At 49.0% G+C, this 60,948-nt stretch overlaps 1 protein-coding gene and 1 long non-coding RNA gene across 3 annotated transcripts; one reads left to right on the plus strand and one right to left on the minus strand.

Moving 5' to 3' along the window:
• Nucleotides 1-4,693: 4,693 nt before the first annotated feature.
• MAPKAPK2 (MAPK activated protein kinase 2) lies at nt 4,694-49,970 on the minus strand. The gene is made up of 10 exons (XM_067729166.1): nt 49,443-49,970; nt 10,031-10,170; nt 9,780-9,844; nt 9,407-9,486; nt 8,773-8,899; nt 8,084-8,159; nt 7,593-7,717; nt 7,172-7,257; nt 6,992-7,072; nt 4,694-6,411 (listed from the first exon to the last, which is right to left on the minus strand). The coding sequence occupies exons 1-10, from the start codon at nt 49,761-49,763 to the stop codon at nt 6,268-6,270; spliced, it is 1,245 nt and encodes a 414-aa protein (XP_067585267.1). The 5' UTR covers nt 49,764-49,970; the 3' UTR covers nt 4,694-6,267.
• LOC137219905 (uncharacterized) lies at nt 48,366-60,676 on the plus strand. 2 transcript variants are annotated; one of them, XR_010941307.1, is made up of 4 exons: nt 48,366-48,703; nt 50,399-50,510; nt 56,674-56,772; nt 58,650-60,676. It is a non-coding gene; the product is annotated as an uncharacterized lncRNA (long non-coding RNA). The 2 variants fall into 2 exon arrangements; XR_010941306.1 differs by lacking the exon at nt 58,650-60,676 and having other exon boundaries at nt 48,548-48,703; nt 56,674-57,538.
• Nucleotides 60,677-60,948: the final 272 nt, after the last annotated feature.

Consider the following 60,948-nt stretch of genomic DNA (forward strand, 5'->3'; position numbering starts at 1 on the left):
GCACGGGTTTGATCCCTGGTTGAGGAACTAAGATCCCGCATGCCTCATGGCACAGCCAAAAAAAAAAAAAAAAAAGAATAGGCGGAGGTGAAGAGAAGGAAGGAGCAAAGGGCAAGATGGAGGGATTAGGAGGTGCAAGCTATCATGTATAAAATAATCTATAGAGCAGCTATTGGGAATAATCTATAGAGCAGCACAGGGAATATAGCCTACATTATATAACTATAAATGGAGTGTAAGCTTTAAAAATTGTGAATCACTATGTTGTACACCTGAAACTTATGTGATATTGTCAATCACCTATACCTCAATTTTTTAAAAAAAAGAATATGTGGGGAAATCCCTGATAGGCTAAGTTTTGGTTTTGGGGGAACAAACATGGCAAAAGAGGGGAATCCAGGTTGAAGGGGCTGAAAAGAGAAAATGAACAGAAAATACCGAGGACCCCCCACTGAGGAGAAGTCAGGTTTCCCATGGACAGAACTGATGGCCAAAGGTCCAGCTGAAGTGATGAGCAGACAGCAGTTCAGACCAGAAGACAGAGGGGTGAAACTAGAAAGAGCTGACTCTTACTCCGCAGAAACCGGAGCAGAAATCTGACGGCAACACCTCCACCATGCTGCTCCCTCATTTTCTACCATCAAATTTGTCGAATTTGCCAGCTTGAAGGCCTCCTGAGTCTCCGCCAGAAAAGCTCTACCCTCCCCACTGAGGCCCCCTGCTCTGTCCCTGTCCCATGAAAGCGTTGATCCTCCCTGCCTTCCATCATACTAACCCCCACCTATGCCTCTGCGTCCCAGGAGAGCTGGACCCACTTCTAACTCAGCTGTGTCTCCCCGAAGTCCCAAGCGCTGGGTGTGGCACATGGCAGGTGCTCGAGACGAGCTGGATCGGAACGTGCCATTTCTGTTCCTGGAGGGAGTCTCAAAGAACAGCTCGGGCCCAGGAGGCCAAGGCACTGACACTGCAAAGGGCGGCCTGTTTGGGGGAGGGGCCGTAGCCCTGCACACCCGGACAGCGCTTCCCTCCTCTTGAAGTCCTGGCATGGCCACGTGTCATCCTCCTGTGCCTGGGTCAGGGAGGACCGACCCTTGTTGTCCTGAGCAAGGCATGCATGGAGGGCTTCGTCCAACAGGAGATGAGGATCCAGGATCCAGGATCTTCTGACTTCACTCATCCCTCCAGTCTCAAACCCTCTAGGACCCTAAGAGGCCACTTGGGCTGGGGCAGTTTTGAATGGATCGACTCAGACCACAAAGTATGTGTCCAGGCCTCCGGATACAGAGAAAGAAAAGACAAGGCCTCTGATGGTTGCACGCAGATTTTGTATCTCGCTGGGCAGCAACTGGGTCTTACACTTGGTTTTTCCCGAAGCATAGCACATATAGTAAGTGCCTGGGTATTTATTTGGTGATTTAGTATGTTGGGTCCGACTGAGTGCAGGGAAAGGAAAATGAGTCCACCAAAAGGCCCCACCAGAGCCTGGTGTCCCTTCCAAAGAATGGCTACTCCCCAACTCAGCCAGCCTCCCCCTGGGGTGGCCCCTAAACATGGGCTTCAAGAGACAGAGCCAGAGAGAGGCTGTATCCCTGGGGCTGATCAGAGGCTGGCTCCCAAAGCCTCCTCCAGCCCCCTCTGGCCCCCTGGAGAGCACCCAGCAGTTTTACATTCACCAGGGGTGGGTGAGACAGCCACTTTCCCCAGCCTCTCCAACTCCATCCTCCTCCCTTGAATAACGGAATTTCCTTCGCACCCTGAGTAGGCCAACCTACCCACTCTACCCACTGTCATTCCCAGCCCTCCGTGTTTCCTGTCTCCAACCCAGTCAAAGGAAAACCCCAGGGCTTCCCTGGTGGCGCAGTGGTTGAGAGTCCGCCTGCCGATGCAGGGGACACGGGTTCGTGCCCCGGTCTGGGAAGATCCCACATGCCGCAGAGCGGCTGGGCCCGTGAGCCATGGCCGCTGGGCCTGCGCGTCCGGAGCCTGTGCTCCGCAGAGGGAGAGGCCACAACAGTGAGAGGCCCGCGTACCGCAAAAAAAAAAAAAAAAGGAAAACCCCCCAAATTTTCTGTTATTGTTTACCAACCCAACTGCCTCCTCACCCCAAGGCACAGGTGATGCCCTCAAGCTGACAGGAACATGGACTCAGCCTAGACCACCAACCCTGCTCCAAACCTGGGCTTCCCTGTGTCCTCTGGGCAGGGCAGCCCACCAGAGGGTAGGACACCAATAGTGATAAAGGCCACCTGGCCCCTGACCAAACATTTAAATCCATCATCTTGCTGCATTCCTCAACAGTCACAGGGCCTAGGAGTGCCACCCCCATTCCCTAGAAAAGGAAATTCACCTCTACTCAGTGGAGAAGAATCCAGCTGTCTCCCTGCTTGGCCTCCCTTCCCCGCTCCCTCATCAAGAGGACTTTGGTGGTGGTGGTGTTTTTTAAGAAACTCTAAACTTGGAAGCAGGAGACCCAAGTCAGATTGACCTCTGCTTAGTCATGAGGCCTTGGGAGAGTCACTTTACTTCTCTGATGCTGAGTTTTCTTACAGGTAAACTGGAGGCTAGACTGACTCTGTCAGAGGGCTTTTATGATGGTGATGAGATCAAGGGAAAGAGCCCAGCACAGCACCAGTGCTTCCTAGGTACCTGCAAGTGTCCATAAGCCCTCCTTACATCTCACACCGCTGAAGGGTGTTCAAGAACCATCTCCTGTTGCCCCCTGGAACCATGCAAGCCAGCATCTGCCTTTAGGCACAAAAGTTCCACTGCCATCCCACCTGGGAGTTTAGCAGAAGGAGCTTAAGTTCTTCCTAGAGACAAAGAATCACAGGGCCACACCAGTGTGGAAGGTCAGGGGCGTGGAGAGAGTAGAAAGTCATGGCAAGACCCCACTCACCAAGCCAGGCCCCTCCTGCCCTTCATCCCAGCCACCTTCCCTGAATGTCAGATCCAGTTTTGTGAACTGGGCTGACCTAGATGGAGGAGGAAGGAAAACACAAGTGTTAACGTGTGGGGCAAGAGGATGAGAGGGCTGTGAGATGGGCCTCTGTGGCAGAGCAGCGGCCCTACAGATGTTCACATCCCAATCCCTGGACCGGGGAACATGTGGCCTTACATGGCAAAGGGACTCTACGGGTGGGACTGAGGTGAAGGACCTCCTGCATTATCTGGGTAGGCCCAGTCTAATCACACAGGTTCTTAAAAGTGGAGGCTCCTTCCTGCCTAGGTTAGAGAGATGCGACGACAGAAGGTCAGAGAGATGCGATGTTGCTGCCCTTGAAGATGGATGAAGGGGGCCGTGAGCCAAGGAATGGGGAAAACTCTGGAAGCTGGAAACGCAAGGCAAGAGAATCTGCTAGAGCCTCCAGAACACAGCTCTGCTGAGACCTTAGATTTTAGACCAGGGAGACTATATCAGACTTCTGACCTCATAAATCTAACATATTACATTTGTGTTTTAAGCCACGAAATGTATTACAACAGCAACAGAAAACTAACATGGCCTCCAAAGACAGCAGAGCACTGATAACGCCCTTCCCCTGTACCCCAATTCCCGCCCTACCACCCCTTATCCCCTCTTCCCCCGAGTTCTTATCAATCACCTCTGATACCCACATAAGCACAGACAACATGACTGGATTTCTCTGAAAGCAAAACCTCATGCTGGTTCGTTCGAATGGTGGTTTCTAGAGTGATGGGCAGAGTTTCAAGGTAGGAGCCAGCCACATTCAGGAGTTGTGAGGGGGAGGCCACGGGGCCCCAGGCATGCCCTGCCTCTGCCACAAACCCGAGCAGGGGGGATGCGATCCCACTGATGACGGGGGGGATGAGCAGGCTCTCCTCCAGGCAGGAGACCAGGTCTGAGGATGAGACCACCCCAGGCCTTGGGATCCTGAGTTCTAGTCCAAACCCATTAGCTCTGGGATCCCCAGCACATCCCTTCACTCCCTTGGTCGGTTTCCTCGCTCATAAAACAGGGATAACCATCCTGCCTTGCCTTTCTCCCTGACGGCTCTGAGGATCCAGTGAGAAAATGCAGTTGAACTTATCGACGACCATTTTTCCATCTGACTGGGAGGGAGAGCAGTGGGGTCAATAGACCGATTTCTACCTTGGGCCCCACCGCGAACCAATTCACTGTGTGTCTCAGATACCCCACCTCTGAGCCTCAGCCTTCTCATCTGTGAATCGAGGGGAGTGGGTCATAGGAGCCCTGAGGCCTCTTCCAGGTCTGAGGTATTCTGGCTTCTGCCTGACCCCTATCACCTCCTCCTGGAACTTTCAGGAACTACACCAACCTGCTCCTCCGGACTCTTTCCCAGGATCTGAACCAGTTCACCACCAGCAACTTCTTCACAATCCTCACACCAGCCAGCCCCCCAGGCTGAGGGTGTCAGCGCCTGACTGTGGCTAAACAAGTCGAGGAACTGGGCTGAGAAGCAGCTTGGCTCCTGATTCAATGCTTGGCAAAAGAGCGTGGGCTCCCCACACCGTGGTGGGCACCGGCCCTGCTCTCCGTGTCCCCATACCAGGTCCCGGCCAGGCCCTCAGCCTCTTGCCCGGGAGCCCTCCCCTCCTCTCCCAGGACACACGGACTCTGCCCTCCCAACTCACAGAACCGCTCTCCACGTGCGGAAAGAGGACAGGCGGGGGGTCAAGGGGCTGAGCCCCACGAAGGAAGAGAAAGAAAACCTTTCAACTATTAAATCTGTTTAGTAAAGACAATTTTGCTCATACAAAACAACAAGAGTTTACAACAATCTGAGTGCTGGACACGCCATCAGAGACGGGAGGTGCCGCGGGCACTCGGAGCCCTTCCCTCACACCCAGAGAAGACCCTGGGTGCGCCCCCCAACCCTGCCCCTGAGGGAGATGAAAGCTGAAGCATTACTGTCACCCCTGCCCCAAGGGACCATGGCACAGAGGACCTCTCCCCACACTGCTGCAAATTAATACTGGGGAGGGAGGGCCCTACCCCCCTCCCCCCTCCCCCCCACTGGCCTGCACATATGACGCTGAGTTGTTTGGGGTCGGGGGGAAGGGGCTGATGGGGAGGGGGCAGGATCGGGACATCTTTGGTGTGAAGCCTCCCCCGCCCACCCGCTAGGCCGCACGATGGCGATCTGCAGGAGGGCCGCAAGAGTGGTGCTGTCTTTGCCCACCAGGAGGTGCTGCCGATGCCCCAGAGCCCGGGAGGCACAGGAAACGCAGCAGCTCTGTGTCACTCATCGACTGCCCAGGCTCACCCACGCGGGCTGAGAGTGGGCCTGTTGAGAAACAGCAAAAATGTAAGAAAATAAACACGAACGGGTTAATAGTGGCAGGAAGGGGAAGCAGAGAGATGACGTGGCAGATGAGCGCCTCGGAGGACCAGGACCAGCACTCAGCGCGGAGTGGGGTCCTGGGCGGGGCTCCAGCCTTCCTGGTCGCTGTGCCAGTGCTAAGTCACTCCTCTCCACCTCCCAGGACCCGCTCACAGAGGCAGGCACGGACGGCCTGGCTCAGAATCTGGACACGCTTCCCAGGCACTTTGGCAAAGCCAGCGCGGGCAGGGCAGGCCTGAGGAGGGAGACAGTTCCTGAGCCCCAACGGAGGCCCTCCCTCTGCAGCCCTGCCTGCCCCTGGCCCCTCAAATGCACAGGCCCAGGCACTGATCCAGGCACACGGGCACGGGCACACACGCGCACACACAACCACACTCACTCCTATCCGTCTGGCACACCGGTGACGTCTGAGGGCTCAGCAGAGGAGGTGGGTGGCCTCCTGGCCCCAGCCCTCCACGGCCTGCAGCTCCCGGAAGGCCTCAGCCAGCGGGGACCTGGGGCTGTAGTGGGGAAATTAGAGGGCTGGTGGCACGACACAGGGACGCCCCCTATAAGAGTTTCCACAAATATCCTTTAACAAACCCCAAACCCTTGTAGTATCCAGACAGGAAAGGGTCTGGGGGGAAGGAGCAGGAATGAGGGCAAGAACAATAAAAGAAGTTTCATAAAAATTCTAAGTCAAATTATTGATAAAACTGCAAAATGAGCACAGGTTCAAGAGCACCTTGCTCCTTCTCTCCACACCCTCCCAGCCTTCCAGGCTCTCCCTCTCAGGGGTGGCCAGAACCAAAGGCAGAATTCAGCCTATGACGAGGTCCGGGCTCCATGAGGCTGAGGAGGAGGGGAGGTGGGAGTGAACAGTTCTGTGTCTCTTCATTTAAAAAATAGATTCAGGTCACGAGTTATTGCTTGTCCTCCAGTGGAGCAGGACGGGCCCAGCGGCTCAGTGAGCGAGGGCCGCGGCCTCCAGGGCCCGAGCTTTCTTCCGCCTCTTCAGAAGCAGAGGGTTGGATGCGTCTTCAATCTTTTTTATCTTGATCTGCTCATAGTCGACCCGCATCGTGGCCAAGGCACTGGTCATCTCCTCCTGGGGGGGCAGTGACCGAGAGAGCCGTGAGAGGCGACAGGCAAAGCAAGGGCAGGATGCGGGTGACGGGCGGGAGCAGAGGAGACAGAGGGCAGGCTGGGTGATGGGCCCAGGGCTGGGTCAACAGAGCCTGGCCACCGTGCTGCCAGCGCTCTCCTAGAGCCCTCCAGCGGCCCCACAGGAAGGCAGAAAGAGCGCCGACCAGGAGTCAGGAGACCTGGGTTCATGTCTGCCCCAGCCAATCACTAGCTGCGTGACCTTGACCAGGTCACCCCCCCTCTGGGCGTCAATTTCCTCATCTGCAAAGTGAGGAGATGGTACCAGATGACCTTTCAGGTCCCTTTAGAGACCCAGACAGTAGAGGGCTTGTAGAAAACAGCCACGGCCAACTTTAGACCAAACACACAACCTCTGCCCACAACCCAGCAGGGAAGTGGCTCAGAGCCGCTGTTCCTGTTGTAACAGAGCCCCCCTGGGGTGAGCGAGTACAGAAGCAACCCCTCTGGGCCAGCACCGCCTCTCACACCCAAGCACCTCGGCACGCACCCTCTGAGCCCCTCTTGGCCCGTGGTGCCCTCACCTTGACGTCCTCCCACCTCTCCTTGTCCTCCTTCAGGACCCGGCTGGTGTGCAGTGGGGTCTGAGGGACCTTTGTTGATTGCTGGGGACAAAGAAAAGGGTCAGGGTGAAAGCCTGGGTGGGGTGGAGCCCCAAGGGACAGTCCGCGTGAACCCAGGCCCCTCCAGCCTGCCAGGCTTACCATGATCCAGGGGTGGTTCATGAACTCGGTGATGGTCATCCTCTGGGTGGGCTCTGTCTTCAGCAGGTTCCGGATGAGCATCTTCACTGTGGGGGAAAGCGAGGTGCAGGGAGGGGACAGAGATGGCTAAGGGGCCACCCCCCTTCTGCTTCTCCTTCCCACAGTTTTCAGGGAAAAAACAGATTCAAAGGGGCATGGACACAGTCCACCCAAGGAGCTAGCCTTGAAGACCATTACGGCACCAGCCCTGACAGCCCCACGCGCCCCATACCCCAGCTCTGCCACAGGCCCTTCACACAGACAGGACGTACACAGCAGCTGTGGGCCAGGTGCAGATCCACAGCCACGCCACCCATGTGAGACCGCCCCTGCACACGCACGCACACCTGCACACACGCACATGTACACGTGGGTTCTCTACCTTCCTCTGATACTTCTGACCATTCTGGGTTGGGGAATTCATACTGGCCCATTCGGATGCGACTCTTCATGCCCGGAGAGATGGCAAGGCCATGGTTGGAATAGAAGGGGGGATACCCACACAGCCTGAGCCGAGAGGAAGTGGGAAGAGAGGGACAGAGTTGATGTTATTTAGGGTCCTGCACCAGGACTAGAGCGCGACACAGGCTTCTTCTTGCAAAGGTCACAGAGAAATTGGGACTCACTGACTCAGGTACAATATACAAAGTCAAGGACAGGGCCCGGGAATGCAACAGTATCTAAACCACACATTTTCCTGCCCATAGGCTAATTTATAGCATTTAGCTGTCAGAATCCACTAAACACAGAGAGACGGGGACATGCAGGGGATTCTCAGGCCATCTCCCATCCAGAAGGGGAACGCTAATCTTTGCCTCTTCTTCTCATCCCAGCCCTGCCCCACTTCCCCCAGGCCCCTCCCCACGCACTCACAGGATGTACATGATGACACCCAAGGACCACATGTCACAGGACTTGTCATACTTCTCTGGGCCCAGCACTTCTGGAGCTGCAAACCAAAGGTCAGCGTGGGTGGGCCTGGCCCTCAGAACACTGGGATCCACCGCAGTTCCTCGGTGGCTGGTGCTCCCCATCCAACCCTTCAGCCCATCTGGATGGGACCTTAGCTGGGCTGGGAAGGGGAACAGTCATAGCCCAGACCCAGGGCTGGACAAAGGAGAGCAGAAGATCCTTCTCCAAGAGAGCCCTAGGGCTAGAATCTCAAGATAAAACAAGTCTTAAACTGCAAGAGCATTTCAGACTGCCACTTAATTTGACAAACACGTTTTGAGAGTTTATTCTGTGCCAGTCAGCTGGGGCTCCCGAACCAAATCTGCATCCCAGACTCCACTGGGAATCTGATGGGAATGACAGCGCTACTCAGGAAAAGCGTGCGTGTGTGCAAAATCCCACCCATAACCTCAGGCAGATAATTTCCTGTAATGCTTCAGTCCCAGCTGAGTTCTGACGAGCCCTACTTTGGGTCAGGCCACATCGGAGCCAGTGCTAGAAAGGGCCTGAGGATTCAACTCTCCTAGGACCTGTGGCCCTGAGACCGGCAAGAGGAGGGCTTGAGAAAAGCTCTGGGGAAGACAAGCTCCCCAGGCCTCCTCTGGACTTACCCACATAGTATGGCGTGTAACAAGGAGTGGTCAGAGAGTTGTGGCTGGTGGTTTCCTTGGCAAAGCCAAAATCAGTGAGTTTGAGAATGGCGTTGGGCCTTTTGGAGGTGTATAAGAGATTCTCAGGCTAGAGAGAGAGAGATAAATAGAACCTCTGCTGAACCTGTGAGGGGCTATCACTCCCTCCCTCCCTTCCTCCCTTCCTTCCTTTCTGCCTCCATTCAACAACATTTGTCCAGCCCCTGTGATCTGCACAGCTGACGGTGAGGACCCTCAGCTCCCTGCCTCCCAAGAGCTTACAGCGTGCATGGGAGTCGGACACTGATGCAGAGAACCGCAGTGAACACTGCAGTGACACAGAGACCGAAGGTGCGGTGGTGAGGTGTGGCTGAGGAGCACCGCAGGGTGAGGGTGGCCTCACAAGGCTTCATGACTGGGGTGGGGGTTTGCCCAGCGAGGGCAGGGCCTGCGGGGTAGAGAGTGGCACTCCGCCCCACTCTCGCTCAGGAACCAGGCAGCGGGGATGCAGGATGACTCTGGGGACCCTCCCTAGGGTCACCACGACCCTGACCCCTATGGCCTCCATGGCACCTGAGTTGGGGGGACTGGGGGGGGCAAAAAGAACAGCTGGTACCTTGACATCCCGATGCGCAATGTTGATTGAGTGTAAGTACTGGATCGCCTCGCCGATGCTCTTCATGATCTCTGATGCCTCTGCAGAGAAGAGGGAATGGGGGAGCGGGAAGTCACAAGCGGGAGTCACAAGATGTGTCATTAGGTTTGAACACCCAATACACCAATCCCCCCCACAAAGCCTAAGGCTCCCTACGTCCACCCCCGCCCCCCAGAAACCAGGGAATGAGGAGCAGCCCTGGCTCAGCTGAGGAAGAAGGCCCCAGCGGCGAGCCGGAGAAGGCAGCAGGCCTCCGCACCTCTCACAAGAGCCCCTTCAGACACCCCGTGCCCCTGCCTGCCCGAGCCCAGGCCCCACAACAGACCCTTTCTACCTCTTTCTGTGAATGCCTGGTCTCCTCGGTCCTGGATTCGGCTGAAGAGTTCTCCACCATCCAAACTGAAACAAAGCCACAGTCAGATCTGAGAACATAGCATCCCACTAGCACTCTCCCCACCGCCCCTCCAAAAATCAGGCGTCTACATTTTAAGCTTCAGAGTCCCCACCCGGCAGTCCTCAGAAGGTGGGGCCTGGGTGGGGAGTGGGATGAGGCTGGGCCAGGAGTAAAGCGGGAGGGCTGCTCACCACTCCATGACAATCAGCAGGCACTTCCTCCCCGCGTACAGGTTCTCATAGACGTCCACGATCCGCACAATGTGTGGGCACTGGGAGGCCCGCCAGTGCAGCTCCACCTCCCGGCGGGCCTTGGGGCAGTCCTGCAGCATCTGCAAGCCAAGTGCCTCCTGAGTAACCTCAGCGGGGCAGCCGGCTGCTGCACCACCTGCACCTACCACAAGGCCTGGCCCACGCACTCGCCCGCATCCCCACCGACACACCACCGACTCTCCCTACCCAGGTCCAACACCAGCCCTTAGCACTTTCCCTGCACTTCCTTCTCCTAAGCCCCAACTCAGAGCTCTGCAGCTCCCTCATCTGCTCTAAAAGGAACCTCAAGATGACCCCTCGTGGGGTCTCGACAGCTACTCTGAGACCACCCTTGACCATTCAGGGGAAAGGCCCAGCTGTGGGCATGAAGTCTATTCCAGAAGGCGAGCAGAGTTGAGCATTGGGAGACAGAGGGTAAAGGACACCTGGGCAGAAAGACAGACCGAGAAAAACCCAAACAACAATGGAAAGGGGCCTAGAGACAGGGGAGACTCCAGATCAGTTAGAAAAGGTACCTCCAAGATCCCTAAAGCCAGCGTATCAAATCCCGAGCAATGTCCTTTCAACCAACAGATAGCCGCAGGAGTCAGCCCGGTGTGGTTTGAATCCTGGTTCTTACTAGATCTGCAATCTTGAGCAAGTTACGTAACTCACGGGCCTCGTCCTTGTCCCCTCTTCTTCCATGGACCAGGTGGCCAGGGGTATTAAAGCAGCCTGGCGCCCTCACCTGCCTCAAGGGCTGAATCTTTTTTTTTTTTTAACATCTTTATTGGTGTACAACTGCTTTACAATGGTGTGTTAGTTTCTGCTTTATAACAAAGTGAATCAGCCATACATATACATATGTTCCCATATCTCCTCCCTCTTGCGTCTCCCTCCCTCCCACCCTATCCCATCCCTCTAGGTGGTCACAAAGCACCTAGCTGATCTCCCTGTGCTATGCGGCTGCTTCCCACTAGTATCTATTTTACATTTGGGAGTGTATATATATGTCCATGTCACTCTCTCACTTCGTCCCAGCCCACCCTTCCCCCTTCCCATGTCCTCAAGTCCATTCTCTACGTCTGCGTCTTTATTCCTGTCCTGAAGGGCTGAATCTTGACTAGTCTAAGCCAGGCCCTTTACTAAGACCTGACACTGGTCAAGAAGAACTTTATAGGAAGTCTGCTGAGAGGCCTCTTAAAAGGAGCACAAGGAATGCACACCATCTCTCCTGCATATGACACCTGGTGCCACGGCAGTCATCTTGGTACCGAGAGGTACCCTGGGGTGGTGGGTGATGCATCAGGAGCACTAAGAGACCTTCTGGAAAGTGCACGAAGCTTGGTGAGTAAGATCAGATGGCCAGGACGGAGCCAGATTACAGAGGGCAGGGAAAAGCAAACACAGGAATTTCCAAAAATAAAACTAACATTCAGTTATGCTATGGTCTATGATACGCTGGTCCTTTTCTAATTGTACAACGGCTGCCCATTTTACAGGATGTGGAAACTGAGGCTCAGAGAAGTAGTGTGTCCCAGGCTCAGGTCCTGGGGAAAGGCAGAGCCCGGGGTTGGAAACCAGGCCTGGTGGATTCCAAAGCGTAAACCTTTTCCACGATAACACGCAACTTTCAGAGGAGGGGCAGAGACCGAGACTTGTCAGTCTCAGATCACCAAATGCAAACTGGCTTTGCAGAGGCAATCCCCCAACAGGGGCCAAGATAATTCAGTCTCCTAGGGAGCGGGCAGAAGACAAGGTCGCCATGGGGTCACACTGCCACCTGGTGGCCATCTAAGGACACTGCACAGGTCCTGAGTTTTGCCACCTTCAACTTCATTTATTTGGATGGACCAAGGAAAAAGGTTATTTTCCTTTCCCATGCACTATGAGAAGGAGGAGGAGACGCTGGCCAATTTCATTTGCATGTGTTTCAATTCAACAAGCATTTATTGAGCTCCTACTAGGCCACACACTGTGCTAGATGTCAAGATCAAATAGAAGAGTCCCAATCTGAAAGAACTCAAACTGGGGGGTGAGGGCATGAGGGGAGGTAGACACACAGAAAATGCTTCTAATCCTGAGATAATGTGCTGTAAGACTGATAAGTTCAAAGGGTTCAAGAGAAAAAGTTCTCAGAGCACCCAAAATAGAAAGACCTCTATCGCCCCCTACAGGCACATAGGAACTGAAGCCCAGAGAGGAAGAATTGAAGTTGTCAAATTTACTCAGAGGCAACATGAGGTCATTGGATTTACAATCATGAGAGACTTGGGCTTGGTCTGGAATTTGTCAATTTCTGGTTGCATAGCCTTGGAGAGGCTATTACCTTTCTGAGCCTGTTCCACATTTGTAAGTTGGGGGTTAAAATACCTGCCTGGCCCCCTCCCTCACAGAGCCATTGCAAGCATCTAATGAAAGAATACCTCTAAGTGTGCTTGTTATCAGGAAGGCACTCACCACTGTAAACCATCAGCATAACTGCAACTGCACAGGGGCCCTCTCCATCACCTCTGAGTTGAGGCTGGAACATCCTGATACAACCAAGAAACCCTGATATATACAAGTCACCAGCAAGACTATAGGCTGGGTTTCAGTCTGCAGCCCTGTGACCACCGCCTGGAAACCAGCTCTGTGCTGTAACCAACCACAGCTGTGCTAAATGAGGACACACCAAGGCCCAAACCCAAGTGCATGCCCCTCGGCCCCTCCTAAACTCAGAGCACGCACCGCAGGTTCTGCTTGCTCTCTTTGCTATAGACACGTTAGCGTGTGTGGCATTAGGTAAAAGAGAATCTACAGCCAGAACGCCTGGGTTCACATTCCACCTCCAGGTTTACACACAATTCCCTACCTGGCAGAGGAGCTGGATTGGCCTAGCACAACAAACCTGGTCTTGGGAATCGCACACAATTTGCATCCCAGTTCTGCACTTCCCAGCTTGTGTCAGGCAAGCCAATCTACCTTTCTGAAATGGGTTTCCTCATCTGTAAAACTGGATTCAATGTGGCAAAATAAGAAAATTGGAAAGAGCAAGTATTTTTAAATTCTAAGAGAAACATAGTAAGAATTTCCCATGAAGACTGGTAATTGACAGCCAGGTATGTATTTATCAGAAATCCTTGAATGGATATAAGAACCAGTCCACGCAATGAAGGCTAGACCTTCAATCCAGTCAGGAGGACAGGCTGGCTGACGTCACAGGGGCAAAGCCATTAAGAGCCAAAGAGACTTTGTAGACAGCTGTGGGGTACAGAAGCCTGGAGAGAGGAAAGGAAGAATGTGCTAATCTGGAGTACCGGGCTAAGTAAAGATCAACAAGGGGGCTGCTGAGCTCTGAGCCAGAGAAGAGTCAGGGAAAGAAAACAGGATTCCCCGGGTGCTGCCAGGGGCCACCAGCAGAGGAACACAGCAGGTTCAACCAGAAGCCAAGAGTCACGTGGGAAAGGCTCCTATCTCTTTGGCCTGGACAAGGACAGTGGAGGCGAAAGGGCCCAGAACCACAGCCTTGAGGGCTCACGTCTGAAGGAAAGAAGGGTCTTCCCACCAAAAAGCCACAGGCCCTGAGACAAGGAATGCCTGAAAGGGATTATAAAATATTTTAAGCCCATGCTAAGCCTGGAATGGATACTGCAACTTGCCTCGGCCCCCTTTTAGTTTGCATCTGAAATTCCCTTGCTCTGTAGAGAAGGTCAACTGTTGCATGTGCTAGATTGCAATGCAATAGGCAAGGTCACCTACCTACCAAGTGTGGCGGAGGGCCAGGGACCAGGCCACAGAGCCCATTGCCTGGGGAGGAACCTCTAGGGTAATGGCGGCAATGAGGGAGCTGTGGGAGCTCTCCCAAAATACTGTTCCATTACCATGCAATCCAGCAATCCCAATCCTGGGCATATATCCAGAAAAGAGGAAAATTCTAATTCAAAAGATACATGCACCCCAATGTTCACAGCAGCGCTATTTACAATAGCCAAGATATGTAAGCAACCTAAATGCCTGCCAACAGATGAATGGATAAAGAAGACGTGGTATATATATGCAATGGAATACTACTCATCCATTAAAAAGAATGAAATAATGCCACTTGCAGCAACATGGATGGACCCAGAGAATGTCATATTAAGTGAAGTAAGTCAGAAAGAGAAAGACAAATATCATATGATATCATCTACACATGGAATCTTAAAAAAATGATACAGATGAACTTATCTATGAAACAGAAACAGACTCACAGAGAAGAGACTTGTGGTTGTCAAGAGGGAACGGGGTGGGGGAGGGATGGAGTGGGAATTTGGGATGCAAACTAGTATACACAGAATGGATAAACAGCAGGGACAGCACAGGGAACTCTATTCAATATTCTGTGATTACCTAAATGAGAAAAGAATCTAAAAAAGAATGAATACATGTAGATGTATAATTGAATCCCTTTGCTGTACACCTGAAACTAACACAACATTGTAAATCAACAATACACCAATAAAATTAAAAAAAAAAAAATACTGTTCCATGCCTGTATTTGCCGGGACGTGGAGGGAAGAGGATGGTGCCCCTTATATCCCCCACCAAATCTTCCATCATGGGGCCACATGAAAAGACTCAGGAGTAATCAGCATCCTAAGCCTAGGTGAGCCGGAGAAAAGGAGAGAAACAGAGGCTGGGGCCTGAAGCGCAGCTCACCAGCAAGGAGATCTGAGGACAAGACAGGAAGGAACAAACCCCAGGTCCCAAGGCATCATGCCCTTCACAAGCTCCACCGCTTACCAAGTGTGTGAACTTGGGGAAGTTTTTAATCCCTTTGTGCCGCCATAGTTTCCCTATCTCTTAAATAGGATAATAATAGTACCTATCTATATTAAATGAATTAATACATATGCATTATGTAAATTACTAAGAACGGTGCTTGGCACATAGTAAGCACTGCATCAGTGTTTGCTAATATATTGTTCTGCCCCCCAAACCACCCCCCACAGTGTGCCAGAGTCCCACTGGGGTGGGCAGCTGGGATCTCACTCACACCCATCTCATTTAAGGTGCTATTAATAGCTCCAGGCGCTGGGTGGAGGGGGACCCAGAACACTGGGAGAGAAGCGGGCTTAGGCATCCTAGCCCTGAGTCTCCCTCTCCCTCCCACACCACCTAGCTAGATAGCCGGGGGTGGGGCGCACATGTCCTGAGAGAATGAAGCCATCCATCCCTTCCCAAGACTGATTTGGTGCCAAGAGTGATGCAAAAGTCTGAATCAGGCAAAGCGTGGTGCCGGGCGTGTGGTGCACCTTGGTAAATAAGACCTCCTCTGCACTCCCAGCAGGAGGGCACCAACCCTGCTGTGGGCCAGGCTCACCCACTCCCCTCCCTACCACAAGGAGGGGGCTGACCTGGGCACTCTGCAGGCCAGAAGAAACGAGGAGGACTTGGGAAGGAGAGGTGCTGCTGTGGGCTGAGTCCTAGCAAGCTCCTTAGCACAGAGCTGGCAGCAAGCAAGGAGCAGCCGAAAAGGCGCAGGGAGAAGGGAGCCCCTGCTTCCAGGGAGGGCTCTGAGTTAAAACGTGTGCTAAGCACTTCCAACGGGGAACCCTCAGACCCGCCCCAGGAGGACGCATCCTATTTTATAAATGAGAAAACATAGGCTCAGAGAGCTACGCGATCACTTCAAGGTCTGAGCTGGCTGTCCCCAGCAGGGCTGGAATCTGAACCCCATTCTCACCGCTCCCAAAGCCTCTTTCCCACCACCCCGTGGTAAGGCAAAGGGTACAACATCTGCCCAAGACTGTCCATGACACCAACAGCCAAAATGGGGGCTGAAAATGTACATAGGCCTTAAAGTACAAACCAACCTTTAACTTTGAAATTCCAGAATTCAAGAACTGTAGAATTTTAGAATTTACCCTATGGCACTAATCATAGGTGGAGCTTTAAGGCTATGTATATTCTAAGAGTTGTTTACCTTAACTAGAAATGGCTAGCAAACCGAATGCCCAGCAACAAGCAATAGAGGTTGCTTTTTCAAAAGGAGTTTATCTATACACTCTTCAATCATTAAAATGATGTTTCGGAAGAATATTTAATGCGAAACGGATTCCTAAGTGTCTCAGTCACCTTGTCGCTATCAGCAGTAGCACTTTATTTTTTTTCTTTTGCAGCACAATTCCCAGTCTGAAATTTCCTTAAATTTATCTGACAGTATGTGAAAAAGCAACCTACAAAGCTTTACGTACAGTACAGTTCTATATGTATATCTGTCTATATTCGTGTGTGTACGTGTATGTACACAGATGTATATAGTATGTGTATGTGTGTATATATATACATATATATGGAAGCGCATTCACAGTACAATGTTAATATTGGTAATTATATATCTGAAAGATAGGATTACAGGTGCCTTAATTTTCTTTATTATAACTTAATTTTCTAAGTGACTTACAATTAGCACATATACTTTTAAAGAGGCAAAGCAGCTTCTCTCCCAATTTTAATTGGAGGCTGTCACCCATACCCCCAGGCCCTGTGGCCAGGGAACAGCAGCTATGGGCTTCCAGGCAGTTCTGCCAGGTGGCTTAGCCACAGACCAGGGGCTGCCCAGTCGAGTCTTGAGCAAGAAAGCAGCTCATGCCCAGTGCGCGCTGGATGCTGCACAGCCCTCCTCTAAGGAGAGGAGAAGAGCAGAACTGTAGTGCAACCTACACAGTCACTCTCTGTCCTGCTCCAGCTCCACCTGGCCCTTGACCTAGCCTCCCCAGCTCTCCAGCTAGGAGTGGGGCATCCATGTCTGGCTCAAAAATCCCTCGACCTCTCCTTTCAACCTGAAACCTACAACACTGGGCCCCCAGAGCCCTGAACAGTGAACAAGGAGGTTATGAGGAGTCACAAGGCTGCGGGACCAGGACATGCTGTCCTGGCATCATGTGTTATCTCTCTAAAGAGCCAGGTCCCTCCAAAGCCCCCATCCCTGGCTCTGCAGCCATCAAGGGGATGGGGAGACATGTGGCACTCACAGCACTTGACCTCACCTACCCAGATTGCCATCACTCGGCAAACCCGGAGTGCCTGGCACGTGCCACACGCTGGTTTGGAAGGTGCTGGGAAACAACAGAGAACACAACAAATAAGGCCTACACCCCCATGGAGCTTACATTTTAGTGCAGGAAGTACACAACAAACAAGATTTTTAAAAAAATTTTTTAATTACATATCATGATGTGTGCTATAAAGGACATAAATTGTGTGCTGCCACAATATCTCCCAAATTTCAGAGAGACGAAAGGCTGGAGAGAGGTGTCACACATCTCTTTTCATCTAGCCCAACTCGGGAGCATAAGACATGACAAACAGATAAGTCTTGGTTGAAATGATGGTTTTCCTCTAATCTATAGGGGCAGAAAGAGTATGTCCCTCTTCTAGAACCTCTGCACAGCTCAGAGAGGAGCAACTGATGGGCCTCCCCTAGGAAGTGATCTAAACAAACAAATCTAACAGCAGATTTTTTTTTGATCTTAGAAGGTCACTGAAAAAAAAGACACACAGAAGTACATCACCGGGTCCTTCATGTTAGCACACACATTCCCAAACATTTGGTTGGGAGGTAAAAGCGGTTTTCTATTTTGCTAACTGATTTTCATTAATGTGATGGGGGGAAATCCCGACCTAAAACAAAGCTAAAACTTAAAATGGGGAAGGAACCCAGTACAAAAAGCCTTTAAAAGCACTGAGCCACACTGCCCAGAAGATGAGCGTGACCTTCCCTGTGGTCCCCACCCTCGCCCTCGCTCTTACTCTCCAGGACCTTCCCTGGGGAGCCACAAAGGACCAACCTTCAACCAAAAGACAAAAGGCTTGGAAGTTACACTGTAAATGACAAAGTTTTTTAAATACTTGCAACACATGACATATAAAAGGTTAACTTAACTCTGGCAAATCAATGGTAAAAGATTAACAATCCAATATAAAAATGGCCAAAGAATAAGAACAGGCAGTTCAAAGCAAAAGAAACACAAACCAAAGATGCTCGATGCAACTCATTAAAAGAGAAATGTTTATAAAAAACAGTAACAATAACTTCACCAGAATGGCGAATTTTTTTTTAATGTTTGACCAAAAACGAAACAAAAGAGGAACTTCCCTGGCTGTCCAGTGGTTAGGACTCCGAGCTTCCACTGCAGGGGACACGGGTTCGATCCCTGGTCGGGGAACTAAGATCCTGCAAGCCGTGAGGCCAAAAAACAAACAAACAAACAAACTCCTGAGTTTATGCAAAGATTGCTGAGGAAAAGGCACTCTCTCATACACTCAACAGGGATATAAACTAGTATATTTTTGGCTATATCTATCAAAATTGTAAATGTTCAAACCTTAGGCCCAATAATTACTTAGCTAGGAAATCATCCTACAAATACGTTCCTAAAGTATCTTAATGGCAAAAAAATTGGTCAGAACCTGAATGTCTACCACTGAGGAGATGGTCAGATAAATGGCAGCATCTCCACATAACAGAGTGTGGCACAGCCTGCTGAAAGAGCGCGGCAGGGCTGCATCCGCCACTGTGAGGGGAACTGGGTGTTAATAAATGGAAAAGCAGACGAAGAACATGATGATACTTTGGCTTTTTTGTTTCTGTTCTAATTTTTTTTTTAATGGAGCTGCATTCACATTACTTAAGTAACTTTTTTTTTTTTTTTACTTAAGTAACTTTTAAAGTATGTTCACATAGACAAGAAGCAAACACACCAAAAGGTTCATTAGTGGTTATTCATAAATGGTGGTAATATAGGTAGCATTTTCTTTTTTGTGTTTCTTAAATTTCCAAAAATAAAAATGTACTAAACAGAATGTAAAATATACCACTTGGGTGGTTTTGTTGTTTTGTTTTTTTTTTTTTAAGGCAGAGGGAGAAGATATACAGACACGTCGATGCTTAACATTTTTCTGGAGGTATTTACCCCCTAAAACATCGACAGAGTTGACCCCAGGGGAGTAGGCACTAGAGAGAAGCTAGTACCATTTTCCATTTTTTCCCCTTTTCATTTTATATCTTTCTGTATTGTATGGATTTCTACCATCTGCGTGTATTTCTTCTTAAAAATTAAGTCTAGGGATTCTCAGGGGCAGTATGCTTTGGTCCTATATTTGACCCCCAGCCTGAGCGCCCCAGAAGCAAGCTGACCTGCTTGTTAGAGCAGGAGGTGGGTGGAGATGGGGATACCATGCTGACCTCGGAGGGGGAAAGAGGACCTGCTGGAACTCAGAGTATGAGGGGAACCCAGGTGACAGAAAGACCTGGCATCTTCCTGGAGAGTATAGCCCAAATATGAGAAAGAGCAGGCTGAGGCCCCAAACCGCTACTGCTGACCACTTCTGACTTATTTGGAAATGAATCCTGCGCACAGCAGGGATGTCAACCACGGTGGAGTCTTGGAAAGGAAAGTGAAAGGCTACAGGACACAGATATTTCTGTTTCTTCCAGCCAACTTCGAAAGAGAAAGAAGAATATTCGTGTATACCGCACCAACCATGCGTCAGGTGCACTTTATATATAGAAAATATGCTATATTTAAGCCTCCTAACAGGCCTCTGGAATAGAGCCAATGCCTGACTCCATTTACAGGTGTGGCAACCAGGGCTGGCGAGGTAACTTGCCCAAGGTCACACAGCTAGTGACTGACAGAGCCAGGATTCAACCCAATTCAGACTCTAACCTCCAGGTTCCTTTTTTCACTACAAACGAGGGTTTGACAAACAAACCCAGAGCTGCTGATATTAGTGTACTGTTACCCTGTCTCCTTCCTCCTAAAGGCCTCCTTTCCCTGCTCTGTTTGCTGGTCAGCCCCATTTATCTCTGCATCCGTCAGGCCCAGCACAGAGCTTAGTGCAGAGGAGCTGCAACACACACTTACTGATTAAATGGGCAGACTGTGTATCAGAACAATTCTATAGGCCATGGCTTACAGCAGGATACAAGGCATCTTTCCCCAGGACACAGGGTAGATGACAGGAGGAAGGAAACACACTAGGCTCTCCAAGTTGGCTGTAAGCTAAAATCTGAGCAGGGAGAAAAAATGCTCTGCTCTTTGTAGTATGTAGGTATGACTTTACGAAACCCACAGAGATGGACTATTAAGAGAAAATAAGACAGAAGGAGGTCACGAACACAGCTTCTGGTCCACACCTAGCTCCCATCCATTTGACCCTATACAACTGACAAAGCAAATATAAATTTTCAATTGGAAGTGATAAATGCCACTCATCTTCATCACCCCAGTTTAGCGGAATGAGACTCAAGGCATGTATACCTTAATCAACAGATCTAACGGGAGGTGGAGGGAGTTGAGAGAGAAAGTAGAGGAGAAGGGTCTTACAAATCACACACACACACACACACACACACACACACACACACACACACCCCGCCCCTGACAACAATTACACACACCTAAGACTGGAGGACAGCTGCGTGAAGAGAGAAGGAAAAAGAACAATAAGTAGCTATTGTGGTAACGTGGTAGAAGATATGAACCACTCTTTCCTACACAGTTTACAAAATGGCCCAGATGCAAGACAGAACTCAAATCACCCACCATGAGCACGAGGACATCTGCGAGAGAGACTAAGTCTTTTTCTGCCAAGAGCAGGGCGCCTAATACATTCCTGTCTTGCCTTACTAAAGAGTGTGCCTCTCACACAGCTGAAGATGGAAGAAGGGAATTGCTACCCAGAACTTGATTCTGACCAGAAAGCAAAATCTAGTAAATTATGTTTAAAAAAACAAAACAAAACCTTAATTAGCAAAACAATAACAACAAGAATCCCACATTGGGAGGAAGTAAACTTGTCAATTCAGAGTTCAAAGGAGGGAAGAAAAAGCCTTAGGACAAAAACAATTGTTTAGCCTAGACTTCCAGAAAAACAGTATTTAGAAGTTGAGACAAAGGAATAGCATGATCAGAGATCCCAAAAGGGAGGCATTTTGAAGGACAAGGCCTGGCCTCCAACAAGTGGATTCTGATCATCTAAAGCATGATAATCCCGGAAAAAGGAACCAGGAGGAAGCAGCTGCCAATGGCAAGGCCATGCACAGGGGGCTCTAAGGATGTGTCCAAAGACACGAGCACCTGCCCATAATCCAGGACAGACCCAAAGACAGTGGTGTGGGCTCATAAAACAGCATAAGCAGAGCTTGTGAAAATGCAAGAACTATGAGAAATGTGGCTAAAGGCTACATGCAAAGCTGTAAGAAGCAGCAGGGAGGAAGTGGGCCCCTCATGGGGACAGAGGCTCTAATCTACCAAAATGACAGAGAAGGGGGGAATGTTCATCTCCAAAGTGTTCCTTTTTTTCTAGCAAGGAGAAAGCACTTCAAATTGGGACATACTTAAGGGAAACCTCAAATCCAAGATGGCCCAAGAACCAACCAACTTATAATCACCCAAAGATGACTGAGTTAAAAGACACCGGTCTTAGAAGAATCACATCCCGGGATACAGTAGGAACCTGCAGGTATGATTCCCGAACCACCACTGGTAATCACTGAGGGGCCATGGGGAAAACAGGCAACGCCCTGCTTTTGGGCAGCTAGCATTCCCTCAGTACCCACTCTGCTCCAGGCACCAGGGGGTTCAAGGAGTTCAGTCTAGTGAAGGAAACAGAGTCAAGGCAAAAGAAACAATATGTACACAGAACTGTTAAGAAGAAGAACTGCTTAACTTCACATCTGTCTCTGGCAGAGCTCTGGAGCAGATCATGAATTGGACCTTCACAACGCAGCCTGCTTCCCTAAGAAGCCATGGCACACTTGTCTTGTTACCTTTTCTAGCAGGGTTACTAAATTATAGACCAAACAAATAACAGATACCAGGGTCCTTGACTTCTACAAAGTACATGGACAAAGTCTCCTGCCAGACCTTTGGGATGACAAAGAAAGAGGGGGTGAGATGACAAAGCATTTTGATATTTGTAATTGTTATAAATGACCAATAATAAAAGTGTTATTTAATGGACCTAGGACAGGCTGAACATGCACCAAACTGAACTCACTGCTCCCTCTGACTTGTTGCCCAGTCTCAGTAAATGACAATGACATCACCATGTAGCCAGGTTCCCACATATAAATCCTGAAGTAGTCATCTGCAGCTTCTCTCCCTCCCTCACCCACAGAACCAATCCAATTTTGTCTATGGAAATATCTCCCAAATCTAATCTTCCCTTTTCCAGTCTTGCTGCCGCTTGCTTGGTTCCCTTTTATTTTATGCGCTTTCTAACTGGTTTCTAGACAGTAGACTTAATCTGCTCTCCAATACATCCCACATCAATCCCTGAAAGGCACATCTGAGCAGGACATTTTCTTCCTTAAAGACGTCCATTGGCTAAGAGGATAAAACCCAAATTCCTTAGCTTGGTCTTTCCTAACTCCTAGCCATAATATCTCTGCCCCCACCTCCTAACACATTCTATTTAAGCTACACTGAACTTCACTGTCCTCAAACATGCCATGCCTTGTCACGACTCCACATCTTTGCATCCTTTGAGCGCCAGTGCAATGTCACCTCTTCTGTGAATCCTCCCTGGTGACTTCCAGGCACAGTCAGCCCTCTTTCCTCTCTGCTCCCACAAGGCTCTTGTTAAACTCTTACTGCAGCACTCACTAGTGTTATTTACAAGACTGGTCCTCCTCCTGCTGAATAGACCGTGTGCCTTTTGGAGACTAGGACCATGTCTTGTTCACCTTTTGATTCCTAATCCTGGGTCTAATACATGGCATTATGGACGTACTCAATATTTGCTTGTTGACTAAACCCAGAGAACACCTCCAGCGACAAACCAAGGCATGCAATCTTTGGCTTTGCCTAGAATTTTACCAATAAGCTGGCTGAAGACATAGTAGACAGCAAGCTCATCAGACTTGCAAGTGACCCCAAAATTGGAGTGTGCCGGGTAACAGATTTTTTACAGATCACAGTAGGTGAAAATACGGGCCAAAGTGACCCCCTAAAAAAGCCACATGTTGGGGCTCAAAAAATCATCTATAACGGCCTGTGATGAGAGAGACCTTTCTCAAGTCAGATCCATACCACACGATGAGCGAGAGCAAAGGCTCTGAAGCCAGGCTGCCTGGGTGAGTCTCAGTTCTTCCATTAACTAACCATGAGATCCTGGAAGTTTCCTAACTTATACCTCCAGTTCCCTTCATTGTAATACAGGGATAATAATAGTACCTACTGTATAGGGTTGTTGTTTAGTAAAAATAACAATAATGTACTTGCACTTAGAATTGTACTTAATTCAATAAACTCTACTACTGTTTGTTGGGATATTGTTGTTTCTGTTGTTAAAAGCTACTTCTAAGAGAAGAGAAGCTATAGAGCACTGTTAAAAGCAAGGGCCCTGCGATTAGACTATCCTAAATTCAAGCCAGCTCTAAGCTTAGTAGCTGCCTGACCTTAGGCAGTTATTTCGCTTTCTTTCTTCCTTTTTTTTTTTTAAATAATTTCCCTGACCAGGGATGGAACTCGGGCCCCCTGCAGTGGAAGCACAGAGTCCTAACCACTGGACCACCGGGAACTCCCTTCACTTTCTAATCTCCATTGTTTCATCCATTAAATGGGGCTAATGATAGTATCTGTCAGAGATACTCGCTTTAGCATTACGGTTGATCCTTGATCAACATGGGTTTAAACTACACAGGTCTACTTACATGCGGATTTTTTCCAATAAATACGTACTACAGTACTACAGCATCCCCAGTTGGTTGATTCCACGGATGCAGAACTGCAGATGTAGAGGGCCGACTGCAAAGTTATACGTGGATTTTTGACTGCATGGGGGTCAGCACCCCTAACCCTCACATTGTTCAAGGGTCAAGTGCATTTCAAATGGGGAAAAAAAAATGAGATAAACTAAATGCCCATTAATAGATACTGGTCAAATAAATATGGTATACCCATAATGGTGCATTAAACAATAGGCAATTATAGAACAGAAGGAAGTAGATCCAGACAAATGAGATCAAAACTTCTCCAAAAAAGATATCCTTCCATGAAAAAGGCACGCTGCAGATTGATACATGTAGTCTGGTCCCATTTTTGTAAAATGTTTTGAAAAAGAAAAAGCAGACGTACGTGTGTGTGCACGCACGCATGCGCGCACGTGTATTTACCCAAACTTTTGTAACTATAGACAGCCTTTGCTTTACTTAGTGACATGAAACCATACAAATGACCACACAAAGCAATCTTAATCATCAATGGGGAAAATTAAGATTGTTCCATGACCTTTAGAAATTTTTGTCAAAACATTAAAAACTCTTTTACTGTCAGCTATAAATGAATAGAGAAATGAAAAAAAAATATTTAGTATAAAACTAATATTTATTTAGCACACTGTAACTAAAAAATATCAGACATTGAGAATGAGTGTTTTGTTGCTTTGTAAAGACTCATCCAGAGCCCTCTGAACAGGGCTTGCCTTTTTGTTATTTAACACACAATACCGAGCAAGCATCGCCTTTGCAAACTGCCACGCTCCTTTCTAAGTTTGGATCAGTTTCCAACATTTTATCCTTTGTGCTTTCAATGTTGCAAAATATCTCCAAGAGTGCCTTCAACGTGAAGTTTTTTTTCCCCAGTGTCACTTCCTCTAGAACTTCTTCATCCTTTGCATCACAACCACTGTGTCAACGAGTTTGCCTTCACCGAGTTCCTCTGGCTGCATACGCAGAGTCTCAAACAGCGGCAATGTCAACATTCCTACAATCAGCTATTTATTCTATAATTTCACTTATGTTCAGTTATGGAATTTCACTTTTCATTTCTTTGCTGAAATTTCATCAACGGTGGGCAATTTCCTCTTTTGATTATCCATTTTTGTAAAATGTCACACGAGTTTATCGCTAGGGGACAAGGAGGCAACACAACTGCACACTGTCCTGTGTATGTGTGAACTCAACAACAGATGGGCGGTGACCACGACCAACAGACTCTGAAAGAAGGGCTGTGACTGGTCACTGATCATAACAAACATCTGTTAGGTACTTAGTGATTTGTGGACTGAAGAGCTAGTAGCAAAGTTTGTACTCTATGCAATCACTCAGAGTTCATATACCATGGCAACTGGAATTGGAACCATGCTGTTGGGAGACCGGTGTTATTTAACTAAACTGTGATAAATGAAATTCATGTATATTGTAACTGTGAAAAGCAAGGACTGCCCTTACAAAGAACATAATAGGGAAGTATATATGCTAAGGTGTAGCAGTGGTTACCCTTCAGGAAGAGCTACATTATTTAAATTATTTCAATGACTAAGTTCTACACCGTGGCAATGGTTCTCAACCTGAGATGATTTTCCCCCACAGGAGACATCCGAAAATGTCTGGAGACATTTTTGATTGTCGCAACTTGGCAGGGCACAGAGAGGGCTGCATCTGGGATCTGGTGGGTAGAGGCCAAGGATGCTAATTCCTAAGAAGCATAGGACAATCCCCACAACAAAGAATTATCTGATCCAAAAGGTCAATAGTGCCAAAGCTGACAAGCCCTGTGTTAAACCAAATAGTTTTTATTAAGTTCTTTTTAATAGCATCTTTCTCATAAAGTGGTAGCAAAGATTAAACAGGATGATGGCAAGCAGAAGGTACACAGTAGATGCTATTAATATCAGAGACTCTGTCTAAACGACTTTGAGCTGCATGAGTACCTTAATATCACCTTAGATTTGCGGTATTTTTTTACGAACATTAACTCATCTGATCCAACACCATGATGTGGCTGCCAAAGAGTCAGCATCACCTTCAGTTCACTAGCAGATCAAGTACCTAGATCAAGACAGGAGTCCAGATCCAACCACACTCTGTACCTCTCAGACCACATCTAGAATCCAGTGTCACCTGCTAAGCAAAAAAAAAGTATTAAACTTCCAAAGAATGATGAGCAGTGCATAAAAGGTCTGAGAAGCAAGTCACAGGAGAAACGGGTCAATAAACTGGGACAATTATCCTGAAGAAGAGAAACCCCGAAGGAGCAGCTGAGGAACTGAATGTGATTAACAGTCCCAAAATTCTATAGGGCTGTCACAAAGAAGGCTAAATTATTAGACTTGCCCTATGTGGCTCCCCAAGGCAGAAATTAAAAGGAGCTATCCCCCAATAGTGGGGGCCTGTAAGGTAGTAAGCTCCCTATCCCTGGAAACACTCAAGCAGAGGCTCTCAGGTGGGCTCTCAGGGGATTCCTACATTGAGTGAAAGAATAATCTAGATGAGCAATAAGGCACTTTCTAACACTCACGATCTTGGGTGCAGAATACAGGATGTAATTTCAGGAACAAGAAATTAACAGCCTCCTTTGACCCAGCAATCCCACTCCTAGGTATTGACCCAAGAGAAATGAAAACATTATGTCCACAAAACGACCTGTGCAGGAACATTCATAGGAGCTTTATTCATCACAGCCAAAAATTGGAAATGCTCCGAAGAAGAATGGATAAGCAAACTGTATCATAACCATACGACGGAAAACTACTCCATATAGAAAGGAACGGGCTACCAATGCAGGTAACTAGGTGGATGAACTTTACATAAAAGAGTTCATTGTGATTATTCTATTTATAGGACATTCCAGAACAGGCAAAACTAATCTCTAGTGAAACAAGCACCAGAATTGTGATTGCCTGGGAAGGAGCATGAGGGAACTTACCAGGGTAATAAAATTTTTTGTTCTCTACCTTGACACAGGTTCAGGTTGCACAGATGGAAGCATTTATCAGAACTCGTCAAATGATACACTTAAAATCTGAGCATTTCACTGCTATATAAATTTTACCACCAAAAAAAAATTACTTAAACGCATGAACAAACATTGAACTCTAATTAATGCCTACGTATGCTATGTTTAAGGGCAAACGGTACTGATGTCTGCCACTTACTATAAAATGCATTCCCAAAATAAGATAGGTTGATAAATGGATAGGGAGATGGAAACATGGAGAAAGACATGAGAAAGCGAGTAAAATGTTAATGGTAGAATCTAGGTCGTTGTGTATATGGGTGTTCACTGCACAGTTCTTTCAAGTTCACTGCCTTTTAAAGTATTTCATAATAAAGGTGGGGGGGGCAGTGAAGGAAGTAACAGCCAATAGGGAGCACTAGGGAAAGAAGAGGTGGCCGGGAGGTCATGGGAGGACAGCAGCAAGGGGGAGAAGAGGGCCTTCAGACAGCACAGGGGCCTCTCAAGGGCAGAACTGCAAAAGGCGCAGCTGACCTGGGGACAGGCAATCTTAGCCAAGATAGAGGATATGTGAGGTTAGTGCTCAGACCTTTGCTGTCGTAAGTTCTTGTTCCCATGGGACAAGCTCCATCACTATCGGACTCTAGCCCTGCCCCTCTCTGGCCCTGGTATTCACCCCTGGACAGTGAAGGGACCAGCTCTGACACTCAACTATTCACCACATCTTTGCGAACCATGTTTCTAGACAGGAACCAAAGGATGCAGAGATGCAATTAGAGCTGCAGCAAGCTCCAGCCACTTTCCTACAGGCAAGTTTCCCACAACAAGAAGACTGCTATCAGTATGTACTCAAAAGAAGGGACTGGGTACAAATAGCTCTGTCTGAACGAGAATACTCCACTTTGTGGATTATCCACCGCAAACACTGAACCAATGAGCAGAAGCACCCTGCCCCCCAAGACCCAGCAGGTTTCTGGGACACAGAACATTACGGAAACCCAAGAGAATTAAGGAGATGTATTTGCTGGAGAAAAACAAAAGAAGTCACTGATATTTTGAAAAGTCCAATTTCAATAATTTGAAGATTATCTACTTGACTATCCCTGCTCCCCTGCCCACAATAGCATAGACCATGTAAACCTGACTGCATACAAGACTGTCAGATTTTCTGTGGTATGATTTGCCTACTCTGGCTCTCCACCCGGAGGACGCATGTTCTGGAGTTGGCCAAGTGAAAGAAGGAGACGCCGGAAAGCTGAGTGGCCTAGTTCTAGTCCCAGCTCTACAGTTAGTTACCTTGCTGAGAACCTGCACTCTGTCCCCTCCTCTGTGGAATCTTAGATAAGCCTAGCCTACCTGAGGGCAAAGGTTTCTTCTGACGCTAAATTCTTTGATATGATTCTCTCTTTCTAGGTAGGTAATATAACCTGAAAATGTGTTCAATTTTCACATATTCCATAGCCCTTTAAAGTCACAATCCGGTTGCGGCCGACAAGATCCTCACTCAGGCACGTGGAAACTAGGGTGCAGAGAGTTTAGGACGTTTGCCAAGGTTCCACACTGGCTGCTGATGGAGTGAGGGGTACAACCCAGGGCCCTGAGAAGACCACATACATTCCCTGGAAAAGTATAGGAGACCCCAGGAGCCCCTCTTAGATTTCAGTACCTACAACCAGTCCCTTCTTTCTCTGCCTTATCCATTCTGGTTTCCCTGGAAACCAGAGAATCTAGTACTTTTGGCCTCAGACCTTAAAGGGAAGAAGGATATGTTATGTGCTTCTCAAACCAAAGACAGTTACCTCACAAACCAAAAAACAACTTCCAGCACGACTTCCTTCCTACCATTCTCCTTGTGGGGAGGGGGTGGGGGGCAGGCTGCTTGGAGGTCAAGACTCTTATAGGAGCCTGGAGTGCCTGAGGGTGGGGGAAATCCCACTCCTCCCCTGGAATAACTGTGGCCAATCACCTAGGGGAAATCTGGAATCCTCATCATGCAGGACAACAGGACACCCTGTCTAGGTCCAAATGCGTCCCAGATGCAAGGAGGGCCATGACAGGAAATGGAGACCCAACAAGGCTAGGACCTGTGATAAAGAGGAACACCAAGCGTGCTGTGCCACCCCTCCCCCAATCCATGCCTACTACGCACCAGGCTAGAATCAGGTGAAGACAGAAGGACCGGTGAAGGGAGAACAAGAAGGAGAGATGACAGGAATGGGGCTCAGACACTGCCCTGCTTTCTAGCCTTGAGGGGGCAGCAGGTCAACAGCTTAGTGCCTCACTGCCAGGACCTGGAAAGAACACATCTGAAGGTTCTTCTAAACAAGGAAAGCTCCACCCTGGAGTAAGAAAGAATTTCCACAGTGACCAATTTGCCTAGAAGTGGCAGGAATGCATTCCCAGCAGTGGTGCTGCATCCCAGCTGATGTGAGAGGGAGGAGCCACCCCTTCTCCTCTCCTACTGCCCAGCCCCCCTCCACCCTTACCCAAGACCCAGCAGAGGTTCCTGGCAAGGGTTCCCTCCCTGGGGGCCGCCAGTCCTCAGGGCTCAGAGCTACTGGTCCCTCTGGGGACGCCAGAGCCTGGGAGTCTGCAAACACAACCCCAGTTGCCGGCAGCAGCTAATACTCCTGCTTCCCAAACCAAAGCCCGGCCCACCCAGACTTCCTGTTCAGGGGGCACTGAGGGCAGCATCTGCCCTTTCTCTACTCCCACAGGCAACAACCAGAGGGCCTGGGTTTGCTCCTCCCCCCATCTGAGCAACCCCAGGCCGCTGCTGTGGCTATGGCTGAGGTAAGACAGGGAGATGGCCAGAGAAGCTGGGAGATGAGGGACAGCTCACCGTAGTTCCTGAGGACAGACTACCTCCCTTCCCTTTGGGGAGGTCAAAAGAGGAAACAGAACATAAAAATATAAATACATACACACTTACAAACAGGAAATCCTGGGCCTGCTTTCATGACACTGAGCTCTACCTACATTGGAAGTGCATAATCTCCAGGAAGAGGGACTGATTCCCACTAACATTCCCTTTTTCCCTCAGTGGTTAATTTCCTTGTAAGCAACCATGACCTCCGTGCAAAGCTGCACCAGGAGGCCGCAGAGGCCCACAGTGGGCTTGGGAACTCCCTGGGCCTGGGTTTGTTCCAAGTGAAGAAGCCAGTGAGGCCTTCCTCGGGAGCCGGCCATCAGGGGGACCACCGACAAGTCACCAACGGTCTGAAAAGAATTCTAGCCGAGACTCTTGAATTTTAAAACTCCACAAACTTTATTTAGTAAATCCACTTCCCAATTCTGAATTCTTCCTTAAATTTAAACCAAAATGCCTTCACCTCAGTTCCCCCGGGTGATGAAAAGCCAAGTGCCTTTCCACCCTGGTCTGCCCTCCAGATGCCCTTGGATGGTGGGGAGGGAAGGAAATATCCAGCCCACCTGTTTCTCCCACACTGCCACCTCAAGGTTCAAAGTCCTGCCCCATCAGACAAGGAGGACGCACAGAGCTAAGGGAGCTAACTCCTGCGCCCTTACACTTCCAGTCCTAGCAAGCAGCTGCCTCCAGATCAGCAGGCCCTCCCTTCTCCGATGGTGAGGAGCTCTCAGCAGCCTGGGCCTCAAGCAGGGGTGTCTGCTCACTGCTTGTCGTCGCCACCCTCCCCGCTTCCCCCCCCCCCAAACTGCACACTGCCACTTCCCAGGCATGACAGATGTAACTGCTATTCAGTATGTTCAAGCCAGGACAAAAGCCTTCTCCAGAAGCACAAAGCCAGCAGGAATGCAGACAGGCCAACTTCAATGGAAGCCACCTGCCAGGGGCCCTTCTCTGCCACACCCCCAGCATGCACACACACAGTTTTTTAAGCCTCTCAAACCTGTGTTAACATATAGTCAGGTGAATTTTTCTCTGAATCACTGGACAGTTTTCCCAGAGCAGGGAGACCGTACTGCCATTTCTCAAATAGTATTCTGTAGGATGTTAATAAGTGATAGGTAAAAAGGGGGCCCTAAATGTGTCAGAAGCACCAGGTTATATGCAGTCAAATAGATTCTTTTACTACAGAACGTCTCAGAGCCTTTAGAATGTTAATGTGCACTGCAGAATGTTTCCCAGATTCATCTGATCACAGAGTGTCTCAGGGTTGGTGATGCACCAACACATTCCAAGCCTGTCTGGTGTTTGGAGAAATGGGTGGCTCTTTCTTCCATGCTCACCCAGTCCCCAGTATGCAGCTCTTCTACCGTTTGGAATATATAAGAAATATTTTGCTTACATGTTCCCCCCTCAATAAGCTTCCAGTGAACAGATGAATGAACAGATTCACGAGCGCGCATGCGCTGTGGTATCTTCACAATTCAGTTCAACCGGTGACAAAGCTTCCGCAAGGACCATTAGAACTTCATCCAAAAGACTGAACCTCTGCACACACTCAAGCCAACATTGGCTGTGAATCATATGTGCTTATGTCACCAAGGACAAGGGTTCAACGCCAGATAAGCCAGCTGGTTTTATTCCCTTACCAAGTCTCCCCCTACACTCCCCCAACTGTTTTGCATTTGTCCATAATGGTAACTGGGTGACTGCATTCAACGTACACACCTGTGGTCAGGGAGAGGCCACCACCATAAGTCTCACACATGGTCTGGGTGAGCTCAGCCACTAATACCACCAATTCCCAAAGAGAAACCTTAAAAGAATAGCAGGCTAACCAAGCTCAACTAGCAAGGGTTCTCATCCAACCTTCCCCTCATCATGAGAGTGACAAGACACTCAGACATGACATTAACTGTCAACATCTCCCAGAAAGTACAGTATTTTTATATTCAAACTATATATCTCAGACCATCTCTTGGACCTGGAAGTAGTGCCCCCCGAAAAAAAATGGTTTGTCCGACAGATCCTTCCTTTGCATTGGAAAAATAGAGGCTGTGTACGCTGGGGTGAACTTGTCGAAAAGCCCCTTCAGGAGCCTCTCTGGTTTCTTGGTGTGGGCTTTCTGTTTCATTCACAATAAAGCAGACTCTGAAAGGGCACCACCCACTGACCTCTGCAGCTGAGCATAGAGGCAGGTGCCCCCTGATGACAAGTTGAAGGCACTCTCCAGCCCGCCACCCCTCACACAGGAAGCCTCTTAAAACCTCTGCCCTTGTTCTGAAGCCACGGACTGCTCCTGGCATGCATATTTCTTAGAACACCTTCAGTGGAGATGCAGATCGTGGTTAGTATCTGGGCAGCACCAAGAGGTTGGGGAACTCCTCAGGCTCTGGTTCTGACCCAAGAAGGGAGGAAGCCCTACGTCAGCTCTTCCCTCCCAACCCTAGTAGCATCAGAAGGAAACAAGGTGAGATCCCACGAGGTAATACTGAACAGTCTCCGTCTATCACCGAATACAAAAGTGCACGTTTCATCACCTTAGGAAAAAGTCCAGAGTTTATTCCTACCCTACCTTTCCAAATTTCTCTTTTTGCCCACCTAGCAAAATTAGTTCAATCTATAGAAACTGGGAGTGAAAGGGAACACTGAGAGCTCTTTCTAGTGAAGCATCCCCCCATCTCCCCAAGCAATCCCAGACCCCACCTCCAAGAGCAGAAACAGAAAAGCCCCTTTCCCGCTCCTGCCACCACCACCCCCATGCCCCCCCCCGATCCCCCCACCCCCGCCCCGGCCTCTTCCCCCTGGACTCCTCAGGCTACAAAGAATTCTTTGGCTCCATTATTCCACTTACCTTCTCTAACTGGGAGGGCTTGTGTTTGGATGTAGTGGCTTCTGAAGCTGACACTTTAATTCTTGATTTTAAAAACTTTATTGTTTAAATACCAGTTTTGCCTCTGAGGCAGCCAAGGCTCTGCTCTGCTCGTTAATTATCAGCTGCTAAACAGTACTTTTTTCATCCAAGCTGATAAGGCCCAAGGCCACTGGGGGTAAAAATGCTGGTGCTGGAAAAGAGGCTTCAGCTCCTCTGTGGCAGTCTCGTCAGAATCCAGAAGAAGACAAACAGGCAAGAAGCTAACCCACTTCTGTGGGTACGGTGCAGCTAAGCTAAGAGCCTGGCACTGTGCTTGCACTCGCGGACACCAAACGAACGAGACACACTCTTGTCCTCAAGGGGCTCAGAATCCAGCAGGCCGAGATATGGGAGTGACCATAATTTAAATTCAGAGCAGTCACAGAGCTCGTGTGAGCTACCACCAGTATAGGGCAGAAAGGTATTCTGCCTGGAATTGGGGGTGGGGGGACAGGTAAAATCTAAGCCTCGAAGGAGAAACACAATTCCACCAGGAATAAAAGGATGAAGAAGTGAATGGTGCAAAAGAAGATCTGGAAGCAGAAGAACGCACTGCAGAGTGGGATGGAGCCCTCTCCTCTCCTGGAAGGAGAGAGAGAAAAAGAGAGAGAAAGAGAGACGTGCGCATACATGCGTGTGTGTGTGTGCGTGTTGGGGTGGGGGAAGAAAGAAAGGTCAAAGCCAGCTTGCCTGAACACCATGTTTAGGAGTTCGAGGGACACACTGGAGGCAAGGGGAGGCCACTGAAGGTCTCTAAATAGAAGTAATGTTTGTGGTCACATCTGCCTGGGTACAGATGGCTGAGTCTCTCAATGCCTCTGAAGAAAACCAGATCAGTGGCCTCAAAGAGCAAGCATTAACCATGCAGAGAAACAGCGACTCCTTCCTATGAAGCAGGATGTAAAGAGGGGGAAGGTACGCACGGCCTGTACCAGCTGGATGACCCTTAGGACTCTCCACTGTCAGAGTCCACTGAGATGTGGACCTTTCCTCAATCTCTCAGCAAGGCCTGATGATCAGAAGAATCCTGGGAATGATGTCACATCCCTGCATCTCTCTAGGGCCCCTGGCAGGTCAAGTAGTCTGAAACCCTGCCATGACGCTGGGGCAGCAGAGGAGCACACACAGCCCTGCGCAATTATCTGCAGAAGGCCGAGTGAGGAAGATGTGACTGATGCGTTCTGTGAGGCTCCAGAAAACACCACTAGCACCAAGGGATGATACAACTTCAGGGAACTAAATTTTGACTTGATGATCATAAAACTTTTTTTTTTGCATTTTATATATTTTTTAATACAGCAGGTTCTTATTAGTTATCTATTTTATACACACCAGTGTATACATGTCAATTCCAATCTCCCAATTCATCCCACCACCACCACCCCCCACGCTTTCCCCCCATGGTGTCTATACGTTTGTTCTCTACATCTGTGTCTCTATTTCTGCCCTGCAAACCGGTTCATCTGTACCATTTTTCTAGATTACACATATATGCGTTAATATACGGTATTTGTTTTTCTCTTTCTGACTTACTTCACTCTGTATGACAGTCTCTAGGTCCAACCATGTCTCTACAAATGACCCAATTTCGTTCCTTTTCATGGCTAATATTCCACTGTATATATGTATCACATCTTCTTTATCCATTCATCTGTCAGTGGGCATTTAGGTTGCTTCCATGACCTGGTATTGTAAATAGTGCTGCAATGAACATTGATTGGGGTGCATGTATCTTTTTGAATGATGGATTTCTCAGGGTATATGCCCAGTAGTGGGATTGCTGGGTCATATGATAATTCTACTTTCAGTTTTTTAAGGAACCTCCAAACATAAAACTTTAAAACCGGAAAAAAAAATATTTTAAGAGTAAGGTTTTCTTGAAAAGGGATAAGCTCCCCTAACACTGGAGGAATTTAAGAATAGATTCAAAAGGTTGCCAAACACAGATAATTATCACAGACAAAAACACACATTCCTGAACACCACCTCTGTAGTCTTGTACAATAAGATACAAAGAGTGGAGTTCAGGAATCTGTATTTTCAAATGTTACCCACAGGTGATTCTGACAGTCGACTTGGCTGGGAGCAACTGGGCTAGATGACCATCTGCTGGAATGCAGCCCTAAACAAGACAAACAAAATACTATTTAAAGTCCCTTTCTAAATGATCACCTTCTTTTTACCCTCTCGACTGGGCCCCAAAACCTCTCCTCATGCTCTTACACAAATCCCCTTCCAGCTCCGCTAAATCTTTACCAGGGTGTAGAATGATGACCTCAGAGCCTGGTACTGTCTGAGAGAACATTCTGCAATGATAGAATGTTCTCTTATCTGCGCTGCCCAACACGATAGTCACTAGCTCTATGTGACCCCTGAGCACTTGCAATGTAGCTAGTGCTACGGAGGAACTAATTTTTAACTTTATTTAATTATTTAAATTTAAATACTCACATGTGGCTAGTGGCTACTGGACCAGCCAGTGCGGCTAGCTACGAAAGAGGGTTTATGTATTCACTCTGAGATTTACACAAGCAAGAAACTTGTGACTCTGCTCCTTCCACTACCACCTCTTGGAGCTCATCCCCAGCCTGAAGAGACCGGCCTGATGACAGGGAGATTAAATTCAAAGAAAACAGCAGGAAAGGAGGAGCTCTGTGACAGCTGCACCAGAGACAACAGGTACAGAGAACAAAGAGCCTGAACAAAAATCTTCACCCCTCAGGGCTTTGCCCTTCTCTGCCCAAGAAAGCAATTAACACCAACAGTGCCAGCAGCCGTCACCCCATCCCGGACAGTGGGGCCTGTTGCCTGGTGCAACCACCCAGTTTCCCCAGAGCAAGCAGACCTCATTCTCAAGGATGACCTAAAACATCCCTTAGCTGACTAAAGGTGGAGTCTCAAAGCTGGTTTGTAATGGAACATTTTGGCTGTTCTGGGGTACAGAAATCCAAGGGAGAAGAAATAAATCTCGCCAAAAAAAAAAAAAAAAGTTCCACTACTTTTCCAGACCTCGAAAGTTTTCATCAGGAAAATATATCATCTGCACACTAAAAAACACAACTGGATTCCTGCCCAGGTACAGCACAAAGGCCAAATTCAAACCTGACCAAGGACTCCAGCTTCACATGTGTGGTCCTTCAGCCTTGATTCCTGCTCCCATGTTTTGGGACCCTTTTGCCAGCATCTGCCTGGACACACACTCACAGTGGACAAGATGCTTTCTCAAGGCTCCCTCAGACCAAGTTACTGACTGCCTCCGCTCGGGAGAGGTGCTCAGCCTGCTGCAGAGACACAGGCCCTCAGAGAAGAGGGACGGTGGCAGGGATGGCGGGTGAGGAAGGATGGGAGAAAGACTACAAACTAAAAAATCCCTGCGGGGGAGGGGGAGAACAGCCATCCTTCAAAGACCAGATCTTTTTTCTGAAGTTTACTGGAAGACTTATTTTCCCCCCTTCTTGCTCTATAAAAAGAAAGAGAGAGAAAAAAATGTTGCAACTTCCTTTGTCACAGCACATGCTCAGGAAAAAACAGACCTGACCCATTGCTTCACTTTCCCATCTTCACTAACGGTCAGCTCCATCCCGAGCCCTGACTTCCGCTCACCCAGCTCCTGAGAGACTGGAGGCAAAGATGGCCAGAGCTGGGGCTCAGAGAGCACCCTGAGTGTACCTGCCCACTGGTCTACCTGGGAGGCTCAACACAGGAAGGATGCAACTCCTCAGAGCAAAAGAGAAACCCTGGGAGGGCCCAGAAGAGGACAAGAGCCTCAGCCACAGCTGCAGCCTGGCCAGCCCTTTCTCATCACCCCCTTCCTCGCCGGCTCCAGGCGATAGCCAGTCAACGTAATCCCAAGCATTTCCCATTACCAGAAACATCCCTAGGGAGACCTTGGGTCTTCCCCCCTCAGCAAACAGAAGATGGGAGCCCCAGTGGAGTCCCTCAAACTACTCCTCCCACTGGCCAAACTTCTGTCTGCACTGGCCCCGGGCTCTGTCACAGGTGTGAGTCCATACCAGGCAAAAGTGACCGCACCCCTGACCCCTCCGGCCTCAAGGAGCTCACCCTGAGTCTCTGTATCCTTTGTGGCCCTGATTCCACCACTTTCCCACCACTGGCTCCCTGAACCTCTTTATGTATAAAACTTGGAATCAGACCACCTGGACTACCTCTGTCAGAGGTACTGCCTCTGTCAGAGAGGGTCAAGAGGGAAGACATGTGAAGGCACACAGTCCAGATTTGGGGGGTCAGTCTAGATTTACTCCTTTTATACACAAAGGTGCTCACTCCTCCTCTAAATTTTAAGTTCCCAAAGGCAGCACTTCCATCTTATCATTGCAGCAATTTGCACAAAATAAGCATTCCATACATATTTGATGATAAAATAAAGAGGTGAATCAACTAAGTACTGAATTATAGCAGAGTCAGGGAAGAACTATTAAGAGAGGCAGTTCTGCAAGCTATAAGGAGCCAGGTTTTAGAGCTAGGCACGTCCATCATTAATAGCCTCAGGGCTCTGCACTTTTATTCCTTCCGCTTGCCCCCACCCCAATCACTTCCAGGGCTCACTCAAATGTTGCCTTCACAATGAAGCCTTCCCTGAGCCCCTATTTGAAATTTCAACACCACACACGAGTTCCTTGCCTTCCAGGGTCTCCTCCCCTCCTTTACTTTCTCCTTTGTACCTGTCACCATCGGACATTTATCTGATTATATTCTGTCTGTCTCCCCCTGCTAGAATGCAAGCTCCATGCAGGCAGGATCTTTTTTTTTTTTTTTTGGTCTGCTTGGTACACTGATGTATCCCCAGAGCCTGAAATAACACTTAGTAAGTGCTCAATAAATAATTGCTAACGAGTGAATGATTTTTTTTGGTCTGCTTGGTACACTGATGTATCCCCAGAGCCTGAAATAACACTTAGTAAGTGCTCAATAAATAATTGCTAACGAGTGAATGATTCTAAACATGTTTCCTCTTCTGTAAAACGGGGACTTTTACTTTGCAGTATTATTTTAAGGATTAACAAGGGTGTACGTGAAACACCTAGTACAATGCCTGATACATATAATATCTGCTCAATAAAGACTTGTTACCAATCTGGGAAACTTTCACAGTGTTGCTAAGCTTTCAACAGTGATCTGAAGGAGACAGAAGACAGAAGATTGTTGTAGGTATCAAAGTCATTCTGCTGTTCTGAACTATCCTTAGGGAGGCGGCAAAAGTCATTCTTGGCATTTCTAATTAATTTTATTGGGTAGTGGGTTGTTTTGGATCTCAGAGGGCTAGAAGGCACCCTAAGGCAAATCCCACTTAGAAAGGCAGGGGTCTAGTCTAAACTGCAAGAAAGAATCAACCCTCATTGTTCTAAATCCCTCTCATCTCATATAGCAGAGGTATTAAAGGGGTCTAAACCCAAGGGGATGACCCTGACTAGTCGACCTTCTAGGTTAATCTTGACATCTGGGCCTCCTGATGGCCAGTCAGCAGGGAAGACAGGAGGTAGGCACAGAGAAGAATCCATGTCTATAAACATCGGTTGAATGCCTGAATGAATAAAAATACTACAGCCCGGAGAAGGGTGAAAGAACACTGGCCTGCAGAAAGTGAGGACAGAGAGGATGGCACCCAATCCCGGGATCCCTGGAAGCTGGGCTGACCACCTCTCTCCCAGCATCGGGTTCTTTCCCAGCATCGGGTTGTTTTCCCAGCAGTGGGGTTGCAGCAGCAGTAATGAAAAAAGCCCTTCAATACAGGAGAGCCCTTAGATTTACGAATGAAGAAAATAAGTGAGGCCCAGAAAGGTTCAAGGACTGCTGAGAACCACACAGCCAGGTAGGTCTCTCACATGCCAGTCCAGTTCTGTTTCCCCTGCATGGAATTAACTGGTCCCACGAGGTTCAAACCTTTGACCTCAGTCCCAGCAACATGAGGCTCAATACTGGTCCTCTTGCAACACACAGGAACAAGGCCAGCAGACAGATAGATCACCTTGGACTGCATCTGTGTGTCTCTGCTGTGTCTGGAGCTGACGCGAAGATGCCAAGAACTGTAGGAGAGCTGGCAAGCTCCACATCTGTCCCTCCCTCAGTTAAAGTTCTCCAAGGGGCAGAAGGGTCATCTCCACAGCACAACAGGAAAAGGAGGGGCTCTGGAACTGGGAGGAGGAGGAGAGGCATCAATGGGAAACTGTGGTCAGGGCCCTTACAAGAACGAGAACTCCGTTAGCAGAAACATAAGGTGACAGCTTGAGTCAGCAGATCCGAGTGGGTAAAGGGAAGAACGCCCAGAAGGCTGTCCTGAGAATGGCTTTTTAGCAGACAGGAGGAAGAGCAGGGAGAGACACTTAGGGGGACCCTCACTATAGCCCTGGCTCATTCTCAGAGAGCCCAGGCAAATACTGCCCCTGACCCAGGGCCACCCCCCTCCACCCTGAGGATCACTGCTAGTACCTTATACTTATGTAGGCAGCATGCACTATTACTCAGTTTTCACACCTTTGTGAGGCAGCTAGGTATAATGCACAATGCCAAAATACTCTTTGAATTTTTTTTTTTAATGGTGGCATATAGTCACTACATAGAACTAAGAGGATACAAAAATAATGGAGATGTGGGTCTTCAAGGAACTTACAATCCAATATCTCCACTTCACACATGGAGAAATACATTTAAAATGTGAAAGAAAATGTAAGAGTGTCTTGGCAAGTGTGACGGGGAGGGATGGCGGAGACCTGCTTTTGGCATGAAAGGCTTCACGAAGGAAGGAGCAGCATGTGTACCGGGTAGAAGAGGCAGATACAGACGGGCTGGGGACGGCAAGCATGGGGTGGGGGTGGTAAGGGCGACATAGGACGAATGGGGTACAGGCCACGGGTGAGGGTGTGGGGCTGGAAAGCAGAGCCCCATAAGGAAACAGCTTAACACTTAAGCTGAGGCACAGCACACACTCAGAAAAAACCAGATTGGGGTGAGATCTGAGAAGGATTTGGAAATCTCCTGAACTCTGCGTCCAAAGGGAACCCATGGAAGGGTTTATGCTGGGAAGCTACATGATGAGAGCTGGGCTTTAGGTAAACTAATCCCCATGCTCTCCAAGGAACTGAGGGGGCAAGACCTCATTCCAGGCCGGGGTCCTCAGGGTCGGCCACATGTTCGAAGGCCCAGCCCACCCCCACCTCTACTCTCTAGCCCTTCCTTCTCTAATTACACCTCCAACTCAATTTTATTTTATTTTAAAAAATCTAAAGCAAGGTAACCAAAAGAGACCATGATAGCAGGGGAGATGAGGCACAGAGGAAGGGGAACTCACAGCCCCTTCCTCCTCCCTAAGAGCACAGGTGACTGGAGTGCGGCCAGGGGGAGGGGACACAGAAGCGAGGAAGTCCCTGGGAATCCCACAAGGGCTCCAGTGGAAGGGATATGGTGCTGGGGAGCCTGGCAGTCAAAGGGAATAGCAAAACGACATTTCCGTAAGCGTGAGAGTTTGCAAAGCAGGTTACTCTACGCACTCATTTTGCCCCGTGGCAGATCCGGGGGCCAGTGAGGAGAGAAGCACAACGAAAGGTACAAGAAGACCTTGCTCCCCCAGGCAGCAGCCTGACTGCAGCAAGCTCCAGGGCACACCGGGCCCTCCACCAGGCCACCTGCATTCCTAGGATGCTCTAAGTTCCACACACGTGGCTCCAAGCGCCCAGGGCTCCCCCTCTTTCTCCTGCCCCACCCCCCAACTCTTTGAACTCTGCAGAAATCAGGCATGACGAGCAATCTGCAGATTCTTCACTTAGAAACGCTTCCCTCACCTAAGGCTCCTGTGAAGACTGCCTTTAAAATCCTTCCTTTAAAAATCCCTTCCTCTAAGAATTACAGAAGCCAGGCAAGGAGGCCCAGGAGAGGGAGAGAAGAGGGAGGGCATGGCTACTCCAAGGACAGGGACTCCTTCTGTCAGAGTTAAAAATAAACTCTTAGCAATTTACACCCAACTCCTCCCCTCCAGAGGCCAATGGGCCTTGGCAGATAAATCTCTCCCTGCAGAGGAAATGAGGCCCCAGGGGGAAAGACAGGAGTAGGCAGTCATGGAGACGTGGTCTGGGTATGTAACTCTAGCTGAAAGCAGAGGGTCCCCCAAGTCCTACCTCGGCTCTCTCCCATGCACTCCTTCTCCCAGATAAACCCTAATACCAGAAAACACAGAATCCTCCTATCCAACAGGATTAGTACCAACACCTGCCCAAGGATTAGAAAAATCAGAAAGAAGAGAATGTCAAAGTCAACTAAAGGAAATACTCTGCCCAGTATCTATCAGTTAAATAGGTATCTCAGCTACCCGAGCCCGTTTCCTCTCCTCGTTCTATAGTGCCCCAGGATCCCCGGGCAGTGGGGGAAGAGGCCACCTCGATGGACCTCAAGGGACACAGATCACCAACAGCCCTGCCCCCCACAGTCAGGAGGTAGAAGACACCCATGCTCTCTGTGACATCCTGCAGGTGGCTGAGCTGGGAGGGCCAGAGGGGCCATGGCCTGACTCATGAAACAGGCCCTGAGAGCCAGGGCCCAGTTATTCTTGGAAGCCAAAGAGATGAGGTCACACTTTTGAATCTGGTAACCTGAAGCCCATGCTTCGGAGGTGGAGAGTATAGCTTAGCAGCAGGGCAGGAGTCCTGGGGCAGGTAGCACCTCAGCCACAGGGCGTGTGGCTGGGTGAGAGCCTGGAACAGCCGTGCTGGACTCCTCTGCTCATCCCCACACTCCTTCTGCCAGGGAGGCTAGCTTGCGGGTGGAGTCTGGAGGAAGCCAGATCTGGATGCAAGCACACACACAGTCTAACGGTGCCAAGCCCGCTCACCTCCTCCCTGGCTAATTCAGCCTTCCCCGAGCTCCACGGAGCCTCCACACATAAATCTCGACACCTGGAGAAGCAGCAGCCACGGCTCACTCGCAGCACTCAGAAAAGCCAGTTGGCCCCAAACCACCCACCAAGCTCAGGCTGGAAGAGAAGGGGGCCGGTGGGGAGGGTGTGCAAGTGAGTGTGAGACACAGCTCAGCAGTGTGGCAGGAAGACCTGGGACAGGCGTCAGGGCCTGGCTGTGGGGGGAGACTGCAGCAGTGGCAGGTTTATTTTTAGCCGTTGAGACAGAGGGGCTGAGTGACAGTTCTGGGCCCTGGGCGGGAGGCCCGGTTACACATGTCCAGTGTGGGCTGGGAGCCTCATAACAATATGAATAATCAAAATGGCAGCAAAGTGATCAACTCAATCACCTCCTGGGAGGGCCCGGGAGGGTAAGGAGCCCCACAGGAGCATGAAGGTGGAGAAGCTGGCGGGGCCGTCAAGGGCTCTCCTCCCACGCCCCTCTACCTGTGACTAGAGAGATTTCGCCTTTGCTTCAGGTTCAAAAGAACCATCCCGGACATAAGCCAAACAGAGATGTTCGCCACATCTTCCCGGAGACAGAAAAGGCTTCACCTTCACTCCTCACCTCCCTGGAAGAGCCCTGGATGGACACTGGCCATGGAGATGCCTGGAAACGTCCCTCAAGAGTAAGATGCCCTTTCATACGATCCTTCTGGACAGCTCAGGTTCCTGGCGGAATGAACACACAGCTTGGCTGGTCTTAGAAGGGAACATCAATTACAGATAAAGTTGACCTTGGAGCCACGTCCCAGCCTATACAACCTGGCAGACGGCACATTAAGGTGTTTACCGGATCAGAGAATAAAGACCCCCAAGAACTCTGCACTGCCAGAGGGGAGCACAACCCTATCCCCGCTTCCACTCAGTCTCCTCTTCCTCCAACAAAGTCTTGTGGCCTGGCACTCAGGACCTCAGTCCAAAGCTCCAGGGCTAAAAGCACTGCTTTAGCCCTGAATGGCAGGAAGAAGAGAAACGAAAACAGACCTCGCTAGGCATCTCCCACTCCTCTTGCTTCCTCATTCTCCTTACATCCCTTAGTACCCAGTCCTACGGGTAAGAAGTGGTACCTGGATGTACATCCTAACTTCCCCATAAACTCTGGGAATCAGTCCCCAGCTCTCACCTCAGAACAGCCCCAAACCCATACTATAACTCCAAGTGAATTAGAAGGCACCCATCTGTATGGACCCAGTCACACACCGAGGCAAAGCCTGACAAATGGACAGTGAGTTGGATTAGAGCCCTCCTCCTCCCTCAGCCAGGTGCCCTGTGCCGGGCACAGCCTGCACAGCCAACCACAGCAGCCATGTTTGGCCCCGTAACTTCAAACGGGAAGGAGTTTCAGATGGCGAAAAAAAATGAAGAGTTTCCATCTCTACCCTGAGCCACCAGAACACTAAGATTCTTCTGATTTCAAGGAAGGAGAGGATTCACACCCCACTGAGTTACACAGTCCATCCTCTCTGCTGAGGCACTTGCTGGAACACTCACCAAGTCTTCACACAAGGGAAGGCGCAGCTGGTCAGGGATGGCTATTAATTAAGTGGACGGGAGCTGCCCTGCAACGCAGCAGCGAGCCTATCAAAAGGGCATCCAGGCTGGCCCAGACGCTGCCGACGGTCAGACGTGCAGCAAGTCAGCAAGCTCTCCTGCCTCCTGCCTCTAGCACAGCCCTCCACTATCCACACTGCCGTGTCCCAGGAGCCACTGGCAGCCTGACCTTCTGATGTGTACACTGAGGCCTAGAAAGTTTAACTGACCTGTTCAAAGTCACACAGCTAGTTAGCAGGGCACCAAGACTAGCTCTATCTTTCTTCCTTTCTCCCTCTCTCTCTCTCTCTCTCTCTCTCTCTTTCGAATCCAGCACATAACCCATGGTATCGGGTTCATCCCTAGATATTTATATCCATACATATCTTAAAACACAAAATATCACTATTCCCCTAAGGACTAGAAAAGGTATAAAATCTGATTTTGGTTACATATCTGGTGTACATCGAGCTGCTCAGTGGCATGGTCCCATCTCAATACCAATGTCCCCGTTTCTAAGATGACTAATGTAGAAAGATCCTAGTGACCAGTTAGTGGAGATGAGTTTTGCACTGCCAGCTCCACAATCCCCATACTCTTACCTCTAGCAACCAAAACACCAAAGGAACCCAGACCAAGAGGAGGTCCCAGTGAACCAGGTCCCAAGACACGGCTCTGATGCTGATACCAGGTAAGACCTTGGATATACCACTGAATCTTTCTGGACTGGCCCAGCCTCTTCCTCGGTGAGGTGGAAAGGGTCAAGAAAGATAAGCAGGGAGTGTTGTGAGCTCTAAGGAACTATGAGTTGTGGGTCTCTTTGCCACTGAGCCTTATTTCATTACCAAGAGCAGCTGCAGCCCCTTCATACACGAAGAACAGCTCTGCCCTGCCCACCCACTTCTGTCCAGGACACTGCAGCAACTGGAAAGGTGCAGCACAGGGAGGAGGGGAAAAAAGAGACCCCACAGGATCCTTGGGAAGGCCTCATGCAGAGGAGAGGGAGTAGGAAAGTATGAATCCTGTGCCACAGATGTCAAACTACCAGGGAGAGTCCTGCATCAGAGCACGGGAGGGCCACTTGGGAATCGTGAGAGGACTCAGATGCAGATACTGATGCCCTGTCTTCCCCGCCATGGCTGGCATTCCTCTTGGCACAGACTCCACACATCCCTGGGCTCTGCAGGTAGGGAGGGGGCCTCCGTCATCCCCAGGATGTGGCCAAGGGTTAAGTTTGCCTCCAGCAGTCGTGAAGCTTGGCTCCTCCAGGCTTCTCCCAGAATCCCCTGCACCTGCTTCTTAAATAAAATCGTCAACTGATGATGGCCCAACTCCTCAGATTCCAAGCAGTCAAAACATCTTAATTATGAATACCAATACCTTCATCCTCTAAAAAGGACCCCTTCATTTCCCAGGCACCCATCAATATTTGGTCCTGAGGCCTGGGGCTGCTTTTCTCCCCCTTTTGTCAGCCACTGATCCCACATCTTAGCTGGAGATTATTTTCAAGCTCTATCAAAGCCCAGAATTCATAAGTGAAAAAGAACCATGAGCCGCCCCGGCTTTGATCCTGCCTCAGTGGATGTCAAGAGCCCTGCTGCAGTAGACAGCAACCAGGGTAGGGCCCAAAGCAAAGAACAGGGTCTCTGAACCCAGAAGCTACACCTTCCCTCAAAAAACCACAAGCCCCAACCTTAGAGATTTGTAACCTTTCTTTATAACATCCTGTTAGTTTACTTCATGCTCCTCAAACACTTTAAAACCTGCTTTTAACACAAAGATCGGTTAGGCTCAATTCTGAGTCACCAGCCCCACTTGCTCCTTACCAACTGATCCACTCTCCCCTCAGCTGCCCCGAGGGCAACGCCACCATCACCTCCTGCAGATGTGCTCATTCCTCAGAGACTGTCCTCAGCTCCTTCGGTCCTCACAGATTGCCTCTTCAAAGTTCTTCTATTCCCAACCACACAATTTAACCCCTAGACCAGTAAAGTACAATAGAACTTTCTACAAGGTCAAAAATGTTCTTCTCCATTGTCCAATTCAGTAGCCATTAGCCACATGTAGCTACCGAACACCTGACATGTGGCTAGCAACTGATTTTTAAATTTAGCTTAGCTTAATTTAATTAATCAATTTTAGCTAATTTTAAATAGCTATACATGGGCATTGGCTACCATACTAGACAGTACAGCCCTAGACTACATTTGTTAATTTCACCTTCTCCAAATAAGCTTCCTGACCTCCAAAATTTTAAGGCCACTTTCAATGTCTGTATCCTCCATACAACAAAGCATATGGTAGGATGCTCAGAGAATTGTTAACTACTGTAACAACAGTGGAGATAAAAGAGATTGGTTGATTAATGAAACTTTCCTCACCTTGTGATTCCATCCAGCAAACTGCTCCTCACCCAGCCACAAGCTCTCTTGCTCCCTGACCGGTACACAGCACGAGGCGTGCTGGAGAGGGTGCAGCCTGCACTGTGGGGATGTGGGAGCCCCGGCTCTCCCTCTCAACCATGAGAGGTTCTGATCAGCTCCCCTTCAGAACACCAAGGAAGCCACATGGCAGTGACACAAAGTCACCTGGAGAGGGAGGACTGCTGGAGAAAGGCAAGGAGAAGGAACAGTACTTTGTTTCCTCTAATCCACACAACGGAAAGACGAACAGAGATAAGTTATGACAACATTCTATATTTTGTAAAGCAATAATATGCTTCACCGAATCAGAGTCACACGGCAGAGAGGGACAACGGTGCTGGCTTTAATTAAATTTGTTCAGCTAATACCTAGGAGTCACCATGACACAATGAAGCAGTAAGCAACTGAGGAACCCCACAGGGAATAGGACCAATTACTGCACAAGTGAGCTGAGACCAGGCGTCCCTACCAAAGAAACAGTGAATAGAATTCTCATGTTCTTGCACAAAAAATAATACTAGTAAATAAGGTTTCTAGCAAACACTTCCTAAAAAGGGGAGGGTGTGGTAAAAAAAAAAAAGTTTGTTACTGAAGATTCAAAACTCATGGAGCTGCTGAGTTGGTTTATAAGCTGCCTCTCCAACTCTGGCAACCTCTGCTGGGAAGCCGAAGTCCCTACCCAGCACCCTCTGGCCGACAGTCAAGGAGGGCCTGCGGTGACAGTAGCTCCTCGGGCTTGAGAGGCTCTGGAGCAGCAGCCCGTCCCAGGGCCAAGCCTGCTGATGTCAGTGCAGTACCCAAGTGGGAAGCGGTCAGGCGTCCTGGGTGCTAATCCTGGTTCTGCCCAGTGCATGGCTGTATTACCTCAAGCAAGCCTTTGCTCTGGGCCTTGGTTTTCTCATCTGCAAAATGAGGGGGTTGGATGAGATGACCTCTAAAGTCCCTTCCAACTCTGAGAGAAGTATAAGTATGACTCAGATCTTCGCAAAAGCAGCCAGGAGAGATGGTGAGGCAAGGTCATAGCACCCACCAAAAAGCATGTAAATGTTACCTCTCTCAGGTGGAGGTAGAGAAATAGCAGGGCGGAACGGGACTATTTTTTAAAGCACTGATTACATTTAATAGGACTAAGAGGTCACCAGACCACAGACAGGGAGCAGGGCATCAAGGCAGCCGCCACCTCTCACCAACTCTCAGGGCTGTGAGATAGCAGATATCAGAACCCCCATGACAGGCCCTGCTGCTGCTCTACAGCTCTTTGACCTAACTCCCCAGGAATGGCCTAACACCCCGGGTAGAGCAGAGGTCTCCTCCCTTTTTCTTCAGGCACCTTTCCGATGAGGCAATCCCTCCTGCCCCACCACATCTTCCTCCCTTGCTTAATAATCAAAACACTCCTGGTTTTGAAAATCATTTCAGTACTCAGCACCTATGGTTAAGTTAATCAAGATTCAAGATCTAGAAATCTCTTTGGTGTGTGTCTCTGGAACAGAATTCTTTGAACCAGATTCCCCGCACAGCTATAATTATGTCTCAGCCAGTATTTGGATATTGGAAGCGCTGTTGACACTGTTATCAGTCTCTGAATGCCTCATCCCTTCTTTCTTCCTCTATTATTAAGTTTTTACACAAAGATATGTGGGAAATCTACAGTTTAACAGTTGAGTCAACTTGTAAGATCTGGGAGCAGGCTGCCTGTCAAAACACACTCTGACTTCAATCTTCATCCACTTCTAACCTGAGAAGGACAAACTATGAGTGTTATTTAAAATACTCCTGGATCTTTAGCACAGGGAGATCAGCTCGGTGCTTTGTGACCACCTAGAGGGGTGGGATAGGGAGGGTGGGAGGGAGGGAGATGCAAGAGGGAGGAGATATGGGAACATATGTATATGTATAGCTGATTCACTTTGTTATAAAGCAGAAACTAACACACCATTGTAAAGCAATTATACTCCAATAAAGACGTTAAAAAAATAAAATAAAACAAAATAAAATACTGCTGGATCTTTCCTTTCAAAACCATTCAAAGGGAGAAAAAATCCAAATCTCTCTCCTATTAATTACAATAGAAATCTGAATTGCCACCCAAAAGCATTTTAGAGGGTGGTTTTCTGTGTCTATTAAATAGCATAAGGAGCAGAAGTTGAGAGCTTTTGTTCTGAAGTCTTTATACCATATTCCAGCTATCCAAGAAGATGAGCAGCCAGTGTCCCCAAACTGCTGATGGGTGAAGGCAGATGGCGTCTCAGAGGGGATAGAAAACTCTCCTGGAAAGAATGCCTGTCACTTCCTCAACAGTACAGGTTAACTGTGGTCAAACAGTATTCACTCAACTCCACTCCCCGAGGTCAGAGCCACGGGGTCAAACAACCACTCTCCTTCCCTGCCCCCAGTTATGAGTAGGGAAAGAACGGTCTAAGGCACAAGTATTAAAGGGTTCAGGATACTGATATATTCCTTCTCCAAAAGTCGACATCAAACAACCAAAAGCCCTCAGCAACAGCTTATAGTAAAAACCAAACAAATCTGACAGTGTTGAGGCTAGCTGAAGTTCTCCCCCAAAAGGGAGGATGAAAGCAGCAAGAAAATAATTTCAGAGGCCTTAAAATCTGTTAAGTTGAACATGTTTGTCTTCTACAACCCCCAAGTACCAGGGTCTTATTCTATCTAATTATATATTCCAACAGTTCCACCCATAACACATATCTGAGTTTTGTATGAATAGCTGAAACACAGCTAGCCACAGGGATTGAGGGGGAAAAGAAAATATAACACAGGAAGTATTTTTCTCCTCCTCCAATCATTAAGACACCCCAGGGGAAAAAGGCGTTTTTGGTCACCTTTAGAGATGTGGTTTGATCTGAAACCCCTCTTTGGGGAAAACCTTTTTCATGACCCTGAACATTGGCTCACACTGCACTGGCGACTCATCAGACCTCCAAGTCCATTCTGTTTAACTTCCGAAGTAGATACTCTCACTGAAATCCCCATTCTCCCCCCTACCAGATCCCCTTAAAAAAGAAAAGAAAAAGAAAGAAAGAAAGAGGTTGGTTTTCCCCAGCTCTAGGAAAACGCTCCCTCCTCTGTCCACCAATCGCCCTTGTCCAGGACTCAAGTGGCCATCTCCGATTTGCGGAATCAGCACTGGGCCAAGCCGTGGTTTACGGACCCGGTTTACAATGATCAATGGAGCTATGGGAACAGCAGACACCGCGAAGGAGCCTGCTGGCCTCCCATCTGGAGCCTCACAGGCACTGAAGGTAGGAGGGGGCACGCTCTCGGATCAAAACAAACCCTCCCCCGCGCCCGGGGCGGTCGCGGCGGGGATGGGGGGGGGGTGTCGGTGTCCCAGCGGAATCTCCAGCCTTGCACCTCCCCGGCCGGCGCGCCCCAAGGCAGCACAGCCGCACTCGCAAGGCCCAGGGAAGTGAAATCACACATTCCGGCTCCCAAATAAGGAGCGAGGCTAAATAAACCTCTGAGATACGACTTCTCCAAACCAACCGACCAACCAGCTCAATGAGTAATGGGCCTTTTGTGCCCACAGAAAGAAAGAAGGGAGGAGAGAATAGGGAACCACAATCCCCGAAAATCACTTCCATGAGACTAGGGGGAAAATTAGCAGAAGTGGTCCCGAAGCCAACCGTTGCGACTCGGCTGGATGCCGCTCAAACCCAAAATGGCAGGGTCCTCACGAGTCCTCTCGAGTCCCCGCCACTCACACCCGGAGGTGACCGGAAACTCGGTCTCGGCTGTGTGGTCCGCCGGGACCTGACCTTCCCGCTGCCCCCCGCCCCCTGCCGCGCACTTGGCACCCCTCACGCGCGCGGGACGGGCAGCCCCGCCGCGGCCACTCCTCCGCGGCTCCGACGCCAGACCGAGGAAAGCGTCGGCGCGACCACGCTGAGCCACCGAGAGCTTAGGCCGCTGCGGAGTGCCAGGGGTGTCCCCGGGAGACCCCATCCGCCCGTCCTCCCCTCCCTCGGGCCCCAAACCTACTTTTAGGGCGAATTTCTCCTGGGTCCTCTTGTTGAAGATCTGCAAAACTTTCCCGTTGATGCCCAGTCCCAGGACCTGGGTGGTGACCTTGTAGTCGTCGATGATGGCGTTCTTCTTGATCTGCAGGCTCGACTTGACGTGGAACTGGGGGAACTGCTGCGGGGGCTGCGGCGGCGGCTGGGCCGGGGGGTGAGGTTGGGCCGGGGCGGGGGGCTGCGGCGGCGGCGGCGGGTTGGGGAACATCGCCGGCGTTGGACAGCATGGTGCGGTGGCGGCGGCGGCGGCGGTGGGCTGGGGAACAGCACCGGAGTTGGACAGCATGGTGCCCGTAGGCGCGAGAGCAGCGGCGGGAGGGCCCGCGGCGGGCCCCTCCTCCGGCTCCGGACGGGTTCCCCGCCACCCCGAGCCCGGCTGGGAAGTTTGGTCCGGGCTGGAGCCGGCTTCCCCGCCCCGGCCCGGCTCCAGGCTCGGCGGGTCGCGGGGCTCCGTGGGTCCCGCTGTGCGCCGCTGGCGCCCACCGGCCCTGCTCCCTCCCTCCCACCCTCCCCCCGGGGGCCAGGCGCTCGGTGGAACGCGGGACGGAGGGGCCCCGGCCGGGGGGGAAGCGGCCGCGCGACAAAGTACCCAGCCCGAGGGCCGGCGGCCGCGTCACAGCCTCGTCTGCGTCCGGGGCCGGTCCTTAAAGGGGAGGGTCGGAGGGGGCAGGGCTTGGGGAGGCGGGACGGAGCTGGGGAGGCGTGGGCGTGGGGGAGGGGCTGGCCTTAAAGGGGAGGACGCGAGGCATCCGGAGCGTGAAGGGCCAAAGCTGGGGACTGGGGCTGGGGACAAGGAGCGGGGACCGAGAAATCTTAGTTCTTAAATAATCAGGGCCACGCAAAGGGAAAGGGGAGGCGTATGAAAGTAGCTGCATAATCAGATAGATAATCCACTTTTCTCCAATTGTCTGGCTCTTTTAGAGAGCAGCAGCTGAGGGTGTATTTCGAAGGCGGGGGATGACTAGCAAGTATGCGCCAGATGAGACCTCCGGGGTGACCTGGAATTACAGAGGCCACTCATTCTCGGAATAGGGTGAGGCAAATATGGAATATTTTAACTTGAACACTTTCCTCTGAGTTTTGCATTTCTTTTCTCACAAATTCTGTGCACCTCTCCCAGTGGGAAGAATAGGGTGTGGAGAGAATTCCCTGAGACAATGTACCAAAAAGGGAAGGTCTGGGGAATAGGTCCTGATTTCCAATGTGGAAAAGTTAGGCCCTAAACCTACAGCCATAAGAAATGGGTATTTTTGAAGAAGCCAAGTTCTAGTCCAATTTAGCCCCCTGTCTCTGAGGAAGATACTAAGGATCTAGCTGGACCTAAGCATAGCCCAGATCAGGAGAGGAGATTGGGGAGGCCCTAAATTTAAGCTGCCAGAGGGTGTCGATACATATTCTGATGGGGTTTGGGAGATGATCATGAAATAAATTCCTGCTGACCTCCTCCCCACTCTGACTAGTAAAACAGCTCAGAAATAAGACAAGGAGCCTGAGGTGAAGACAAAACCTCAGCTTAATTACTGATAAGGCCGAATTAGAGAATGTGACTTTACCTATGGCCACACGTGGCCCCTAACACGTTCCCCCAACACTCTAGAGCCCCCTTGTACAGGGAGACCTAGCTCAGGGAGAAGCAGAGGAGGGAACATCCTAAGGAGAGGTGCCCTGGGGACCGAGCCCAGGCAAGGATGGAGTGAAGGGTAGCCTGAAAGGTAGAAGTTACCCTCCCAGCAGAGTCCCTTCCTGGGATTCACTCCAGGGCCCACTCCATGGACCAAGAAGAAATATGATTCCCCTAACACAAATACTCGCTCTTTCTGAGCACAGTTAATTTAGTGTACACCTTGACTTTGTGCAAGGTGCCGTGCTCAGGCCTGCAGTGGTGGATGGTGTTGATCTGTGGGGGAGAAGAGAGGTACAAGCAGACAGCATCAAGAGAGTGGCACTGACACAAGTCTGAGAGGTGAGGGCAGAGGGATTCTCCTCTGCAATAGCAGGTGGTGGAATCTCTCCTCTCATGCTAGAGGGTGGATAAGTTAGACAGTTCCCCATTCCTCTGACTCCTCAAAGATAAAAAGACAGCCTACGGCCACAGAGATTGGAAAACACCTCACCCGTTCTGCAGCACTACTATCACTTCCCTTAGGCGCACAAGGGAGAAGCCCAAGGACTGAGAGAAGGACGCAGGGATGGGGAGGTGGAAGCACCTGCTCCTTGCTTCTCATCTCAGCTGGGCTGGGGCTGTGCAGGGCTGAGAGTTGGTCTTTTTTCCTCTGCAGAGGGTCACCAGTGGCTTCCTACTGCCTGGTACTGAGTTTTCACCTGCTTCCCTCCACACGGCTAGAAAGAGGATAAGCTCTTTTTGCCCTTTCAGAGACAGAAGGCACAGTGGAAAGAGAACAGAATTTAGAGACAAATGACCTGAGTTCAAGTCTCTCCTCTTTGTATCTGAAACAAGGAGAAAAATAATAAAATTGAGTATCAGGGCTGAGTGAGAATTAAATGAGGTAGTGTTCATGAGAACTCCCCAAAAGCTAGAAATGATCATGAAATAATAAATCTTATAATGACTGAGGCATTGCTGGCTTGCTCCTCTGCTCTGTGCCCACTGCATGGGGATCTGCCCCTGATATCAAAGCTGCCTTCCTATCTAGCTGGGACTCTGGGGCGATGCTGCAGCCCAGTGACCTAGGAATAACTAGACAACTGAAACCACAGCTGGGGCTTCCTTCTGGAATTACAAGGACCAGTTAGGCCCAGGGGGCACACAAGGACTCAGTACATAGAGATTACAGAAGCTGCACACACAGCACCCAGAAAACATATACATATATCAACACAAAGACATAAGTGCAATGTGCCTGGCATGTAACAGACATGAAATAAATGTCTAATGGATGGATAATAACTGGGGAGTGAGATGGGCTAAAGGAAGAACCTAAGATGGGCAAGAGATGCAGAGTCTTAAGTTCCATTCCAGTCCTAACTAACTATGTAACCTCATGCAAGTCCCGTGCCCTCTCAGTTCCCTCTTTCTCATCTGTCCAACAGTGATGTTAACATCTGTCCTGCCTCCCTTGTAGAGCTATTGTAAGAATAAAATAAAATATTTTTCCTTAGGACATGGAAGTCCAAAGTCCTATTTGTATAATACCAAGCTCTCAACCATCTGTAATGAACTACTTAAACAATTTTTATGGATATGTAGAAGCACTTCAAAAGTTAAAAGTCTATGCAAATAGAAAGTACTATTTTTGTCTACTATTGACATGCAAACACATATGCCATGAATACTGTACACACAAAGACAATTGAAAGACCTCAGGTACATAGAATTTGGTTAATTATAATCCTCCTCATCATTGAGTCATTGGTCCATCTCTGCTTTTATTTAATTAGCTATTAGTTTGGTTGTTTTGTTTTGTTTTGTTTTTGGGCAGGTTTTTTGGCTGCGCCTTGCAGGGATGTTAGTTCCCTGACCAGGGATAGAACCCAGGCCATGGCAATGAAAGTGCCAAGTCCTAACCACTGGACCACCAGGAAAGTCCTTCGTTATTTTTAATAATGCAGTAGGCACCTGTGAATCCACTACCCAAAATGAAAACTAGCACTTTGACAGTAGCATACATCTAACTAGGTGGTTCCTTCATTCATCCCCAACCCACCTCTGTTTTCTCTGGCCAAGATAAACATTATCTTGAATCCTAGGTTCATTATTCCTTTCCTTTCCTTTTATGTAATTTTATTTCATAAGGACACATAAAGGTGTCTGACCTTCATAAAAGGTGAAGCTCATAGTGTCTTAAAAGGGAGGTGGATAGGGTTCCCTGGTGGCGCAGTGGTTGAGAGTCCGCCTGCCGATGCAGGGGACACGGGTTCGTGCCCCGGTCCGGGAGGATCCCACGTGCCGCGGAGCGGCTGGGCCCGTGAGCCATGGCCGCTGAGCCCGCGCGTCCGGAGCCTGTGCTCCGCAACGGGAGAGGCCACAACAGTGAGAGGCCCGCGTACCGCAAAAAAAAAAAAAAAAAAAAAAAGGGAGGTGGATATGGGTGACTTTATCAGAAAGATGAGGTTAAAATAAGGAAATGTCTTGTCATAGTTTCAGAGTATTCGCCACCTCCTCATGATGACGGTGACGATGATGATAATGATGGCGATTATTGAGTGCTTACTCTATACCCAACACTGTGCTCAGCCTGCCATTGTCTCATTTAAATCTCATGAGGGTCTGTGGTAGAGATTGCTGGCTGTTTCCGCCAGTATCCATTTCCCCCTCTTTGATAGTAAATAATCTTCAGTATTTAGCTAAGCACATGACTGCCCGGAATAAAAACTACATTTCCCAGCCTCCATTACAGCTGTCTGTGTTCATGACTTGTAAATGGAAGCTGTTGAGAAAAGAGGTAAGTCCTCCTCCTTCTCGTCCTCTTTTCTCCTTCCTGGTGGCCGGAATAAAAATGTAATGGCTGGAGGAACTTCCCTGGTGGTCCAGTGGTTAAGAATCCATCTTGCGATGTAGGGGACGCCAGTTCAGTCCCTGGTTGGGGAACTAAGATCCCACATGCCGCAGGGCATTACTAAGCCCACGCGCCACAACTACTGAGCCCGAGTTCTGGAGCCCTCGCGCACCACAACTAGAGAGAATCCCGAGCACTGCAGCGAAGAGCCCACGTGCAGCAACTAAGGCCCAATGCAGTCAATAAATATTTTTTTTTTTTTTATGTAATGGCTGGAGCTTGAGCAGCCATCTTGAATCATGCATTTGGAGACCACAGGTTGAGGATGACACAGCAAAAGGATAGAAAGAGTCTATGTCCTTCTATCCATGGAGTATGCATAGAAGATGGAGCCTGGATCCAACGTATCAGCCCTAAACAACTTACCCAGCCTTTATATGAAATAGAAATAAATGTCCTTCTTATTACAGCAACTGATGTTCTAAGTTTTCTATCACTCACATCCAAATCCCATTCTAACTGTTATACAACCCTATGAGATACGTACTGTTATCCTCATTTATCTATTTTAAAAATGAGGAAACTTAGTCCTAGAGAAATTGAATAACTTTCCTAGGGGTACATAGTTAGCAAAGCACAGAACCCAGGTCTTTCTGACCCAAAGTCCATTTTCATGGCCCCCACTCTAAATCCTAAGCAGACATACACCCACATATCCTTCTTGATGTCCAAAATATGGTATCTTGCCATTTCTGGGCAGGAATGACCTAAAAAGGTATGGCCTATACTTTCCATTTTAGATAAACTTTAAATCTCCCACACCTCAATTTCCTTCAATCTTGACCTAATCTGTTACAGAGTATAGGTCTGTGTTAATTTGCATGACTGTGTTATATGATAGGATTACTTGTGAATCCATGGCAATATCTCTTCTCAAGGCTTCCCCCGTCCTGCCTTCCACCATCAGAGAGTAAAAATTTCCTATTTTGCTGTTATATGGCATTATGAATGGATGACAAAGGGTGAAAATCTATGGAGGTGAATTTCCTGCAAATTTTCAGATAACACGCTCTTGATGAAATACGATCATCCGCAAGCTGTTGGATAGATATATGCACACAGATAAAGTGGGCTTTGTATCTATTGCTGGGGCACACAAACTACTGCCGAAGGCAGCACGATTCACAGGAAAAGCTCTCTTCACTGAAAGCTCACTCTTGGAAAGGAAAATGACTTGAGGCCAGGGAGAGATAGTCTTCATCTTATAGGCTAGTTTTTCTTTGAGAGATTGAGAAATTCTCCAAAGCAAAAATGACAGATATATAAGAATTATTCATCACAAAATTTCTGAAATCTCTGAAAGTGCTAGGGACTGATCCACAGAAAGAAATTTTACCCAAAGTAAATATTGTGGGCAATGCCCTATGTGAGGACATCTCAGAGGGGAAGAAATGCTCTGCTCCTCCACCCCAATGCCCTTATCTGCACCCCATCCTTTGACTGTTTAATGCCACAGCAGGGAGCAGCCGGAGCAGAGGGAAAGAGAAAGAAGGAAGTACCTAAGGGGGAACAGAAACTTAGCCTCAGCACATCGACAGACATGACCTGGTCCAAAGGGACGGAAAACGGGACTAATTAAGACTACAGGTTGCCTAACTGTAAATTCTGTGCCTTAGTCTGGGAAATGGAGAGGAAAGGGGTAAATATTCCATCATAGTCAAGATAGCCCAAGACTGTTGTCCCATATTAAAAGCTTTGCCCCTCCAGTCTAGCCTGTATCTAGCATGTCCATTGCAATTCAGATGAGCATTCAGCCTGGATAGTGAAATGGGGAAGGGAGAAAGGTAAAGGGGATTTGCCATCCAGGAACACAACCAGGGTGTGTCAACCCAAAGGGTCATTGGTCTTTGTCTGGTAACCTGCTGACCCCTGGAATTTTTTTCCATCCCTCACTTAAGATGAGTAAATGGGAGTGGGAAGGTAGGAAAGGTAGGAAGAGATGGGGAGGGGGGACTGGGTAGCGATTTCCTAAGTGTATAAGAATAAACAGCTTCCCGTGAGACCATAATTTTGAGGCAGCGGAACATGGCGGAATCAAGTCCTGGGTTCAAATCCCACCTCTACCACTTACTACTATAATAACTGCACCTCTGCATTCTTTTTGTATAATGAAGGGGGAGATAATATTCCCTAGATTAATATTCCCGTGCCAAGTTTTGAGCTGTTACTGACACATACTGATTGGCCTCTGTGGAGCAGTTATTATGCAGCAGGTACATTCATACCAGTCATCTCTTTCAATCCTTTCGACAGGCTGTACTTAGTATTATTTCTGCTATTCCAATCATTGAAAGCACTGTGGCTCAGAAAGGTTAAATACCCAGCCAAAGTCATCACACTAGAGCAGAAGAGCTGGAATTCAAAACTCATGCTGTTTCCGCTCATGTCAAAGTCCATGTTCCTAAATGCTCCTGTAAGTTGCATTTGGCTCAGGAGAAGGAAACAGTCTGCAACCTGCATCTTACTCAAATTCCAAAGACTCTTCCTCCAAGACAGAGAGTTAAAGGGAATGAATAAAGCCATTTAAGCAGTAATGAATTTAGGATCCTAGGATGTATAAGCTTTTGAGAAATGACTTAAATATATGAGGTACATGTGGCATAACCCACATTTTGTTTTGGTTTTGCTCATTAAATGACAGAGGTAGGAGCTAACTTTTTCCCCCATGTTTCTCTTTAGGTTATGAAAACTGTAATATTGTAGAGATGAAAAGGACCTATGAAGACCACCTGATCTGTCAACTTTCTCAAAAGACCACACCTACATGTAGACAAGTAGGTGTGTGACCTTCAAAGCTTTAGGCTCTCAGAACTTCCGGTGTCTCACTATATCATGAAAGGAAGTTCTTCCTTTTGTGTGACCTATATAGTACATGTTGCGGGCAAGTCCCTCTCATTCCTGGAAGCTCGCTCATTGATGCTGGCCAGGGGTCTCCCCACAGCTTTGGATAGATGTCTAGAACCCTCCCTTCACTGGAGCAGTAGGTGCAGGGGAAAATTGGATGTGCTGGAAGAGAGAAGTTGGCATGTGGGCCAGCCTGGTACCTGCACCTGACCCCCACCATCAACTTTGCACCCCCTTTCATATCCACAAACATTTACTGAGCACCAGTTCAGGTCAAGTATTGTACTGGGCATAGGAATGCTCAGAGGACCCTGATGGACCTTGAGTGCCTTGAGAAGTTACATATATATATATTTACATATATATGTAAATGGTGACAGTTATGTATATACATTACATAAAATGTATCATTTTAACTATTAACTAGTTCAGAGGCATTAAGTACACTCACGTTGTGCAGCCATCACCACCATCCGTATCCAGAACTTTTCATCTTCCTAAATTAGTGCTCTGAACTCATTAAATAATAACTCCCCACTCCCATCCTTCTCCCAGCCCCTGGCAACCACCATTCCACTTCCTGTCTCTATGGATTTGACTACTCTAGGAAACTCATATAAGTGAAATCATACAGTATTTGTCTTTTTATGACTGGCTTGTTATACTTAGCATAATGTATTTAAGGTTCATTCACGTTGTAGCATGCGTCAGAATTTCCTTCTTTTTTTTAAGGCTGTACCATTGTGTGTGTGTGTATATATATATATATATATGTATATACCACCTTTTATTTATTCACTCATCCCTCTTGATGGACACTTGGTTTGCTTTCACCCTTTGGCTATTGTGAATAATGATGTTATGAACATGGATGTACAAATATCTGTTTGAGTCCCTGCTTACAATTCTTTTAGGTATATACCCAGAAGTTGAATTGCTGCATCCTATGCTAATTTTATGTGAAATTCTTTAAGAACTGCCATGTTAATTTCCATAGCAGCTGCATCATTTTACATTCCCATCAGCAATGCATAAGAGTTCCAATTTCTCCACTTAGCTAACACTTGTTATTTTCTAGGTTTTTTGGGGTTTGTTTTTGGTAATAGCCGTCCTAATGGGTGTGGCCTTGAGAGGGTTTAAGTTTGGGTCTTCAGGGCTCACAAACAGGAGAGAGTCATCTAGAAAGTTCTCACCAAAGAAATGACATTTGACCTAGGGATCTAAATGGGCAAGAATTCTCCAGGCAGGGCTTCCCTGGTGGCGCAGTGGTTGAGAGTCCGCCTGCCGATACAGGGGACATGGGTTCGTGCCCCGGTCCGGGAAGATCCCACATGCCGCAGAGAGGCTGGGCCCATGAGCCATGGCCGCTGAGCCCGCACATCCGGAGCCTGTGCTCCGCAACGGGAGAGGCCACAACAGTGAGAGGCCCGCGTACCGCAAAAAAAAAAAGAAAAGAAAAGAATTCTCCAGGCAGAGGAGGAGAAAGGGGTAACACTAAACAATGGAGCAAAGGGAGACGAGAAATTGCACAGCCTGTTTAGGAGCAGCAGGTGGTCAGCACAGGCTGGAATGCAGGGTGTGCAGGGGAGAGTGTCAAGATGTGGGGCGAAAAGCAGATTTAAGGGCTAGACATTCCACTAAGGCTTTGGACTTTGGGCAACAGGGAGCCATTGGTAATACTATGTGAAAGTGCTGTGCAAACTTCAACACATGATATAAATGCAAGAACTTAGAACAAAAAAGAAAGAAATGTTTTTAAAGAAAAAAATGGGGACTCCCCTGTGGTTAAGAATCCGCCTGCCAATATGCAGGGGACATGGGTTTGAGCCCTGGTCCGGGAAGATCTCACATGCTGCAGAGCAACTAAGCCCGTGCGCCACAACTACTGAGCCCGCGTGCTGCAACTACAGAAGCCCAAGCGCCTATAACCCGTGCTCCGCAACAAGAGAAGCCACTGCAATGAGAAGCCCGTGCACCGCAACGAAGAAGAGCCCCCACTCACCGCAACTAGAGAAAACCTGCGCGCCACAACTAGAGAAAGCCTGCGCGCAGCAGCAAAGACCCAACACAGCCAAAAATAAATAAATAAATATTTTTAAAAATAAAATAAAGAAACAAATGTACTAAGACTAATACACATTACCTGGAAATTGGAGGCAGTTTCTGGCATCTACCAGAAAGGACACTGGGCCCCCGGGGTGCTGGTTCAGGGCAGCCCCCTGGTGTTGGGTCCCAGTGCAAAGGTGGCCGAACGACCCGCCCATGTCGACCTCTCTGGTACGGAGGGGCTTAACTGTCCATGAGATGGGAGAGTGGCCTTCCAGGCCTAGAGGGTCACAGGTCTCCCCTCCTTCCTCCTGGATCACTGCACTCAGCAAAGTGTCACCTTTTAGTGCAAGATTCCAATTCATTCAGACACTTGGAAAATCTCCCCAAGCAGCCACCTGCCTCTGACAGCCCCTTCTAAGCCTGAAGTTGGACCCAGATGAGGCCTCCCCAATGCAGCTGCCTCACTGTCCCTTCTGCCTTGGAGGAGCGAGACAAAGGACTCTTCCCTATATTCAACAGGTAGAAGATTTACAAAATTACAGAATATTCCATATCTCTCTCTCTCTCTCTCTCTCTCTCTCTCTGAACCTTTAATACAGCAGTCCCCAAACTTTTTGGTACCAGGAACCGGTTTCGTGGAAGCCAATTTTTCCACAGACCGGTGGGAGGGGGGATGGTTTCGGGGGATTCAAGCTCATTACATTTATTGTGCACTTTATTTCTATTGTTATTACATTGTAATATATAATGAAATAATTATACAACACACCATAATGCTGACAGGAGGTGGAGCTCAGGCAGTAACGCGAGCGATGGGGGCAGCTCTAAATACAGATGAAGCTTTGCTTGCTTGCCACTGCTCACTTCCTGCTGTGCAAGCCGGTTCCTAACAGGCCACGGAACAGTATCAGTCCGTGGTCTGGGGGTTGGGGACCCCTGCTTTAGTACGTGAACATGGTACACAATGCAAAAGCCCCAAAGGACATATAGTAAACAGCTCTCTCCCAGCCACCCAGGTTTCTGCCCGATTTTCTCGTGCATCCTTCCAGAGGTATTTGAGCCAGTCCAGCTTTTTGCTTAGGAACTAGCATGGACTGTGTTTGGCCTAAATCCCAGGACACCAGATCCTAAACTCCAAAGTCACACTGTCAAGAGGGAAGCCCTAGATCATCCATGTTACCCAAAGTCAAAAGGCTTGGATAGCTCATGGCCATGCCAGCCTGCAGTGTAGCCTTTACTCTGTGCTTCCTGGGATCAGGGCATCCTCCGGAGTCTGAGGCTTCTCCCAGCATCGATGAGGGGAGGGATAGGAAGTGAGCGACAATGGCCTGGGGTGGTAGCTGGGTATAGATCAGGGAAGAGGGTGAGACCAGTCCTGGAAGAGGAGAGATGGGGCTATGCTCCCCAGTTCTGTGGGGGAGGCCTCTGAATCTGGGCCCACTGGCTGCCCCCCTTGTGTCTGCAGAGCCATCTGGTGCAAAAGCCCCTGTCAATAGGAAGGGTAGCAAAGAGGGGTGTGTGGGCAGCCTTCCCCTGGGTCAGGGCCCAAGCAGAGGTGTTTCTTCAACTCTCGGTGTGATCGCAGCTGCCCCGGCCACTGAGCTCCTGCCTGCGTCACTCCCCAGGAATCTGGTTCTTGTTTACCACCAAGAAGTGTGGTGATTACAGAGCCAAGCGGCCCTCCTCCAGCTTCCTCAGGGAGTGTGTGGGGAACCCAGGGCCTGGAAAGGGAGACGTGCTGAGTGGGAAAATTAGCGGGCTTCCTCACCAGGATGAGTCAGGGAAGGGCCTGGCGGGACTCCAGCATGGCCTGGGCTGGGACACCTGGGACCATCTTCTACAGAGCTGGGAAAAGAAAGAGCAGGGCAGCAGAAGAAGCAAATGAAGGTGAACTGTCAAGGACCAGGGGCAAGGAACCAGGAAGACTGGAGTCAAGATGACACTACCTGTTGTGCGCTCCGCACTGTGTTAAGAAAGAACAGTGAACTGGCAGGCAGTGAAGCCTCCTGCAAACTTCTTATCCATCCCTAGTGACTGTCCAGCGCCTGCCACAGAATAGGA

This window comes from Pseudorca crassidens, chromosome 2 (assembly GCF_039906515.1).
Source record: "Pseudorca crassidens isolate mPseCra1 chromosome 2, mPseCra1.hap1, whole genome shotgun sequence".
Lineage (NCBI taxonomy): Eukaryota > Metazoa > Chordata > Mammalia > Artiodactyla > Delphinidae > Pseudorca > Pseudorca crassidens.

What these genes read in the sequence shown, in the direction of transcription:
- MAPKAPK2 (XM_067729166.1), bottom strand. Translation starts at nt 49,763, where the DNA reads ATGCTGTCCAACTCCGGTGCTGTTCCCCAGCCCACCGCCGCCGCCGCC. An exon ending in CTGCTGATTGTCATGGAGTG is followed by an intron (nt 9,845 to 10,030) that starts GTGAGCAGCCCT and finishes GCTTTGTTTCAG; the next exon opens with TTTGGATGGTGGAGAACTCT. An exon ending in TTGCGCATCGGGATGTCAAG is followed by an intron (nt 8,900 to 9,406) that starts GTACCAGCTGTT and finishes CTCTCTCTCTAG; the next exon opens with CCTGAGAATCTCTTATACAC.